Source organism: Peromyscus maniculatus, chromosome 8 (genome assembly GCF_049852395.1).
Source record: "Peromyscus maniculatus bairdii isolate BWxNUB_F1_BW_parent chromosome 8, HU_Pman_BW_mat_3.1, whole genome shotgun sequence".
NCBI classification, from domain to species: domain Eukaryota; kingdom Metazoa; phylum Chordata; class Mammalia; order Rodentia; family Cricetidae; genus Peromyscus; species Peromyscus maniculatus.
Genome location: NC_134859.1, coordinates 12260725 through 12322243, shown reverse-complemented (window position 1 = coordinate 12322243; position 61519 = coordinate 12260725). Strand labels below are relative to the sequence as shown.

Here is a 61519-nt window from a genome sequence, read left to right as displayed (position 1 = left end):
GCCCCTCAGCCTTTGGTTCATAGATCCTGTGCTTCCATTCATTTGGTTATTTGTCCCTGTGCTTTATCCAACCTTGGCTTTCTGAGTCTGGGTTACCTCACTCAGGATGATTTTTTTCTAGATCCATCCATTTGCCTGCAAACCTCATGATGTCATTGTTTTTCTCTGCTGAGTAGTATTCCACTGTGTATATGTGCCATAATTTATTTATCCATTCTTCAGTTGAAGGGCATCTAAGTTGTTTCCAGGTTTTGGCTATTACAAACAATGCTGATATGAACATAGCTGAGCAAGTGCTCTTGTGGCATGATTGAGCATTTCTTGGGTATATGCCCAGGAGTGGTATAGCTGGATCTTGGGGGAGATTGATTCCCAATTTTCTAAGAAAGCGCCATATTGATTTCCAAAGTAGTTGTACAAGCTTGCATTCCCACCAGCAGTGGAGGAGAGTTCCCCTAGTTCCACATCCTCTCCAGCATAAAGTGTCTTCAGTGTTTTTCATCTTAGCCATTCTGACAGGCGTAAGGTGGTATCTCAGAGTTGTTTTGATTTGCATTTCCCTGATGATTAGGGATGTTGAGCAATTCCTTAAATGTCTTTCAGCCATTTGAGTTTCCTCTGTTGAGAATTCTCTGTTTAGTTCTAAAGCCCATTTCTCAATTGGACTGTTGGTCGTTTTGATGTCTAATTTCTTGAGTTCCTTATATATTCTGGATATCAGTCCTCTGTCACATGTGGGGTTGGTGAAGATCTTTTCCCATTCTGTAGGCTGTCACTTTGCCTTGTTGACCATATCCTTTGCTCTACAAAAGCTTCTCAGTTTCAAGAGGTCCCATTGATTGATTGTTTGTCTCAGTGTCTGTGCTACTGGTGTTATATTTAGGAAGTGATCTCCTATGCCAATGCGTTCAAGACTACTTCCTACTTTCTCTTCTAGCAGGTTCAGAGTAGCTGGATTTATGTTGAGGTCTTTGATCCACTTGGACTTAAGTTTTGTGCACGGTGACAGATATGGATCTATTTGCAGCCCTCTACACGTTGTTATCCAGTTATTCCAGCACCATTTGTTGAAGATGCTTTCTTTATTCCATTGTACACTTTTGGCTTCTTTGTCAAAAATTATATGTCCATAGGTGTGTGGGTTAATGTCAGGGTCTTCAATTCGATTCCATTGGTCCACATGTTGGTTTTTATGCCAATACCAAGCTGTTTTTATTACTGTAGCTCTATAGTAGAGCTTGAAGTCAGGGATTGTGATGCCTCCAGAGGTTGTTTTATTGTACAGGATTCTTTTGGCTATCCTGGTTTTTTTGTTTTTCCATATGAAGTTGAGTATTATTCTTTCCAGGTCTGTGAAGGATTGTGTTGGGATTTTGATGGGGATTGCATTGAATCTGTAGATTGCTTTTGGTAAGATTGCCATTTTTAGTATGTTAACCCTGCCTATCCATGAGCATGGGAGATCTATCCATTATCTGACATCTTCTTCAATTTCTTTTTTCAGGGACTTAAAGCTCTTGTCATATAGGTCCTTCACTTGCTTGGTTAGTGTTACCCCAAGGTATTTTATGTCATTTGTGACTATTGAAAAGGGTGATGTTTCTCTGACTTCTTTCTCAGCCCTTTTATCATTTGTGTGTAGGAGGGCTACTGATTTTTTTTGAGTTGATCTTGTATCCTGCCACTTTACTGAAGGAGTTTATCAGCTGTAGGAGTTCCTTGGTACAGCTTTTGGAGTCACTTGTGTATACTATCATATCATCTGCAAACAGTGAAAGTCTGACTTCTTCCTTGCCAATTTGTATCCCTTTGGTCTCCTTTTGTTGTCTTATTGCTCTAGCTAGAACATCTAGTACTATATTGAATAAATATGGGGAGAGTAGACAGCCTTGTCTTGTTCCTGAATTTAATGGCATCGCTTTGAGTTTCTCTTCGTTTAATTTGATGTTTGCTGTTGGCTTGCTATAAATTGCTTTAATATGTTTAGAAATGTTCCTTGTATTCCTGATCTTTCTAAGACCTTTATCATGAAGGGGTATTGGATTTTGTTAAATGCTTTTTCTGCATCTAAGGAGATGATCATGTGGTTTTTTTTCTTACAGTTTGTTTATATGGTGTATTACATTGACTGATTTTCGTATGTTGAACCACCCTTGCATCCCTGGGATGAATCCTACTTGGTCGTGATGGATAATTGTTTTGATGCATTCTTGGATTCAGTTTGCCAATATTTTGTTGAGTATTTTTGCATCAATGTTCATGAGGGAGATTGTTCTGTAGTTCTCTTTCTTTGTTGCATCTTTGTGTGGTTTGGGTGTCAGGGTCATTGTAGCCTCATAAAAAGAGTTTGGTAGTATTCCTTCTGTTTCTATTGTGTGGAACACTTTGAAGAGTATTGGTATTAGTTCTTCTTTGAAAGTCTGGTAGAATTCTGCACTGAAACCATCTGGTCCTGGGCTTTTTTTGGTTGGGAGACTTTTGATGACTGTTTCTATTTCTTTAGGGGTTATTGGTCTATTTAAATGGTTTATCTGGTCTTAATTTAATTTTGGTATGTGGTATTTATCCAGAAAATTGTCCATTTCTTCCTGGCTTTCCATTTTTGTGCAGTACAGGTTTTTGAAGTATGATCTGATGATTCTCTGGATTTCCTCATTGTCTGTTGTTATGTCTCCCTTTTCATTTCTGATTTTGTGAATTTGGGTGCTCTCTCTTTGCCTTTTAGTTAATTTGGCTAGGGGTTTGTCTATCTTGTTGATTTTTTCAAAGAACCAACTCTTTGTTTCATTGATGTTTTGTATTGTTCTCTTGTTTTCTATTTCGTTGATTTCAGCCCTCAATTTGATTATTTCCTGGTATCTATTTCTCCTGGGTGAGTTTGTTTCTTTTTGTTCTAGAGCTTTCAGTTGTGCTGTTAATTCATTGGTATGGGATTGCTCCATCTTCTTTATGTGTGCATTTAGAGCTATGGATTTTCCTCTTAGCACTGCTTTCATAGTGTCCCATAAGTTTGGGTATGTTGTACTTTCATTTTCATTGAATTCTAGGAAATCTTTAATTTCTTTCTTTATTTCTTCCTTGACCCATTGGTGTTCCAGGTGGGCATTATTCAGTTTCCATGAGTTTGTGGGTTTTCTATAATTTTTGTTGTTGTTGAGGTCTAACTTTAAGGCATGGTGGTCTGATAAGATACAGGAGGTTATTCCAATTTTTTTGTATCTGTTGAGATTTGTTTTGTGGCCAAGCATGTGGTCAATTTTTGAGAAGGTTCCATGGGGTGCTGAGAAGAAGGTATATTCTTTTGTGTTAGGATGGAATGTTCTGTAGATAACTATTAAGTCCATTTGAGTCATAACATCTGTTAGGTCCTTTATTTCTTTGTGAAGTTTCAGTCTGGTAGATCTGTCTTTTGGTGAGAGTGGTGTGTTAAAATCTCCCACTACTAATGTGTGGGTTTTGATGTGGGTTTTAATCTTTAGTAGTGTTTCTTTTATGAATGTGGGTGCTTTTGTATTTGGAGCAAAAATGTTTAGAATCGAGACTTCATCTTGGTGGATTTTTCCCGTGACAAATATGTAATGTCCATCCTGAACTCTTTTGATTGATTTTAGTTTGAAGTCTATTTTATTAGATATTCGGATAGCTACACCAGCTTGTTTCTTAGGTCCATTTGCTTGGAAAGCCTTTTCCCAACCCTTTATTCGGAGGTAGTGTCTGTCTTTGAAGTTAAGGTGTGTTTCTTGTATGCAGCAGATGGCTGGGTCCTGTTTTCTTATCCATTCTATTAGCCTGTGTCTTTTTGTTTTGTTTTGTTTTTGTTTTTTGTTTTTTTCGAGACAGGGTTTCTCTGTGTAGCTTTGCGCCTTTTTTCCTGGAACTCACTTGGCCAGGTTGGCCTCGAACTCACAGAGATCCGCCTGCCTCTGCCTCCCAAGTTCTGGGATTAAAGGCGTGCACCACCACCGCCCAGCTCCTGTGTCTTTTTATAGGTGAGTTGAGACCATTGATATTGATGGATATTAATGACCAATGATTGTTAATTCCTGTTATTTTTTATGGTTGTGTTGTGTTGTCCTTCTTTGGTGTATGTTGGTGGGGGATTATCTATTGCTTGATTTTTAATGGATGTGTTTAGCTTCTTTGGGATGGATTTTCCCTTCTAGTGCTTTCTGTAGGGCTGGCATTTTTGTGGACAGGTATTGATTAAATCTGGTTTTATCCTGGAATATTTTGTTTACTCTGCCTATGGTGATTAAGAGTTTTGCTGGGTATAATAGTCTGGGTTGGCATCCGTGGTCTCTTAGTGTCTGCATAAGATTTGTCCATGATCTTCTAGCTTTCATAGTCTCTATTGAGAAGTCTGGTGTTATTCCGATGGGTTTGTCTTTATATGTTACTTGGTCTTTTTCCTTTGCGGCTCTTAATATTTTTTCTTTGTTCTTTGTGTTTAGTGTTTTGATTATTATGTGGCGAGAGGATTTTTCTTTTTTTCTTTCTTTCTTTCTTTTTTTTTTTTTTTTTTTTTTTTTTGGATCCAGCCTATTCGGTGTTCTGTAAGCTTCTTGTATCTTCATAGGTATTTCTTTCTTTAGGTTAGGAAAGTTTTCTTCTATGATTTTGTTGAATATATTTTCTGTTCCTTTGAGTTGGTATTCTTCTCCTTCTTCTATCCCTTTTATTCTTAGGTTTGGTCTTTTCATGGTGTCCCAAATTTCCTGGACGTTTTGTGTTACAACTTTTTTGTCTTTAATGTTTCCTTTGACTGACGAATCTATTTTCTCTATTGTGTCTTCAGTGTCAGAGATTCTCTGTTCCATCTCTTGCAATCGGTTGGTTATGCTTGTTTCTGTAGTTCCTGTTTGTTTAGTCAGGATTTCTATTTCCAGCGTTCCCTCAGCATGTGTTTTCTTTATTGTCTCAAATTCATTTTTCAGATCTTGGAATGTTTCTTTCATCTGTTTAATTGCTTTTTCTTGGCTTTCTTTGATTTCTTCCCATTTTTTGTTCGTTTTTTCTTCCATTTCTTTAAGGGAGTTTTTTACTTCCTCTTTAATGGAGTTTTCCTTTCCTCTTTAAGAGAAGTTTTTATTTCCTCTTTAATGGAGTTTTTCATTCCCTCTTTAAGAGAAGTTTTTATTTCCTCTTTAATGGAGTATTTCATTTCCTCTTTAAGGGAAGTTTTTATTTCCTCTTTAAGGGAATGTTTTATTTCTTCTTTAAGGGCCTCTATCATCTTCTTAAAGTCATTTTTAGGGTTGATTTCTTCTGTTTCTTCTGTCTTGGTATGTTCAGGTCTTGCAGGTGTAGAATCACTACATTCTGATGTTGCCATATAGGTCTTTATGTTGTTGCCTGTATTTTTGCACTAGCATCTACTCATCTCTTCTTCTGCTCAGTGCAGGTGGTGTCTGTGTCTGAGAGTGCCTCTCTTGTTCTAATTTTTAGTCTTGGTTCAGTAAGAGTTCTTGGTTAAATTGGTGCTATTGGGCTGTTTCTTCAGGGGCAGCTGATCTCAGTCAGTGAAGTATATACTTATGATTCTAGTGATCTGGTTTGGTGACTGGGCAGCACCTTCTTCTGTGTTCTCAGGTCACATTTTGTTCATTCATCAACTCCTCAGCTGATCTTGTTTCTTCAGACTTCAAACTGTAGGCATCTGAATCCTCTCCCGGATGGATTTCAGCTGAGCGGGGTAGTCTCACCAACACCTCCAAGTTGTTGGGTTTTGCAGGATTAGCAGCTGGGCCCTGGGTTGTCCTCAGATGGAGTGTTCAGATTCGTTCTGGTTCTGTCCCACGGAGATAGCTTCTTCCCTGCAGGGTTGGGGTTAGAGACGTCCCTGTTCCAAGCTGCGTCTGCTTGTCTCCGTCGCCGGGCCTGTCTACCTCTGAGGGTGTCTCCTTGTGGAATTTGCCTTAAGTCAAGAGACTTGCATGTGGGCTGCTATCATTGTTAGTCCTCGGAAGTTGGGTGCCCACCTGGGCAGTGTCACTTTGTGGAATTTAAGTCAGGAGACTTATGCGTGGGCTGTTATTATTGTTATCCTCAGAAGTTGGTCATCCACCTGGGTGGTGTTTCCTGTAGTCTTTGAAAGTGGCTAAGGGAGCTGTCTGATTCCAGAGAAAGCCTTTCCTGGGGTTGTTCTCCAAATATCTGGAATGTGTAAGTCCAGAGAGTTATCAGTCCACACTGTTAGCCCGTCTTAGGGAAAAGTCAATTGAGAAAAATATGAAGGCACACATGATTTTCATAACAGAATACAGCTGATCTACAACAAGCCAAGTAACACCAAAAACTCCTTGGGATTTGGCTTCCTCTGGAGGAATTCCCTGATTCCTCCAGGTAGTGACTTTATCATAACCAGCTGAGTTCTTATGATATATTCCTGTGGCCTGGAGCGCTGTACCTCCCCATATTTTGGACCTGCACCATTGCACTGAGTCAGGGTTCACACAGAAAGACCCTAGGTCAACTCAGCAGGACTGAGGGCCCCAGAATGAGGCCAGCATCCAGCCACTGCCTGTCTCAACGCAACTCGGAGCCTGCAGGAAGAGCTCAATGTGTGTTGACCAAGCTGGTGGGGCCTGGCTTTGCAGTGGTCCCCTGTAACTGTATTTGAGCAGGTGCCATTGTCTCCTGTTCCTCTCCAGACCTCCCGATCTCCAGCTAGCTCTTCCCTTCCCTTGTCCTGTCCTGGGCACTATCCTCCCTCACAAAGCTAGGCTGTCTGAGATGAATCTCCTAAGCAGTTGGGGATTAAATCTAGGGTCTCATGAATGCTCAGCAAGTACTATAGCACTGAGCCATACACTCAGCTTGCATTTATTTAGTTATTAGTCATGAATAAATGAATGAATGAATGAATAAATTAATGAATGAGACAGGGTCTCACATAGCCCTAGCTAGTCTACAAGGAAGAATTGCAAGCCTGCTTAGCATAGAAAGTAAGTTTCATCAAGTCAAGCTGAGGAGTTCACCTTCACCAGAGCTAGTCAGCAGCTAAGTGGACTACTGCCATGATCAGGGGAGGTCTCCAGCCAATTCCCATGGATTCCTCTCTCTCTCTCTCTCTCTCTCTCTCTCTCTCTCTCTCTCTCTCTCTCTGCAAAGTGGCAGGTACACATTTTGCAGAATTTTTACAAAATGAGTCTCCTAGATATCCCAATTTAGATATAATACCTCCCAGGGTAAGTTAATGGGAATCATGTATTTTAAGTCAATGAGTGTAAATTTGAAGATGCCCATGCAGCTGTGACAGATGTGGCAGTCTTTGCGAGGTGTGTAATATGATGTTAACATCAAGGGAAGTTTTCAGAAGGGGGTGATCCAAATAAAAGGAATGCTGTGGATATTGTTCTATATAAATGCAGGGAGCCGGGACAGTCACCATTATAAGATGGCGCCGACTTCCTTGCATCCTGGAGATATATAACTTATAAGACAATGCTTTCGATGAAATACGCGCCTCGGCTTTGCACATGCGCAAGCTATATATTGGTCCCTAGCCAATCCTGTGGCGCCTGGTGGTGGCAAGCTAATATCAGCCAGTCCAGGGGCGATCCATGCCCCTTATCCCTATATAAGCAGCTGCTTTTAGTGCTCGGGGCCCCTCGCTTCCAGCTCTCCCTTAATCAAAAGGCTCTCCAATAAAGTGTGATTTGAGAAGAATCCTTGAGTGGTGGTCGTTCTTTCTCGCTGGCCGAGGAGATCGCCGCAACTGGTGCCGAAACCCGGGAAATTCAGACACCAAGCGAGGGGCCGAAGAGGATTCAGAACTCGACACACGGGGAGGAGACATCGGTAAGTATCAGCTGGTATCTCCAGGGATGCTGACTACTGGGGTGGAATTCTGGGTGCTTGCTTTTGTCCTTCCCTCGTGGACACTTGTGGTGCTTGCCTGTTGCTTCTGTTTGTGCTGTGATGAACCTGGAAGAGAGTGTCGGTGCTTTTTTGAAGAGTAGCGGAGTTCTCCTAAAACCGAAAGTAAGTCCGCGGTAGATAACGTGGCTTTTCGAGAGAGAAGTCTGCCTTCGTGCCGCCTTCTCTACCCGTGGATAAACTCGCTCGTAGATAAGAGTGTGCCATGGGCAACATGCAGGGGGCTGGCCAGGGTGCCGCCGATTTTCATGAACCCCTACAGGCGTTACTCCGTCAACGCGACTTAAAGATCTCCGCAGGTACTATAAAAAGGATTATCAAAGACATAGATAAGATTGCACCATGGTTTGCGGTGTCTGGAGACCTTAATTTGGCTTCCTGGAATAAGCTTGGAAAGGATCTAGAGAGGGCGAAACAGGAAGACAGGATAGGGAAGGGCACTCTGCCTCTCTGGCGGCTTGTCCGCTCCTGCCTCAGGGACGATAGTCATCATGACATTATTAGGGAGGGAAGACAAGCATTGATGCAACACCAGGATAGCCTTTCAGAGTCAGAAACAAAAAAGGAGGATATAGTTAGGCCTAAAAAGAAAAAAGATAAATACAAGGAAAAAACTAAAAGCTCTAAAGAAGATACCGAGGAGGACGGGCTTGAGTCCTTCAAAGAAATCGAACAGGAGGGGGAGGAGAGAGCCAGGGCTGCAAGACAGCTTTATCCGACCCTGGACGAATTTATAAGCTTAAAAATAACAGATGAGGAGTCCAGCGACAGGGGACCTCACAGAGAGTCAGAGGTGGAATCAGACTTGGAGTTAGAGGAGGAATTAGACCCTGAAGAGGAAAAAGTTCTGAAGGAGACGGCTGTGAGGTATGAGAAAAAAAGATATGGGCGGCGGCAACCTCTTGTGGCCGAGGCGCCTAAGAAAGATAATAGAAAGATTACGCCTTCTGCGCCCCCGCCATACTCTCCGGCGGCTGGGAAATGTCACTTTATAAAAGGAAACACCTGGTCCCGCTTGGCAGCCGCGTTCCCAGTTTTTGAAAATTCTGTTACATTTGAGAGATTTTTCGAGCCCGTCTCCTACAAACAGATAAAGGACTTGGCGGAGGCAGTACGCACTTAAGGAGCAGCTGCCCGCTTTACAACAGCTTTGCTCCGGAGGCTCACTGTTAACGCTATGACGCCCAATGATTGGCTTAAGGTCGCTCGGGCATGTCTCAACCATGGGCAGTTTCTTGATTTCAGATCCATAATTATGGAAAAAGCTCAGGCCCAATACAAGAGAAACGTGCAGGAGGGACGACAGCCCGACTGGACCGTAGATATGCTTCTTGGTCAAGGGCAATGGGCCATTGATCAAACAAATTATCCCTGGGAAGTATACAGGCAAATAAATGAAATTTATTATAAAGCCTGGCAGGCAATTCCCAATAAGGGCGAGATGGCCGGTAGCCTCACTAAGATTATCCAAGCCGCGACCGAGCCATTCTCTGATTTTGTCGCTCGCATGATCGAGATGGCAGAGCGTGTTTTTGGGGATCTTGATGCCTGCATGCCGTTCGTGCAACAGCTTATCTTTGAACAAAGCACAAAAGAATGTCAGAGAGCAATAACGCCAGTCAAGGACAAAGACTTGGAAGCCTGGGTAAAAGCCTGCAGAGAGGTGGGTGGTCCTTTGACCAATGCAGGCCTGGCTGCAGCTGTTCTGTCTGCCGCTAGGGCAGCTAAGGACGGAAAAGGAAAGGGCTGCTTCAGATGCGGTCAGCAAGGGCACTTCAAGCGACAGTGCCCTCAGGCTGCCCCGCAAGGCCTTCCAGGGAGTCAGAGAATTCCAGGAACCTGTCCTAGATGTAAAAAGGGAAAGCATTGGGCTAATGAATGCAGGTCAGTAAAAGACATTAATGGACATCCCATTCCCCCTGCCAGTACAAACCCGGAGCCAAAAGACGGGGGGAAGGGCCTTCGTCCCCAGGGCCCGCAAATCTATGGGGCACTCCAAACTCTGGCCCCCATTCCCAGCCTACAACAGTCATTCAGGCCAGAAGGGCAACCTCAGGCTCCGCAGGGTTGGACCTCTGTACCTCCTCCGGATTGGTCTTAACGCAGGCCATGGGAGTACAGATATTGGATACTGATGTGACAGGGCCTTTAGATAAAGATACTGTAGGAATGGTTTTGGGGCGCTCCTCTTCTACTATGAGAGGGTTGATAGTCTTTCCTGGGGTCATAGACTCTGATTATACTGGAGTGATAAAGGTCCTTTGTCATGCACCCTATGGTGTAGTTTCCATAGCCCCAGGGGACAGGATTGCTCAGCTCTTGATTTTGCCCTCAAAACACGGAAATTTCCCCTCACTACAAAAGGAAAGAGGAGCTGCAGGCTTAGGCTCTACAGGAGTCAGCCTTGCCTGCTTATCCATGGAGTTAGACCAGAGGCCCATGCTGTTCTTAAAAATTGAAGGAAAACATTTTCCTGGTCTGGTGGATACGGGGGCAGATCAGAGCATTATTCAGATAAAAGCATGGCCAAAACAGTGGCCGCTACACAAATCCTCCCAAACTCTACAAGGTCTTGGCTATGCTAACACCCCATGTGTGAGTGCAAAAGAATTGATTTGGAGAACTGAGGAAGGCCAAAAGGGAACTGTACAACCATTTGTGCTCGATGTCCCCATTAATCTCTGGGGGTGAGATGTACAACAACAATTAAGACTCAGATTAACTAATGATTTCTCAGAGGCCAGTCAGAATATGATGAAACTACAAGGGTATGTCCCGTCTCAGGGACTTGGAAGATGCCTCCAGGGGTGTCAGGAACCAGTTGAGTCGGTTCCTAAGTCAGATCGAAAGGGACTGGGTTTTTCTTAGGGGCCGCTGAAAAAGGAGCTTCCAATGAAGGTATGGTGCCCATACCCCGGCTAACCCAAAAGGCGGTGTGGGTTCCTCAGTGGCCCCTTTCACAAGAAAAGTTGGAAGCTGCCAGAGAACTAATTAAGGAACAGTTACAATTGGGCCATATTGAGCCCTCTGTGTCTCCCTGGAATACACCTATTTTTGTCATCAGAAAGGCCTCGGGCAAATGGAGGCTGTTACATGATTTAAGGGCAGTCAGTGCCCAGATGAAGGTTATGGGGGCTGTCCAGAGGGGACTTCCGCTGCTTTCTGCGCTGCCTCGCGACTGGCCTGTCCTGACTCTAGACATCAAGGATTGCTTTTTCTCTATCCCTGTTTGCCCTGAGGATAGAGAGCAGTTTGCTTTTACTTTGCCATCTGTTAATCATGAGCAACCAGATGCCCGTTATCAATGGAGAGCCCTCCCACAGGGCATGGCCAATAGCCCAACTATATGTCAGCTGTTTGTGGATTCGGCCCTGGTGCCTGTTAGACAAAAGTTTCCTTTAGTCCGGATCGTCCATTACATGGATGACATTTTGTTAACTGCTTCTTCGCAGGAGGTGCTCCATAGAGCTTTCCAGGAGGTTACCTCTGCTCTTATTAAGTGGGGACTTACCATTGCCCCTGATAAGGTTCAACAATCCCAAGTAATAAAATTTTGGGGGGCCATTATCTCTCCCTCTGTTATTAGGCCACAAAAGATCTCTATCCGGACAGCTCAGTTAAAAACACTTAATGATTTTCAACAGTTGATGGGCGATATCAATTGGATCAGGGGGTATTTAAATGTTCCCCGGTCAGAGTTGTTGCCCTTATTTTCCATTCTGGAAGGCAATCCTGATGTTACATCTCCTCGGGTGTTGACACCGCTGGCCATAAAATCCCTAGAAAAGGTCGAGGAAGCAATGACCAGAACTCAGTTCAATTGTTATGATCCGACCATGCCAATTTCATTATGTATTTTGAAAACAAAAAATTATCCTACGGGGGTCCTATGGCAGGATGGCCCCCTGTGGTGGCTTCATGGTAATTCTGTTGGGGCTAGAACTGTTCAATATTTTCCTGAGCTTGTTGCAAATCAGGCGCTATTGGGCTTAAAATGTTGCTTGATGCATTTTGCGAAGACTCCAGAAAAATTGATCATTCCTTATACCAAGGATCAAGTAGAGACCTTGGCTGCCACTGTGGATGCATGGGCAATCCTGATGTGCACCTTCCCTAACCTCATTGATAATCATTATCCTAAACATCCCTTGCTTGCAATTGTAGAAAAGGATTTGGTTTATTTTCCTGTTGTTACTTTAAAAGAGCCTTTGGCAACCGCCTTGACAATTTACACTGATGGCTCCAAAACAGGCCAGGGTGCCTTTGTGGTTGAAGGCCAGGAACCAGTGATTTTGACTTTCCAACCAGATGTTCCACAGGTTACAGAATGCCTGACAGTCTTAGAAGTGTTTAAGAGATTTGATGAACCCTTTAATTTGTTTTCTGACTCACAGTATGTAGTAAATGCAGTTGCCTCTCTTGAAGTTGCAGCCTCTGTCAAGAGTACGAGTGCTGTTTCTAATATTTTATTACAAATTCAAGACCTTATTTTAAAGAGAAGATATCCCTTTTATGTTGGTCAAATTCGGGCTCACACTTTGCTGCCAGGCCCTATGTCCAAAGCTAATGCTTTGGCAGATCAGGCAACTCGAGCTCTGGCTCTGGTCGCAGCAGATTCTATTAAATTGGCAAAAGATTTTCATAGGTTATATCATGTGCCTGCCAATACTCTTAGAAAAAAGTTTGATATCTCTAGAAATACAGCTAGAGATATTATTAAGGCCTGTCAGTCCTGTGTAACCTTTCTTCACCCCCCTCATGTGGGCATAAACCCCAGGGGACTAAGACCCAATGCCTTGTGGCAAATGGATGTAACACATCTGACAGAATTTGGAAAGCAAAAGTATTTACATGTATCAGTGGACACCTTCTCTGGTGTGATTCATGCCACGCCCCTGGCAGGAGAAAAGGTTTCACATGTAAAAATACACTGCCTGGAGGCCTGGGCAGCCTGGGGGAAACCCCTCAGGCTAAAAACAGATAATGGACCAGCATATACATCTCATGGCTTCTGCGCCTTTTGCACCCAGATGCAGGTAGCCCACACCACGGGGCTGCCGTATAACCTTGTGGGTTATACGGCATTGTGGAAAGGGCCAATAAGAGCCTAAAAGAAATGCTTCAAAAACAAAAGGGGAAATAGCTGAGACAGCATCCCCCAGGGAAAGACTTTCCCTTGCACTCTTTACTCTTAATTCTTTAATTTTGAATGATGCTGATGAGTCAGCTGCAGATCGACATGTGTCAGAGAAAGCTACAAAAACAAAGGACACAGTTATGTGGAAAGATGTCATTGATAACAAATGGTATGGACCGGATCCGGTTGTGACGAGATCCAGGGGAGTTGTCTGTGTTTTTCCACAGAACCAAGAAACACCGCATTGGGTTCCAACCCATCTGACAAGAGTCATCAAAGATGTTCCCATGGCCGAATCCGAGTCGCTGGAAGATGAGTCTGTTGCTGCTCCTGATGATAAGGACCAAGGGAAAGCGGAGCAGAGATGAGGGATCCTGTCCGTGTTCCCGAGACCGATGCCAGTCCGTCATGATGCTAAATTGTTTCCTAGGTTGTTTAGTAGCAATAGGAGCATGGGTGTAGCCTTTCTGCTTTTGGATTCTGAGATTGCCCCCCTGGGGGAGAATAGATCATTTTTCTTGGAAGTGACTCTTTGTTTTCAGCTAGTCGATAATATTTCTGTAACCACCCCCTGCATTCCTATTTATAACCAAACTGTGGGATGGTTTGATTTACCTGAAGCTTCATCCGGGCCCTGCTATGAGGCTAATGCAACTTGGCTGTCAGGTTGGTGGCCAGCCACAGGAGAAGAAGGTTTACCCCCTAGACAACCAAAATGGGCCCCTTATTGTTGGGGCGTGAATTGGGGGGAAATATGGCCCTGGACTGGGTGCCAGTCTCATACAGTCAAGTGGGCAAGTAAAGGAAAATATTTCTCCTTTTCCCCTGGTATTGGTACAAAATACAATACCTCATTTGCAGGGTTTAATTTTAGTGATCAGAATCCGCTTCAAGCTTATGTTTCCAACCCGTTTGATAATTGGCTCCTATGTGGGGTTAATGGCAGCTGTATGAACCTGGAGCCCCTAGCAATGTTGGGAGGAGGCATGCATGGGCTGAGCAAGTTCAGTTGGTCCGGGTCAAAGCCTTGGGGCCAATGGGAACAAAGTCCTCTTCAAGTTCTAAAAATCCTACTGCTATCCATAGTATTAATCCAGGTTGTTTAGTAGAAGTGGCTTCCCCCCTGTTTAATATCTCGTATAAGCCCACCCCCGTGTGTGTTTATCCCCCTTTTTTGTTTATTCTCTCCAATAACCCCTTTTCTAACTGCACTAATGATACCTGCTGGATGTCACAATGTTGGGATGCTTGGAACTTCTCCAGAGCTCTATTTGCACGGGTCCCTCGCTGGATACCAGTGCCTGTAGAGGCCCCTAGTACCATGGCATTATTTAGACCAAAAAGGGATTTTGGTATTACTGCAGCTGTCATTGTTGCTCTTTCGTTGAGTGCGGCTGCCGCTTCTGCTGCTGGCATAGCCATGCATACGGCTGTAACAACAGGCACTGCTCTAAATGAGCTTTCTGCTTCAGTAGCACAAGCTTTGGATAACCAGGTGTCCATGAATACTCAGCTGAAGGGTGGTTTGATGGTGGTGAATCAGCGCATTGATTTAGTCCAAGAACAGCTGGATATGCTCTGGCAATTGGCTCAGCTGGGCTGCGAATGGAGAATGCCAGCCTTGTGTATTACTAGTGTTCAATATCAGAATTTTTCTAAAGCTGCCAATTTGTCTAAAGCCTTGTCTAGTTATCTTTTAGGAAACTGGTCCGGAGAGTTTGATGAGACCCTGAAAAAGCTGAGAATGGCAGTGGTGACCATCAATTCCACACGAGTGGACCTCAGCCTGGTAGAGGGAATGACACCCTGGATCACCTCCACTGTTTCCCTGTTTAAGGAATGGGTGGGGGTAGGGATGTTTTTGGCATGCTGTCTGGGAGGATGCATGGTTTGCCTATGGTTGGTCTGTCGCTTGCGAGCCCAAACCAAAAGGGACATGGTGATTATTTCTCAAGCATTGGCCGCATTGGAGTGTGGCTCCTCCCCTCAAATTTAGCTTTCTGCCTTAAAGAGCAATTGACCTACTCGGCCTTTGCAACCTCAGGGACAGAATTGCCCATTGCACGAGGTAAGGCGAGTAGAGTTGTCTTGGCCTTAGCACTGCCTTTGCACCTCCGAAGGCTTGATCCAATTGCACTGGAGAAGGAGTGTCTATCTGGTCCTAGGCCTCCCTCGATCGGTCCACACATCATGAGGTGGGGACCTGAACGGGAGCAAGTCCTCATTTTGCTCTTATATTTAAACAAAAAGGGGGAACTGCAGGGAGCCGGGACAATCGCCATTATAAGATGGCACCAACTTCCTTGCATCCTGGAGATATATAACTTATAAGACAATGCTTTCGATGAAATACGCGCCTCGGCTTTGCACATGCGCAAGCTATATATTGGTCCCTAGCCAATCCCATGGCGCCTGGTGGTGGCAAGCTAATATCAGCCAGTCCAGGGGCGATCCATGCCCCTTATCCCTATATAAGCAGCTGCTTTTAGTGCTCGGGGCCCCTCGCTTCCAGCTCTCCCTTAATCAAAAGGCTCTCCAATAAAGTGTGATTTGAGAAAAATCCTTGAGTGGTGGTCATTCTTTCTCGCTGGCCGAGGAGATCGCCGCATATAAATAAAACACTGATTGGCCAGTGGCCAGGCAGGAAATATAGGCAGGACAAGGAGAGAGCAGAATTTTGAAAAGTGGAAGTCTAAGGGTGGGAGACACTGCCAGCTACTGCCATGACAAACAGCATGTAAAGATGCCAGTGAGTCACGAGCCACATGGCAAGGTATAGATTTATAGAAATGAGTTAATTTAAGATATAAGAACAGTTGGCAAGAAGCCTGCCACGGACATACACTTTTTAAATAATATAAGTGTCTGTGTGTTTATTTTGTAAGTGGACAGGACCCTGAAAAAAAAACTCCAACTAAAAAGGAATTTTTTTCCACCCCAGTTAAATGTATTCCCTGACTTTTGTCCACCAATTCCAGGCTACTAGAACCTTTGATCAGAGTCTAAAATGAAATAAGCTGGTCTAGGTGTCACAGGCCTGTAATCCAAGCTACTTGGAACACTGAGGAAGGACTCAGAGTTCACAACCTGGCTAAGGAAATTTGCCTCCAAAAATTTTTAAACATGTTTATGTTTAGCAACTTAAAAAATATTTATTAATTTTTATTTTTCACATGCATGTGTGTTTTGCCTGGGTATATGTCTGCCTGTTTCAAAATTTTATTTGTTTTAAAGTGAGAGAAAAAAAAGAAAGGAAGGAAGGAAATGGGGAAGAATGAAGAGAGAAAGAGAGAGAGAGAAAGGACAGAAAAGAGAGAGGCTGACGTGTTAGCACAGTGGATAAGAGCACTGGCTGCTCTTGCAGAGGACCTGGCTTGGTCCCCAGCATCCATGAGCTCATAGATATCCACCTGCTCTGCCTCCCAAGTGCTAGAGAGATGGATACGTAGTTCAGAGCACTTACAGTTCTTCCTCTAGAAGACCCAAGTTTAGCTCCCAGCACCCAAGTCAAGTGGCTCAGTACTGTCTGTAACTCCAGCTCCAGGGTGCACATACCCACATGCAGACACACACCTACACATATTAAAATGTTAAAAAATATTCAAATATATTCCAACATCTGAAGTGATCCAGAGGCAAGATGGAACCATCTCTGAGTTTCTGGATCCTGGATCCTTTGACTAGGAGTAAGTTGGAGGCATATTGGGAGATCAAAAAATACTTCAAAATGGAGCCACACACAAAACTTGGGTCTTGAAAGGTCCTGGCCACCAGACTCAACCCGAAGGAGAAACATCTTGAGACTTGGTTTGGCTTCCAGAACCAACATAGTGGTTCACAATCATCTGTAACTCTAGTTCTGGGGCTTCTGACACCTTCTTCTGGCTCCTGGAGGCACCAGGCACAGATACAGTGCACATATAAATGGGCAGGCAAACCACTCACATAACTAAACTAATAAAAACTTTAAAAATATTTAAAGAAACTCTTTGTCTTAATTTAGGTTTGTATTGCTGTGAAGAGACATCATGACCACAATAACTCTTGCAAGGAAAACATTTCATTGGGGCTGTCTAACAGTCAGAGGTTTAGTCCATTATCGTCATGGCAGGAACCATGGCAACATCAGTCAGAAACAGTGCTAGGGAAGGAGCCTAGAGTTCTACATCTAAATGAGCGGGAGGCAGGAAGAGAGAGAGAGACACTGGGCCTGGCTTCAGCTTCTAAAACTCCAAAGCTCACCCACAGTGACCTACTTCCTCCAAGAAGGCCACACCTTGAGGGCCATTTTCATTCAAACCACTACATTCTTATTTTGCTATGACTCAGTTTCCCCAAGTGGTTAAAGTCTAATATAGTGAACAAAAAATATGGCCAAGTGTTGTGGGACACACATTAATTCCAGCACTCAAGAAGCAGAGGCAAGTGGATCTCTTTGAATTTTAGGCCATCTTGGTATACATAGTGAGTTCTATGACAGCCAGGCCTATGTAGGGTATCCTTGTCTCAAAAAACAGACAGAAAGATTGACCAAAATGTAAGATATTATATTGATTAGACTTATACTCATTGTCTTTTAAGACTCTTTGTCATTGGGCTATGGTGGTGCAAACCTTTAATCTCAGACTCACAGAGGCAGACAGATCTCTGTGAGTTTGAGGCCAGCCTGGTCTACAGAGTGAGTTCCAGGACAGCCAGAGCTGTCACACAGATAAAATCCTCTCAAAAACAAAACAAAAACAAAACAAAACGCTCTTTTAATATTACCAAAGGTGGACCAGTATAATCTTAGGAATTTTATCATAAACATAGACCATCCTTAGATCATTTTCCAGAAACCTTGCACAACTCACTCAGATCTTCTGAGCTTAGCTTTTAGCATTAATTTTTCTTAGTTTTGTTTTCATCTTTGATTTTCAGGCTCGGGGGTAAAATATTATTATAATATATAAAATTAATTTTTATTTATTAAAAACATATTTTACCTATCTCCTCCTAAGAACTTTTATCTCATTTACACTATTTCATTTCTCAAACAAGCATTGGTTCCAAAGTATATATATATGGTACATTTTTTAGTTCTTTTCTCTGTGACGGTCTGGCTGTCCTGGAACTCATTCTGTAGACCAGGCTGACCTCAAACTCACAGAATACACCTGCCTCTACCTCCTGAGTGCTAGGTTTAAAGACATGGACCATCACCATCCAGATACATGGTATATTTTAACAAAAAAGATCATCTATATACATATTGTCAAGCTTTGAAAACCTTCTTCTCTCATATATTACATTGTTGTGGGATAATGCTTTTGTACATTGGTTTAATAAAATGCTGACCGGACAGTAGCCAGACAGGAAGTCTGGGATAAGCAGACAAGGAGAATTCTGAGAAAAGGAAGTCTGAATCATGAAATCATGATAGGTAAAATATGTTTTTAATAAATAAAAATGAATTTTATATAATATAATAATATTTTACCCCCGAGCCTGAAAATCAAAGATGAAAACAAAACTAAAACTAGCCCACAGTCCAGGGTGCAGCATGTAATGGTATACAGGTAAAGCCTCAAAACACATGGTGACATATAGATTAACAGAAATGGGCTGAGTTTAAGTGTAAGAGCTAGTCAGTAGTTAGCCTGAGCTAATGGCCAAAGAGTTTTAATTAATATAAGCCTCTGTGTGTTTATTTGGGTCTGAGCATATGCAGGCCCAGGTGGAATAGGAGAAAACACCAGCTACATTACATCCTGGCAGTTTCCCCTCCCTCCATTCCCCTCCCTACCACCTACCACCACCCCTCTGTCCCAGAATCACTCCTCTGTTTCCTTGCAAAAAAGAGCTGACCTCCCAGGGATATCAATGGAATACAGCACAGCAAGTTACAACAAGACTAGGAACAAACCTCATATTAAGGCTGAACAAGGCAACCCCGTAGGAGGAAGAGGGTCCCAAGAGCAGACAAAAGAGCCAGAGAGAGAGCCCCACTCCCACTGTTAAGAGTCCCACAAGAGCACCAAGAAGCAGACTGGGTTGTGGTAGCACATACATTTAATTCCTGGACTCAGGAGGCAGAGACAGGTGAATCTCTGTGAGTTCGAGGCCAGCCTGGGCTACAGAGTGAGTTCCAGGAAAGGCACAAAGCCACACAGAGAAACTCTGTTTTGAAAAACCAAAAAACAAATAAACAAACAAACAAACAAAGACCTTACATAAACAGGACCTAGCTCAGACCCATACAGGATCTGTGACTGTCCCTTCAGTCTCTGGGAGCTCCCACAAGCCCTGCTTAGTTGATTCTGTGGACTGAGTTCTCCTGGTGTCCTCACACCCTCTGGCTTCTACAATCCTTCCTCCCCCTCCAAGGGGTTCATAAATGGCCAAAAAACACTTGAAGAAATGTTCAACATCCTAAGCTATCACAGAAATGCAGATCAAATTTACTATGTTATTCCATCTTATATCTGTTAGAATGGCTAAAATAAAAAATACAAGTGAGAGCCCATGCTGGAGAGGATGTGGAGCAAAGAGAATACTTCTTCATTGCTGGCAAGAGTGCAATCTTCACAGCGACTGTGGAAATCAATGTGGTGGTTTCTCAGAAAATTGGGAATCGATCTACCTCAAGACCCAGCTCTGCCACTCCTGGGCATATACACAGAGGACACTCCATTCTACCATAAGGAAAGTTGCTCAGCTATGTTCATTGTGGCTTTATTAATAACATCCAGACATTGGAAACAACCTAGATGTGCCTCAACCAAATAATGGATAAAGAAAATGATAAACTACACAATGGAGTTGTACTCAGCAGTTAAAAAGAAAAAAAAAAGACATCAGGAAATTTGCAGGCATATGGATGGAACTAGAAAAAAAATCATCCTAAATGAGGTAACCCAGAACTAGAAAGAAAAACATGGTATACACTCAATTATAAATAGATATCAGCTATAAAGTAAAGGATACCCATGGCAAAATCCACAGACACAGAGAGGATAAGTTACAATGAGGGCTCAAGGGGGGACTCGTGGATCTCCCTGGGAGGAGGAAATAGAATAGACTTTGCAGGTGGACTGGGGGCTTTTGGGGATGAAGAGAGGAGGGTCAAGCCAGGGGTGGGGTGGAGGGAGAGAGTACACAGAGAGACGACTGGAATTGGGAGGGGGAGTCTATGGAATATGGAATATGAAAACCTAGTGCAGTGGAAACTCCCTGGAGTCTATGAGGGTGACCCTAACAAAGACTCCTAATAATGGGGGATATGAACCTGAACAGGTCATCTTCTGTAGTCAGGCAAGTCTTTCAGTGGGGAGACTGGGACACCAACCCAGCCACAAGGCCTTTGTCCTGCCTGTTCTTAAAGTCCTCCAATCTTGGGAAATTCTTGTCCTCTTCTCCCATAGGCTAGGACTTGGCCCATCCCCAATTTCCTGTCCTACTGGTTTAGGACACAGAGCCTTATCTGATGAATATTTGGGGCTTCAGATGGACCCTTAAATGGCCCTGGGTACAGTCACATAGCAGACAGCCTGGAACTCTCCTGCTCCGGGCTAGGGAGAGAGGGGCTCAGTACCTCCTGCTGGTCTGAAACTGATGAACTCCAAGAGTACCACATATGAAAATGAGTGGTAACAACTTACTACTTACACAGGCAGCCTAGCTTTGTGAGGGAGGATAGTGCCCAGGACAGGACAAGGGAAGGGAAGAGGTGGTTGGAGATCGGGAGGTCTGGAGAGGAACAGGAGACAATGGCACCTGCTCAAATACAGTTACAGGGGACCACTGCAAAGCCAGGCCCCACCAGCTTGGTCAACACACATTGAGCTCTTCCTGCAGACCCCAAGTTGCTTTGAGACAGGCAGTGGCTGGATGCTGGCCTCATTCTGGGGCCCTCAGGCCTGCTGAGTTGACCTAGGGTCTTTCTGTGTGAACCCTGACTCAGTGCAAGGGTGCAGGTCCAAAAAGTGGGGAGGTACAGGAGGCTCTGGGGGACCTCAAACCATCCTATCTGGTGACAAGGACCACTTAGGCTCATATGGATGCACAAAGTTTATTGGACACAGAGATACAGGGTCTTTTGGGCTTTGCCTCCTCCAGCCCAGGGTCACCTTGGACCCTGGTCCCTCCTGGTGGGTGAGCTTGACTGAGAGGTCATACAATATGGGGATGCAGGACTGAGATCTGAGTTCACTAGGACTCTTTTTCATCTTCCTTCTTGTCATCTTCATCATCATCATCGTTGTCATCATCGTCCTCATCATTATCATCATCATCATCATCATCGTTGTCGTCTTCATCTTTGTCTTTATCTTTGTCTTTGTCTTTATCTTTGCTATCTTCCTTCTCTTTGTCAGGGCCAGGGATGATCGTTGGTTCTCTTTGAGGCTTCTCTGGTCCATGAGTCCATTTGAAGCCTATCCCACGGAGGCAGAGCATTGAATACATGCCATTGACAGTCTGTAGATGCTTGTCTGGACCTCCATTCGCCTCAATTTGATGGCCACGTTTTTTTCCAAAGGTAAACTCAGTCCCCTTGTTGGTAATGAAGGTCAGAGAGTTCAGGCAGATTCCCACGCTGCCTTGTACCTTTATTACATGCTCTCCATCCTTCAGATGAAACTCTTCATAACTTGCTGAATGGCCTCCATAAACATCACTCCAGTGATTGTGAAACTGCAGCTGGATGCTGAAGACAAATCATATGTGTTCAACCTCAGGAATGCTGGTTCTCTCTCAAAACTGTTCCCCCTCCTGGTTCCTAGTTCACACAGTTCAGTCTCCGCAAGTGCCCAGCTCTGATATGGCAACCTGGAGTCCTTCCTCCTTCTGCCTCTTCCACACACATCTCTTCTCACTGGTCCTCATAGGATCTGGCTCAGGTCATGCATCCGTGCCTGGGTGGCTAGATCTACCACTGCAGCCAATTCTGAGCCTGAATCTTTTGCAGTGTCTGCCCAACTCACATTTCCCATCTGGAGCCTCCTCCTCTGTCTGACTCAAATGAGGCAGCACCCACAATGAGACCCCTCTGCTCAGGTCAGCAGACCTTACAGGCAGAGACCAGGGAGACAGGGTCATCTCTCCTAGTGTTGTCAGGAGGGTACAGGAGAGCCCTGGGAGATGTTCTACCAAGAAAAGAAGTCTTCTACACTATTGCTAATGCCAACTTCCTTCTCTTGTAGAATAAGATGCATACCAAATCATACCACAGGTAAAATGCTGGAAGGATATCAACTTCAACTAGAATTTCAGATAATCATGAGTAATTTCCAGTGTAAGACCCTTTTGTGTTGCATGGTTTATTTGCTTATTTTTTACATTGATTTATTATTTATTTGTGTGTGTGTGTGTGTGTGTGTGTGTGTGTGTGTGTGTGTATTTGTATATGTCTATCCATGCAGGCTCACATGTGCCAAGGCCTTAGTGGAAGTGAGAAGACAACCATTGGGATGTTGTTTTCTCCTTCCACTGTGTGGGTTGCAAGGGTCAACTCTGGTCAGTTTGCCAGCAAGAGCCATCTTGCCAGCCTTTACTTCTTCTACTTTTTTTTTTCTGAGATAGGGTTTCTTCGTGTAGTTTTGTTGCCTGTCCTGGATCTCCATCTGTGGACCTGGCTGGACTCGAACTCACAGAGATCCACCTGTCTCTTCCTCCCGAGTGCTGTGATTAAAGGCACATGTCACCACCGTCCAGCCAGCCTTTACTTCTTTAGTGGTCCTGGAGACTGAACCTAGGGTCACACATGTACTAGGCAAGCCACTAAGCTATAGTACCATTTCCCCACCCATTCTTTCTTTCTTTTTTACTTTATTTGAAACAGGATCTCACTCTGTGGCCAGGATTTCCTTGAACTTCTTCATGGTGGAAATCCTCCTGCCTCAGCATTCTGAGTTATGACCTTATTGACATGATCCACCATGCTGGGCTCCAACCCTCTGTCTGCTTTCTATTATGAGACAGTGTTGACTAAGTTGTCCAGGTTAACCTGAGGGGTCTCTCTAGCACAATTTGGCCTCACATTTGATGTTCTCTAGCATCAGCATCCTGGGTAGCTGAGATTACAGGACTGCATCCCCAGGCCAGGCTCCAATACTGCATTTCTTTTCCAAGTTGAAATGTAAGATTTATTATTTATTACATTTAGTAGCTTTTATCAGAAAGTCCATGACTGAACAGTTTTAACGTCAATGTTAGAGCCAGGTTTGCTCATATAAGTCCGGAATCCCAATAATCACAAAGCTTAGCCTAGAGGAATGAGTCTGAGTCCACAGTGGAACACTGCCTCGCCCTCCACAAAACAAAATACCAACTTAGACTGCTGGCGATGGTCAAGAGACAGCTGGAACTGACCTACTCTGGTGATGGGATGGCCAAACACCCTAATAGTCATGCCAGAAACCCCATCCAATGACTGAGGGATCTGGATGCAGAGATCCTCGGCTAGGCCCCGGGTGGAGCTCCGGGAGTCTAATTAGTGAGAAAGAGGAGGGTTTATATGAGCGAGAATTGTTGAAACCAAGGTTGGATAAAGCACAGGGACAAATAGCCAAACGAATGAAAACACATGAACTATGAACTAAAGGCTGAGGGGCCCCCAACTGGATCAGGCCCTCTGAATAGGTGAGACAGTTGATTGGCTTGATCTGTTTGGGAGACATCCAGGCAGTGGGACCAGGTCCTGTGCTCATTGCATGAGTTGGTTGTTTGAAACCTGGGGCTTATGCAGGGATTTTTGGCTCAGTCTGGGAAGAGGGGACTGGACCTGCCTGGACTGAGTCTACCAGGTTGATCTCAGTCCTCGGGGGAGGCTTTGCCCTGGAGGAGGTGGGAATGGGGGTTGGATTGGGGGTAAGGGGAGGGGGGCAGGAGGGGGGAGAACAAGAGAATCCATGGCTGATATGTAGAACTGAATGGTATTGTAAAATAAAATAAAAGGAAAAAAGAAGAAGAAGAGATTCAGCAAAAGTAGGAGAGGGTGCAGAAGAGGGAAATGAGGAAAATACTGAAAAAGCACATGGTATACTTGTGTGGAAAATGTCCTAATAAAACTCCTACTTTGTACAGTGAAAAAAAAAAGAATTCATGTGAAAAAAATCAAACGGCACAAGTTTGAACCATCATCGCATTTTAAAAGCGTGGCCATAGACTCTCCAGCAGTTGTGAGGATGAGGAGCAAGGACTCTGGGCTTAATGCCAGCCTCGGATCCATAGGGGGACCCTGTGTCATGAGATTGATGGTATAGACAAAACACGGTAGTATGTCTTGATTTCAACCTCCAATACCACAAAAGGGGTAGGGGAAGTATAACCATTTTGTCAGTTCTGAGTTGTGTGTGTGTAGGCAGTGTATACATGTCTTTTTGCCTGTGTTGTGGAGGCCATAGTTAGGTGTTGAGTGTCTTTCCTGATCACTGTCCCTGTGTGTGTGTGTGTGTGGTGTGTTTGTGTGTGTGGTGTTGTGATGGTGTGTGTGTGTGTTTGCCTGTGATGTGGTATTTGATGTGTGTGGTGTGTGATGTGTGTGGTGTGATGATGTGTTTGTTGTTGTAGTGGTGGTGGTGTGTGTCTGTCTGTCCATCTGTGATGCATGTTTTGAGCATGCAGATGCTAGAGCAGGACACTGACTATCTTTCTCTCTGGCTATCTGCCTTATTGCTTGGAGACTAACTCTCTCACTGAACCCAAGTTCAGTGTTGCAGCTAGACTGGCTGCCCAAGAGCTCCTGAGATGTTCCTGTTGCTGCCCCAGTGCTTAACTCACAGTCCCCTCCATCTTGCCAGGCTACTCCTTCCTTTTACATGGGTTCTGGGGATCCAACTCAGGTCTTCATGTTTGCAGAGCAAATGTTCTTTCTTACTTTCTCTGCCATTTTCCCAGGTATGCCACCTTATTTTTCCTAGGCAGAGTCTCCAAGTGACCCTGGAATTGCATTTTGGGTAAGACTCTGGCCAGCCAAGTCAGCAGGATCTCCCTGTCTCTGCTCCCACAGCTTGAGGTTTACAGACTTGTGCTGCAGTTCTCAGCTTTCACACAGGTCCTGGGGACCCAAACTTCAGGCCTCGTACTTGAACAGCAAACATTTTTTCAGCTCAGCCTTCTCCCTGTCTCCCAACTTTGAATGTTAAAGGATTTAGATGTCCTCAATATTACACAGGAGACACAGAAAAAGAACATCCATTGATCATCTGTGCTGTGGGATGTCTTTCCGTATGCTGTGAATATGTGTTGTTACCATTGGTTAATAAAGAGACTGCTTTGGCCTGTGGTAAGACAGGTTATAGCCAGGCAGGAAATCCAAGCTGAGATACAGGGAGAAGAAAGTGAGGGGAGATGCTCCAGGCCGCCAAGGGAGCAAGAAGTACCAGAACATAAGTAAAGACATGAGACTCAAGGCTATACATAGATGAATAGAAATAGATTGATTTAAGATTTAATAGCTATCTAGCAATAAACCTTAGCCATAGACCAAACAGTTTGTAATTAATGTTGAGCCTATGAATAATTATTATAAAAACAGCTCCTGTAGGAGGACTGAGAAACTTCCATCTATATATCTGAAACTCTATTAACCTTGGGCACTGTGCTTGCATTTAACAAGCTTTGCAACAGTAGCACAAGGCATTTGAGGCACTCTAGGAGCACAGCAGACCTCATGAGGAAGAAGCTGATGAGGACAGTCAAGCTCTGGCCTGTCCCTAGGGAATGGCTGGCCTTTTTATAGCAGAGCAAAGGTCCAATATTAAGAGAGTGAACTGCCCATCATTTCATGTCCAGTGAAGGCAGGGACATTTCTCAGACCATGTAAGCAGTTCCTGTGACTGCCAAGGAGCACTAGGACCACCAGAACTATGTGGAGGAGGGACCCTTCAGCCTCTATGATCCTTTCTGAATCACAAAGTCGGAGGTACCTCTCCACCTGCCTCCCTGAGGATTGTCTAGTCCTACCCGAGCCTGGGCATTCCAGCTCTGAGTGGGCTAGCTCAGGTGATGGTTCTAGACAAGCCACAGGAGCAGGCACAGAGGGGAGTACTACAGGAAGCCAAGGAGGCAGAACCCTACTCACCCCTTGAGGAGTCTTGTTAGTGAATAGAAGATCCGGATGGTCTTGATTTCCCCCTTCTCTTCACCATGAACGTAGAAATATCTGCCGCCTCTATTATTGCCCAGTACATCTGGGGAAAGTGAGGCAGAAAACACTCAGGGCCACTCTCACACTCGAGCCCCTTATGCCTAGGACAGGACACAGGAGGTGAAGGCCACAAAGGAGGCTCAGGTACTCACTCTGGGCTCTGCAGGTGGCACCAGCAAGGAGAGCCAAGGTCAGCAACAGCAGCATGGCTCCTGAGGGTTTGGGGCACAAGTGACTTCAAAAAGGCTCTGAGGAAAAGACACCAGATTTGGGATTACAACACCACAGACTGAGACAAGGGAACATTTGGGAACCCTCTTTTTCCACAGTCTCTGAAGGCTTCAGAAGGGCCCTGGGACGGTTTCACTCACATGCCCACACTGCAACCCCCCAATGTCACAGTGCTTCCATTCCAACTCAGCTCTTAGCAAGAGATCCCATGATGTCATATCACACTGGGCTCCCCAAAGTCTAAAGCTACTCCTGGAGAAACCCCATATTGCACACCCCTCCATCTGTCCCTCATGGTTCAGTCTCTAGCTTGCTCAACCCATCCTCCATTTTCCCTCTGGCCTCCCCTGCTGCACCAGGCTGGACTGCTGCTCCTTCCTTACCTGTGCTGTGCGGTCTGAGCCCCTTGGGTGGTTCCTTTATACCCTGACACCACTCAGCTATAGTCACTGTGGGAATGATTTCTGGAAATGCCTTGTCAGCTGGCCTTCAGAAACTGAACTTTTGTCCAACTTCTCAACCATTTAAAACTATGTACCCAGTATGCTTTCTTCCTGTGTACTCAACTTGTTTAAATTTATCTTGACTTTAAGAAAACAATGTAACCAACCTTACTGTGCCTGGGACTCCCATGTAATCACATTTTACTAGCTACACTGAACAAACTGTTCAAAGGGGCTAGATCAGATACAGCTAGGGGACTCAGAAGGGGACATCAGGTTAGGAATTATCAAGGAGAGAGGTGTTTCAGAAGAAGATAAAGAAAGGAGGGCCAGGAATGATGGAGAAGAGTTTCTTCCTTCCCCTTTCTCCTCCTCCCCGTCCTCCTCCTCCTCCCCTTCCTCCTCCTGCTCCAGAAGAGACAGACTTAGACAAAAGGGAAGTTGCAGAACTGACTGTTACACAAAAGCTGTTCTGGGAGCAAGCCAAGTTCCTCACACAAGAGCCACTGATCTAATCGCTGTGTTTCCTGAAGGAACAAACACATCACCTTAGCAATCTCAGCCCTTAGTGTGCACTGTTTGCGGTACTCAATAATGCAAGACTTCCTGGTTTGACAGGAACATCTTGTGACTGAAGTCATGCAAAGGCTGTAAAGCTCCTTCAGGAAAACAACTCTAGCACAGAAAACAATCACGGTTTTCTACAATGATCTTTTCAAGGTCTAAGTACTTCCAAAACACAACTACGCCGTTTGATGTTCACACCAGATACAATGACTATACTAAATTTCCCATTACACCCTTTCATCTCCTGACCCAGAATGATCTATGTGTATTTGCCTGTGGTGATTACTTCATTTGCTGTGAGTGGCAGATTGAAGGCAACCTAGAAGATAACAAACACCCACCATAAACGTTGGAAGCATCATAGGGATCCAGGTTGCTAATATCTGTTTATTGTTTTGTTTTGGTTTTTTATGCTATACTTGGTTAGTAGTGGCCAGTAAAGAAATTCCTTCCCTTGTAAAAATCAAAGTCTGGTAAAATATTCTGTTGTTTGTTTGTTTGTTTGTTTGTTTCTTGAGGCAGGGTTTCTCTGTGTAGCCCCTCCCTACCTGTCCTGCAACTCACTCTATAGACCAGGCTGGTCTCAAACTCAAGAGATTTGCTTGTCTCTGCCTCCCAAGTGCTGGGATTAAAGGTGTGAGCCTCCACTGCCTGACATGGTAAAGTATTCTGTTTTGTTTTATTTTGTTTTTCCAGACAATGTTTCTCTGTGCAACGGCCCTAGCTGTCCTAGAAGTAGCTCTGTAGACCAGGCTGGCCTCCAAGTCACAGAGATCTGCCTGCCTCTGCCTTCCAAGTGCTGGGATCAAAGGATTGTGCTACCACCGCCTGACATGGTAAAGGATTCTTAGGACAAAAGTCTCACGTGCCTTTCCCTCCCTTGTTTCAATATGCTGACAAAACAAGGCTGGCCTTCCGCTCAGCTGAACGGACAGATGAGGTCTGGTTTGCTCTTCTTTAAATGACTGTGCTAGAAATAGGTCCAGGGTTTCAAAAAGCTCCCCAACATGGTACAAAGTCCCTTCTGACCAGAAGCATGTGTTGCTGTCAAAGGTAGGAGAGCAAGCACCCTCAGGCAGGAAATTCAATAGGTTTTTATACAAGTGCAAGGGAACTGTGACTTTTACCCATTAGCTGGGGCAAAAGGCCTCACAGTTGTTGGTTGTTTGTTTGGTTGATGGGTTAGTTTGAAAAAAAATTGGTGCAAAAGAAATGAAGGAAAGCAGGAAGGGGTGGGCTGCTCAAGTTCTGGGACTGTAGCAACCTTCAAATAAACAAGAGTTGTACTAGGTTCTGCATAAGGGCTAGAGAGATTCATGGAGGTTAATAGCACATGTTACTCTCAAAGAGGACCAAGGTTCAGTTCCCAGGACCTACATGATGGCTCACAACCATCTGTAACTCCAGTTCCCTGATATCCAATGCCCTCTTCTGTTCTCTGTGAGAACTAGTCACACATGTGACACACACGCATACTTTCAAAGAAAACACTCATACATATAAAATAAAATAAAGCTCAAAATATTTTTTCAGTTTTCCATGCATCATACCAAATGGTGGAGATTTAAAAATTTGGGTAAATATCTTATAAGGTAGGGATCATTACAAGATTTACATAAACTTTTTACAGTGTGGAGGAGACTGAATGATATGAAATTATAGAAAATAAAAGTTCTATAGTGTATGATATAAAAGACTAATAATATTCCATGTTTCTTATAAATCCATCCTCTAATTTCTAAACATCCTGTTCTTCAAACTCATTAACAAGGCATTAGCTCTCTTTTTCTGTCTTATCGTGGAATAAGAAACATGTGTGGTCGGGCAGTGGTGGTGCAAGCCTTTAATCTCAGCATTTGGGGAGGCAGAGGCAGGCGGATCTCTGAGTTCAAGGCCAGCCTGGTCTACAGAGTGAATTCTGGGACAACCAGGGCTACACAGAGAAACCTTATCTCAGAAAAAAAAAGTGTGTGTGTGTGTGTGTGTGTGTGTGTGTGTGTGTGTGTGTGTACATTCATATATACATTCTCATGTGCTTTTATTGTATTATACTTCTATGCCTTTGAATTAAACCTGTTATATGGCATTTATAGAAATTTTAGACATATAGCTATGTACATTTCAATTTATCTCTTCAGCCCGTGAGGGTGCACATGTGCCATTGTACATGCATGCAGGTCAGAGGACAACTGACAGGAGTCAGTTCTCCTGCATCTCCTTCTACCATGTCAGTCCCAGGGATTGAACTCAGGGCATCAGGCTTAGCAGCAAGCACCTTAACTTGCTGAGCCATCCTGATGGCCCTACACACATTTTAAAGCTATTTTTCATTTATTATTATTTGTTATTTTATGTATGCATACATTTTTAACCATAGCTACATTGGGCACTAAATGTACTTGAATCACTTTGAATGATAATTGTTTATAAAATGGTCATTTAAAAGACTTCAATATAAACAGATACTTAAATGAACCTTTCCTAAGTACCCAAAAGCCTTACCAAAACATCAGAAAACATAAGTAACTATCATTTTCTAAATTTATTTTATTTTTAATTATGTATAGATATGAGATGTGTGTGAATATGTGTGCGTGTGCGTGTGTGTGTGTCTGTCTGTCTGTCTGTCTGTCTTGGGGATCCTGAGCCAATACTGATCCCTTCAAAAAGCTCCATGGATCCAGCTGTGTGTCCTCACCCCCTGGTTTGGGGGTTATAGCAGCAGGCTGCCCTGCCCAGCTTTTACTCGGGGATCCATAATTGGTCCTCAGGCTTGCACAGCAGACACTTTCTCAAGTGAGCCGTCTCCCCAAGAGGAAAGTTTTCTGCAGACCTTGATCTATCTAACAACACAAGTGACACCCCAATGGCTGCCTAAGCCTCAAATAGCAGTGAGAATTCATCTCTTATAAATTTATGTTCCAAGGTGACTCAGGGTGACTCCAAATGAGCTTCACACACCAAATAGAGATAATGACTAGAACAGCTAAGCAAAAATGCCCAAGCAGGTGCACAGAAAAGCAAACGGAGCGCGTGCTCTGCCGAGCAAAAGCTGAACTTCCCTTGTCACATGGCAAACAACCATCCCTCCAGTGGCTCAGCCATCACTCAAAATGATGAGCACCTCAAAGGTACCTTCTTTAAAAATTGGTTCCAAGAGTGCAAAAGAAGCCAAGTTTACCAGGATCTCTGCAGACGATGAAGTGAACAATTAGACTATTATACACAGAGAAGATCAGGTCAAAACCAAAAGCCCTTCTCCTTCATAAATTCACCAATATGCATGTACAGCCAACCAAAACTCACGGCACAGACCCTGGGAAGGCTCCCTGCATCCCATCTGCAGGAGTCAGGGAGCCACATGTTTTCCTCTGGGATGATTTTATCCAAATCGGAAGCTGATTTGATCAGTTATTAGAGGGAGCAAGCAGTTAGATTCACAAACCTGCTGCACCATAAAAAAAAGTTTAGGAAACAAATCAATAAAGGGAAATGTATTTACACACATATACACATGCACACCCCATACATACACACATGCATATTCTGCACATACACACAAAACTGAACAAACAGACAAAAACAAAAAAGTGGAGAGTGACTGGGAAAGATGCCTGATGTTTTCTGCACACTCACAGGCACAAATACACAAACACATGAACACACACTAGCTCACTAAAAACACAGCCACTCAGGCTTGCTCTGCTACTAAAGTCAGACAAGTCTTAACCACCTCCCTTGAACCATATGTCAATGTCCTTTTAGGCAGTTGGTTAGCTTTACAGGGCTACTTAGGAGTTCAAGCTGTAGTCTGTGTTACTGGTAACGAAATTTGATATACTTTGTCAACAATTTGGAAATGAGAGTTTGATCTTGAGGAGACTATTCCTCCATTAAAGGCCCCGAGATCTCTTCAAATGAGACTCATTCCTTTGTTCCCTAGATCACTCAGCCTCTACTGAAGTCTTTGGGAAATAGATATTATCATCATTCATCTTGGAAACCCAGTCCTCCAGATAGAAGAAACACGCTGATTACCACCTAAAATTATCTATTAAAAGGCGTTGCCAAGGATATCTTGCCTGGAGAAATATCATCACCATCCCCCTTACAGGCCAAACTGGACCTGGTTCTTCTTTCAGATAGAGCCCTTCTGAAGTGCTTTGTGAATTCCCTTTTCTTCTCTTAAAATTAAAAACAATGTATATAGGATTTAGGGGCTGACTTAGCAGTTCAAGGGCTTGCTGACAAGCATGAGGGCCAGAGTTCAGATCCCCAGCAGCCCACATATATGCCAGGTGGCTCTGAGGGGTCTGTCTGGAATTTCAGCTCCATCAGGCAGACAGGATCCCCAGAAGGACCCAGACATATCATTGACCTCTGGGTTTGACTGAAAGACCTGCCTCAATGGAGGAGGTAGAAGAACAATCAAGGTGATTCCCAACATCCATCATAGGCCCCCACATGCACACGCATGCACATCCAAACATACATATGTAACCCCCAACACATGCAAAAAGCATGCATATTGGGCTGGAGAGAAGATTCAGTGTTTAAGAGCCTTGCTCCAGGCCAACCAGAGCTACACAGTGAGACCCTGTCTCAAAAAATAAAACAGCAGCTGGGCGGTGGTGGCACACACCTTTAATCCCAGTACTCAGAAGGCAGAGGCAGGCGGATCTCTGTGACTTGGAGGCCAACCTGGTCTACAGAACAAGTTCCAGGATAGGCTCCAAAGCTACATAGAAACCATGTCTCGAAAAAATAAAAAACAAAACAAAATAGCAATAAATAAATAATGCACTCACATACATGAACACCATACACATAAGAAACGTAAAAAAGATAACTAGATTACTACTGTGTGTCTACATGATATGCGTGTGAAGGATGCATGCCATATTGTGCATATGGAGGTCAGAGGACAACTCTGTGGAGCCGGCTCTCCCCTTCCTCCTTTGCGTGGTTTGGGAGATTGAACTCAGGCTGCCAGCCTTTTGTGGCAAGCACTTTGACCCACTGAGCCATCTTACTGGCCCATGGATTCCCTTTCCTATATCCACAGCAGTTCCTAAAGACACCCGCCGCCGCCGCCATTCTTCAAACCAAGTTGCCTCTAGACTCTGGATTCTGACAAGCTTCAGGGAACATGGGTTACAGAAACTTTCCTACAGAAAAACAAGATAAAGTTTATTTTTCACCAGAAGAACAAATGCACACTAATGCTTATAGAGAGTGCTCTCAGGGGCAGCTCCTCTCCCGATGACCCCCTTTCTGTACTTCGGTGTGGAAAGAGCTTTTCATTGGTCAAGAGATACAGCCCTTCCGGTATGCTAAGCCCTCCCTTTTCAATAGTACTCTCCCAGCTATTAGAGAAACAGTTCTAGTGATCTGTATAAATACTTCAAAGCCCGAATGAATATGGATTGACGATACCAACAGAAGCCCGTTTGAGTCAGTCAACCTCCTTACACTAAGAGCAATAAACCACACTCATCCTGTGCCTCCCAGACGTGTTCAGTACCTAACCTGGATCTCTCCTGAATTACATCAAATAGTACCATCCCTCATAATGGTTTGCTGCTCATCCACAGGCTGAGAATACTTCGGACAGCTCCTGATGGGAGCCAATGTCTCTGTGGTACTAACCCTTGGCCTTGGTTACCTCCAGAGTGGACTGATGGATGTAATCTAGAATTGCCTTGACTGCAAGGGGCAACAGGTAGAAGGTCGGCTGCTGTTCCAAGTTACCATCCCACTTCCTTCCATGTTGACTTTTCCATGTATACAATCATTTAGCTTACATTTTTATTATACCTACAGGGCTGGAGGATGTCATTTGGCATGCTGAGACTCTCTCTGAATATACTCAGAAAGCTTGAAGTGTCACTTTTACCAGAGTTTTTAAGACAAAGACTTTGACTCTCTCTGTCCCAACAGACTAGGCCATCCATTCTCAGTATGTCAATTAAAGAGAGAAGCACTATTGAAAACCAGAGAGGAGAGATGTAGTCAGTGTGGTCACACTGGGATGAGGAAAAAATGAAGGGCTCCAGTGGCACCCCAACCCCCAAGTCCATCTTCAGGATCCTGACTTGAGTTTTAAGTCTACATAGAGGACAAGTTGTGTGCATAATTAAAGTCTTGGTCAAAGTTAGTCCTACCAATGACCATGTGTGTCTCAGTTCTGGTCTGTCTTGCAAGGCTATCTAATGAGTTATCAAAATGATGTGAAATTATTTTCTGGTAGGTAAGTTCTAATTCTGGCCAGCGTCAGAGTTTCAGCCTGTCCATTCTCCCAGCCTGGGATTCCTGGGGTATCATTAGAAGCTACCCAATACCGTTTCCTCTTCATGGTCCACTTGGTAGTAAACCATTCTGATGTACAATGTTTGATGTAAGTCATAAAAGATCCATTCTAGATACCAAACATCTCTGGAATACACTGAATGAGAATGGTTTTGCTGTTTCCATCATAGCAGGGCCCAGTTGGCTGACTTTGGAATTTAATTGTTGCAATAGTCCGACAGCTGAAGGGAAGGGCATAGCCCGTCTCTTTAGAACATTTCCTCACCTGCTTGTCAGCTACAACACAATGCAGCCTCTCATCTTGATCCTGAAGTCCAATGGATGAGAAAAGCAGTTATACAAAATTGCACACTCTATATCCTCTTGGAGCCACAGTAGGGACACTCGTACTATTATCGAGATTGAATGCTGTGTCTATAGTCCTGAAAGTTCTACTCGTATCTACTTTGCGTGATCTACAAAACTAAATTCAGACCAACCCACCATCTGTTTTGGTAAGCAGCCTTAGAATTAGCTCTACAGATTTCATAGTGGAATAGCTTAGACTTGCTATAATCTTAACAATAATCCTATTAGTCTTTGGACTTTGTGTGCTTTATTGCTGTCTCAATTTTGTCTGCTCCTGCTTTCAGTTGATCCACCTCAGATGGTTCTATGGCATCCTAGCACTGTACATCTAGATAGCTAGATGGTACGCTGAGGCTGGACAGTCGGCAACAGTGAAGACGACACACCCCATTTCAGCCAGAGGTAACCAGATTGACTCAACACCCACCTCCTGCATGACTTTATGGTCTCACTTCTTGAGGGGGAGATTGTTAGTGAGATAGTGGGATGTTAGCAGAATTGGAGGACATTTGGGCTGACCTCTTCTCTCATAGTCAACAGCTTGTAAAAACAACAGTTTATAAAGCTGCAATTACAGGACCCTCATCACACAAGTCCTATCTCTGGTCCTGGGAGGAGATTAGACATCCTGAATTTCTCAGAGGGTCATAACTATTTAATTATCTAGACTAGGCTTCAGGTAACCATACCCAATTACTGTACATTCTTATAAAGAACAAAGATACACCATCACCCTCCTAATGCAACCACAGCATACAGGCCTGCCAACCATCTACACAGGAATAAGCCCCTCAGAAAAGGCTGCTTGTTGTAGAGATTTTAGAAATAGTATGGAGCCTGACCAGGACAACAATCCCTTTGGCCATTGTCCACTCTCAGTCCTCCTCTTTACTCTAATAAACTCTAGCTGTCTTCTCCAATGTGTTCTGTGTGTCTCGTCTGAATTTTTTTGAAGAAGATCACAAGAACCAAGAAAGGGGTCCAGAGTGTAATCCCAGTTATATCTCTGTACATCTATGTGTGCCTGTGTGTCTCTCTCTCTCTCTCTCTCTCTCTCTCTCTCTCTCTCTCTCTCTCTCTCTCTCTCTCTCTCTCTCTGGTTCCAGACAGGTTCACTGTGTAGTATAGCCCTGGCTGTTCTGGAACTCACTCTGTAGACCAGACTGGCCTCTGCCTCCCCAGTGCTGTTATTAAAGGAGTGTGCCTCCACTGCCTTGGCTTGTGGGTCTCTTTCATGTGAGTTTCTTGGGTTCATCACTATTTCCCCAGCCAACGCCAAAACACTAAACTCTGCCCTCCAGCAATCTTCATTCACCTCCTTCCTCTGCCACCAGAGATTACAGGAAAAGCCTGACTCATCCAAGAAAACTCCAGAATTTTTCCAGCCTGATGCTGACTATGCACAAACATGGCCTCCTATGTCTCCTCTTTCTCTGTATTTCCTCCTGGATGGTATGCTTAAAGGAGTGAGAATAGAAAGTGCTGCCTATAAGGTCTGCAAGCCCCCAGGATTAATGTGGTAGACCAAGGAAGGCTCTCTTGTGCTGGGGTGGAGGTTGGGTATAGTAGCCAGGGTGGCTCTGGGCGATATGGTGTGGTATTGCATCCAACAGCTATGGTAGCCAGATGTCTGTACACTTGTCCTGTTTTAAGAGGCACTTCCAAGTTGCTTTACTAAGAAGCATCCTCATTTCTGTGCACAAAATAACTAAAAGCAAGATGAAAGTCTAGCATCTCTGCTTTTGTTTTATGTCTGTCACCCTTGCTTCTAGCCACCTGCTTGCTTCTGCACATTGGCACATGGACCACTCAGTGGATCTCTGTCTAGAAGCCAGTGGTAGGTAGCTTCCTCCAAGGATACAGGCACAAGAGTGAGTGGGCCTCCTCTCAACTTTTACAGTGTCCCATTCCTGGCAAAGCGCCTCAAGTTCTCTAGTCATTGTCCTAAATGTGTAATCACCTTGGATTCCAGGAAGACCAAAACTTCACAGGACAGACTGCTCCCCGGAGGAGGGCAATGATCCATGCAATGATGTTGCACCCTGCTGCATAGTTTCTCCTGAGAACTGGTTTGTTCTTTCAAGCAAAAATAACTTTTCCCAGAACCTTGCAGCATACAGATGAGTTAATGACAGGCAAGACCACACCTAGACCAGGACTGCTTAATTATTCATGCCTCTTACCCTTTGCCTCAATTCATGTGTTTGTGTGTGTGTGTGTGTGTGTGTGTGTGTGTGTGTGTGTGTGTACGGTGTTCGTGTATGTGGTCTGTGTATGTGTGTGTATAGTGTTTGTGTATGAGGTCTGTATGTATGTGTGGTGTGTGTGTGTGTGTGTGTGTGTGTGTGTGTGTGTACAGTGCTTGTGTATGAGGTCTGTATGTATGTGTGTGGTGTGTGTGTGTGTACAGTGTTTGTGTATGAGGTCCGTGTGTGTGTGTGTGTGTGTGTGTGTGTGTGTGTGTGTGTGTGTGCCCACAGAGGCCAGACAAAGGCCTCAGGTACCCTCCTATGTTACTCCCCTCCACCTGGAGCTCCAGTTTTTCCATCTAAGTTGGCAGCCACCAAGCCCCAGTGATCCTCCTGTGTCTGCCTCCCACAATACTAGGGTTACAGACACATTGAGACCATGCCCAGTGTGTTATGTGGGTGCTGGGATCTGAACTCACATCCTCACGGCTGTACAGCCAGCACTTGTAACCACTGACCCATCTCTCCAGCTCCCTAGTTCTTCTCTTCTTAAACCTGAAACTCTTACTCTGAAGATAGAATTGAGGTCACTGACGTCATAAATATTCTAGGTCATAAGCATAAATATGTTTATGTCTTTCCACAGTGTCAGAATTTATTCCCCTTTTTATGCCTAAAATTTAAAAAAGCTTGTAACTACTACAAGAAAAACTGTATCCAATAAGTATATACAATATATACAGCTAATAATTACATTAACGATGTCTAGTCCATTAACATTTGACAGACTCAGACGAAAAACTCCATTATATATATTAACAATGTCCAGTCCAGTAACATTTGATAAACTCAGACAAAAAATTTTCATTACTTATCCTATTTAAAACAAGTAGTACCTTTTTAAATGTAGATTCAATAATTGATCTTTTTATCTTATCATATCCATATTCTCTCCTTTTTCTTTTCATAATAGATTCAATAATCTACCTTTTGTCATTTTTATATCTTCCCCTTTTTCTTTTTAGAGTAGATTCAATGATCTACCCATTTATCCTATTATTTCTTTATCTTTTTTCTCAGAGTAGATTCCATGATCTACCTCATATCTATATTCTCTTTTACTTTTTCTTTCTCGAACAAAAACTCTGAATCTAATCTTGTTCAGCTTTTTTCCTGATCATCAACAATGATTATATCCATAACTCATTAAACAACCAAAAACCTCCCATCCCACATCTTGGAAAAGTGGGTGTCGTTTTCTTAAAATTGCTTCCTGCTTTCTGGAGATGAAGGCATCTTTAGGGAATTCTGAAAAGAAAATTTTTGGGTTAATTGTCAAGTCCTATATCATTTGTCCAGTTGCTGCATAATGAGAAAGTGCAGGGCTTGTCTCAAGTCCTTATTCAAGTAGTCTGTCAGGCTGGATCATCTCAGCTAGCCATCTCAAAACTGTCCTGAGTAGTTTGTAGTCCAAAGTCAATCTTTTGGTGTTACTAATCAGCTTAAGAACTTTATCATAGTCCATGTGAAATCATCATTGTGGGCTCCTGTCATCTTTTTGAAGATTTCAAAGTTGCTGTTAGGCATGGTCATGGTTCCCTGCAGACTTTTTTTTCCTCCTCTGTAGTTTGGAGCAATCACAGTCTGATAAATGTCTGTTTCTCAGAACCACAAACATTCTTCCCTAGAAGAGAAAATCTTCACAGCAATTTCTCCCCACCATTTGTCTTGCCAAACTTTTCCAAACTGGCCTTTGCCAATGCTTTCTTGTAACACGATGGTCCCAGCAATTCTTCTCTGAACAAGCAGTAGTAAACCCTTCATCCCAGGTAGCAGCATCACCACAGTCACCAACAGGATGAGAAGCTAGCAACTCAGAGCAGCATCTGCTGCCTCCATGGTCCCACCACCACCGTTTGTGGCTTGGCTGAAGCTTCTCCTTAGCAAGCCTCCTAGGCCAGCCTCAAACTCGGGATCCTCCTGCCTCTGCCTCCTTCAGTAAATCCAACCAGTGTGCTCCACCACAACCAGCTGAGGGTAGCTCAGATCTGACCTGGGCCCCGCAAGGCCACAGGCAAGCAGCTTTTTCATGAATTCATACCATGAATGTTGGGTGCCAGATGTAGTAGGGACCTTAAAAGTTTTATTAATAAGAACAAACCTGGAGCCAGGTATTGGGGTGAATGGTGGAAGATCAGAGAAGCAGAACAAGCCACAGCCACCTCACCTTGCCAGTTCCTCAGCTGATCCTGTTTCCTCAGACTGGAAGCCTCTGAGTCCTCATCCAGAATGAATCTCAGCTGAACTGCTGCTCAAAAGCCTAAAAGCTTAACCAGCTCTAGTTCCTGGTCCTCATGCCTTATATACCTTTTTGCTTCCTGCCATCACTTCCTGGGATTAAAGGCGTGAGTCACCATGCCTGGCTGTTTCCAGTCTGGCTTTGAACTCACAGAGATCCATACATCCAGAAGGCTAGGATTAAAGGTGTAAGTGCCACTATTTTCTGGCCTCTATGTCTGTCTAGTGGCTGTTCTGTTCTCTGACCCCAGATAAATTTATTAGAGTGAACAATATTTTGGGGAACACAATACCACCACAGAATAACCAAAAATTCACAGGGTACAGTGGTTTCATTGGCAGCAGTTATTTGGTAGATGTCTATCTCTTTAGGTGAAAGTATTGTACCATTTCCTTGGTCTGGTGTGTCTCAGAAATTCTTGGGCCTGATTTTTCCAATATAATTTTAATATACTGTACTTGCTGGTTTTGTGTGTCAACTTGACACAAGCTACAATCACCAGAGAGGAAGGAGCCTCAGCTGAGGAAGGAAATGCCTCCATGAGATCCAGCTGTAAGGCATTTTCTCATTTAGTGATCATTGGGGGAGGGCCCAGCCCTTGGTGGGTGGAGCCATCCCTGGGCTGCTGGTCCTGGATTCTATAAGAAAGCAGACTGAGCAAACCAGGAGAAGCAAGCCAGTAAGGAGCTCCCTTCCATGGCCCAGGCATCAGCTCCTGCCTCTGGGATCCTACTCTGTTTGAGTTCCTGTCCTGACTTCCTCAGTGATGAATGGCAATGCTGAAGTGTGAGCCTAATAAACCCTTTCCTCCCCAACTTGTATTTTGGTCGTGGTCTTTCACCACAGCAATAGAAACAAACTAAGACACATACCAATGTGCTTCTACAGTCTCAATTTACCTCAACAAATATATATGATGGCATTTTTTCTACTTCCCTGAATAAGTCATTTGTAAGTCTAGAGTGGTGCCAGACAGATGGTGCTATTCATATGTCCATCCAGGTGTAGAGTCATCTTTTACTCTCAGGTGTCAAAAGCTATTTGCTACAACTACAAACTAATCAGGAAACCGTCTGCTGGCTAGCTTTCATATTTCTGGAAGGTACTATGTGGGCTTTGGGGAACGAAAATGCATCAGCAGTCCTACCCAGTCCTGGATCCTGCATGCTACAATACTGTAGCAGTTTGAATAAGAATGGCCCCCATAGGCTCATATATTTAAATGCCTAGTCATCAGGGAGCAGCAATACTTGAGAAGGATTAGGAGGTATAGCCTTGTTGGAGGAAGTGTGTTATTGAGGGTGGGCTTTGATGGTTCAAAAGCCCAACCCAGGCCCAGGACCTCTCTCTTCCTGCTGCCTGTGGATCCAGATGTAGAACTCTCAGCTACTTCTCCAGCACCGTATCTGCTTATGTGCCACCATGCTCCCCACCATGACAATAATGAACTAAACCTCCGAAACTTTAAGCAAGCTTGTCAGACCTGCCAACAGTCAGCTGGGTAGCTGGGTAGAGGTATGCGGATTGAAGAGACAATGAAGAAGACAGAAAAGGGTGGAGAGGTCTGCTGGTCAATGCCAGACAGCCCCGAGTTTATTTCACAGCCAGCTTGTATACAGTCTTGAAGGACAGAGGTAGAACAATGCACAGCACAGGCATTCAGCAACTATCTGTCCTGCCTAGCATCAAGGAGAAGGCAGTTTCTTTTCTATCTCAATATACCTCTGGCTGGCATCAGCAGCTTGTGTCTAGCTAGCTAGTGTGTTCCTTCTTGTGAGCTAATCAGGACTTTCTCACAGCCTTGGAGCAAACAAGCTTGAACTCTATTGACTCAGAATAGACTTCAGATTCAAACTGGGAAACTGAGTCAGTTGTGGGCTCCCACAATTCCTCCTGTTTTATTTATTTTAAGACTCCACTGAGTCTCTCAGATGGCTGTGCCTGTCTTAGGTATTTCCTTATCACACTCCAATCTTACCCGTCATGGGAACATAAATTCTATCATTCACATCCTGTCTTAGGTTGAAAGGAGGCAAAGAAAACTTACCCATCTTTGGCTACCAGCCTCTGGTGTTAAGTCAGAGGAATGTGTGTAGTTTTACTCTGTGGAGTTCCGAGCCCAATCTCCATAATGAGTTCAAAGTCAGCTTGAGAATCATAGGCAAACAGATTATGCCTACTAAGACATATGCTCCAATAGCTACAACACTACTTAAGAGTGAAGTAAATGATGACCATGATGGGATAGGCCCTTTAAATTGTTCTAAAATATCTTCTACTGTTTTAGCTGCATCAAAATCCACTTTAGCCTTTTTCATTTCTAATATCTCTTGATGTAATTTAGCCAAATCTAAGGATTCATTAGAATCATGCCAAATTCCTTTAAGATGTACCTTAACTCTTTCCCATCCAATAGCACTTTCATTATACGTAGAAGATGTAACACAAATCCATTCATAATTAGCATGACATTTCAAATGCACTCTAGCTTTCAGACTTTGGAGTTCATCTCCCAAAAATTGTACCATATCACATGAACAAGCATTCAATTTATGTTCCAATTTTACATCAATATCTTCTTGAATTTCTAATGTCATAGAGACATTCATAAACAATTAATTAACAAACCCTGCTGTCTGAATGAAATGAGACAAAGCCACTGAAGCCACCATAGTAGTAGCAAGCATAGTAACAAGAGCTGCAATTCCTGCTATAACTAATCCAGCAACACATTTCTGCCTGCTTAAAGCTTTCTTAATTTCTTCAATTACTTGTAGCCCTTTATCATCAAACCATGGATCATTCATATATTCTGGCAATATAACAAAAGAAGGTTGTTTTAACACTATTATATGAATGTGATTATCCATTTTGGAAATACAATTGGTCAAAATGCATTTAAGACATGATATTTTAAACACAGAACCATTCATAGAAATATTTGCTTTATGAACTAAAAGAACACAGAGCATTTTAACACAAGCTAAAACAGTTCCTTTCAAAGGACAAACAGGTTTCAAACAACTGGAATGTCCTGCAACTGTTCCCATGGCAGCAGCAAGTTTCCAAACATAAGTTTGTGGAGATTCAGTATTGGAATACCAAATTCCAGCTGACATTCCTTGGTCCCAAGATTCTGTGGTAGACACAGGATAAGAGTCACTATAATCTTTCTGATTTCCAGACCAATCAAGAATATACTGCTGTGTCCATGTGATGTTATACTTTAAAGGAATAATGTCAGTACATCATCTCCATAACAAAGTTCTGTTAGACTCTTGCAATTCTTTTATGCATGGAGGAAATTATTGAGGGGCTGAAATATTACTTATCCAATTACCTTGAGGAAGCAATTCAAGAGATCCCTCCAAAGTAAATTTTTTTGCAAAACATACAGGAATCCCTTTACCAATATCCAAAATAAGAAAATTGTAAGCAATCTGGAACTCTTGGGTGGCAGGTTGATCTAAAAGCCTGGTGTCATTAACTGCAACCACAATTTCTTTTCCCTCCCAAGTTGCAGGATGTAAAATTGGTGGATCAGGAACATAGGCCCAATAGGTTTCACTCTGAAATCTCTGGATGGTCACCAGCAACATCAGGATCAGCATCTCTCTCCTCCATACACCACACCAATCTTTCAGGCAACCAATGAGTTTCATTTTCATCCTGTGAGAAAACATAAACATGCCCTCCTCCCCATATTAAACAGGGTCGGGGTCCTTCCATAAACCAGTACAAGGATCTTTCCGTTTAACTTGAGCAAATTCTGTGGTGGTGCCTTCATGTCAAAATCAATCAGCTGCAGATTTTCCAGCAGCATCCACATTTAAAAATTTTAAACAAGTAAGGCATGATTTAAAGCATTATGTGGTGACTGGGGGTATAACTCCCCCTTCTCTAATTTTTGAAGATTGTATTTTGAGGCTGCTGTGAGCTCTCTGAACAATACCTTGTCCTTGAGGATTATAAGGAATGCCTGTTTTATATTCAATTTGCCATTGAAAGCAAAATTGATAAAAAAAAAGCTTATTAATATATCCATATCTATTATCAGTTTTAATAACTTTTGGTATCCCCATATAGGAGAAGCATTTTAGGCAATGAGCAATTACATACTTAGTAGCCTCACCAGTTTAAGCAGTAGCCATTAAAAATCCTGAATAAGTATCAATTGTCACATGCACATATTTCAAATATTTTTAAATATGAGTGACACCCATTTGCATTAAATAATTAGGAAGAAGACCTCGAGGATTTATCGGGGACTATGGGGGTCTCAATAGTCCCCTCCCAGTGTCCGGGAAGAATCTACAACCAGCTGATAATTAATCTTTGATGAAAAGAAATGAATCTATGTACACAAAATTCCTTAGTCGATACATTTATTACTCTGTCAGTTTTCTCTCTACAAGCTTATACTCTGCTCTCATTTTTAGCTCCTTTCTTGCCCAATTTCTCTTTACATTTATCTGTTGTCCCCTCCAGGTTCTATCTTAATTCCTTCATCTAGTTCTGTCCCTTCTAGGTTCTCATCCATCTAGTTCTTTCCCCTATCAGCTCCTCTCCCATCTCCTTCTCTCTCATCTTGTTCTTCCTCATCTTGTCCTTCCCCATCTGGCTCTTCCTCATCTTCCATCTCGTTCCTCTAGTACTCTCTTCTAGCCCTTTAATCTAGTTCTTCCCCATCTCAGTTTGTTCCTCTCAAGTTCTTACCCATCTAGATCTTCCATTCTCTTTTCTCTTCTCTGTCCTCAGTTCTCCATGTTCTACCTAAGTCTCCTCGGAATCCAGTTATATCAAGCCCCTGGTCGAGCAAGGTCACCAGGCTTGAATTCTACAGGGTCATAAAGGCAGGCAAGAATTTTTCCTCAGGCAGAGACCATCAGGCTTTCTTTTACAATCCAAAATGGGAGTGATAAAAGAGAAGGTCAACTGAGTGCTAATGACTGGTTAGCATATCACAAAGTGGATCTATGTGTCCAGTCTACATTCCTAGAAGTGGTTAGGAAAGAAGTTAGGGGTCTATTAGTAAGGTTGTATAAGAAAGGAGGATCCAAGCTAAGCTGTGTAAAGCTATTATTTAAAGTCCACCTGACCTAGGTGGTGTCTCTTTGTGGAATTAAATCAGGAGACTTGCATGTGAGCTGTTATCACTGTTAGTCCTTGAAAGTAGCTAATGGAGATATCTGATTCCAGAGAAAGCCTTTCCTACGGCTGTTCTCCAAATACCTGGAATGTGTATGTCCAGAGAGTGATCAGTCCACACTTTTAGCCCTTCTCAGGGAAAAGTCAATCAGGAAAACTATGAAGGCACACATGATATTCATAAGAGAATACAGCTGATACATAACAAGCCAAGTAACACCAAAAACTCCTTGGAATTTGGCTTCCTCTGGAGGAATTCCCTGATCCCTCCAGGTAGTGACTTTGCCATAACCAGCTGAGTTCTTATGATATATTCCTATGGCCTGCAGCAAGGATTTACTCCAAAATGAGGTACAATTAAATATTGAGGACATGTAGCACATTTCTTAACTATTTGGCAAGCAGTTTTTCTTGTTAAACCAAATTGTTTTCTTAAGCTTATACTATTCTGATGATGCAAGCCATGTGATCACTGAGCAAGCTCAACTTCAGATAAAGTGATCAACTGAATAAATTTATCAGCTAAAGCATTACCTTCAGCCAATGAACCAGGAAAATTTGAATGTGCTCTAATATGTCCCATAAAATATGACAATTTTTTTAAATGAATGGTATCCTGAATTTGTTGAAATAACATTCTTAATTGCTCATTAATAGTTTTAATATAAGAAAGTTTCTATAACTTGAAGAGCTTTATAAATATATTAACTACCTGTATATAATTAAATAAATTATCTTTTTGAAGAACTTGAAAAACCAGCAGCTCAACTCAACAACTTGAGCTGAATCAGGAGTGGTTTGAACTACACATCCTTCACCATTAATCACCATTAATAAGCTGCTTTCCCAATAGAAGAACCATCAGTAAACCAAAGCAGCATCTTTCACTGGAGTATGTACTAATACTTAAGGAAGAGTAAAAGAATGCATCTGAGTAAACTGTAATAATTGATCAGCAGGATAATGATTATCAATTTGATTATGCAAAAACTGAGCAAAAGGAATTGCCCAAGAATCATTATTTTGAAATAGTCAATCAGTTTGTTGTTTAGTAAATGGAACATTATTACATTTGGTTCCTTTCCAAAATACCTTCTAGAATCAAGCCTATTCCATTTTCCAGTGGCTCCTGCTTCTCATGTCCATCATGTGGCAAAACTGTTAAGATTCACAACCCTCGGCTGTTTCCCATGATCACTTCATGTCTTTAAGACCATTATCGTCTGGGAGACTCTTTTTTTGTTTGTTTGTTTGTTTTTCGAGACAGGGTTTCTCTGTGTAGCTTTGTGCCTTTCCTGGAACTCACTTGGTAGCCCAGGCTGGCCTCGAACTCACAGAGATCTGCCTGGCTCTGCCTCCCGAGTGCTGGGATTAAAGGTATGCGCCACCACTGCCCAGCTTGGGAGACTCTTAAATTGCAAAGTTCACCTGTCAGAGCAAGGTGCATTCTTTAATATGTTATCAAACATTGTTTTTAATCCTATCTTTTAAAACCTTATATTTATGATATAAAATATCATATAGAAATCTATCCCAATCCAAAATATTTGAGGATTGTTGCCTCCTTAATCTAAAAGGAGATACAATGAACAGATTCTTGACTGTATTTAAAGATTGTTGCCAGCCATGTGGCTGCCCACTTCATGATGAGGTCACCAGCCAAGATGGAGGAAGACCATGTAGTTGCTGTTTAAAATTAAACGATAGTTACATGCACACATACACAGAGTTGATCCAACTTTCATTCATACCCATAAATCACATGCATGTCCACATACATACACATGTATATATTTCCATTTTTAACATAAACATTTTTTCAATGAAGAATCATCAGCTATTTTTAAAACGAAGAAAACCAAAATTAATATAATATGGTTAAATTCCAAATATATCTTACAGTTTTCCTTCACATTCAGCATAGTTCACATCCCCTCTGACCTTCTACAATTTACCACTTACCTTGAGGTCAGGCCCTTACCTATCTTTGCTCTTCTGGTTCATCCTGACATAGACAAATTCCTTTTTTCCCTTTCCTATTATTATTCCAATCTTTCACCTTCTCTTGCTTTTCAGACAACATGCAAATTTCCACCAAAATTCTTTTTCTTGTGGTTTCTTTCCAGCAGTTTAAAACATTGCATAGGTATAACATTTCAAACAAGAATAGAGACAAATAGATATATACATATATCATAACAGAAAACTTATTTTGCATTAATATATTAAAAACCTGTATCAATGTGAAACATTTCAGATTAGCAACAGTTTTTCTTATCTTAATCAATAATAATTTGTAATCAATTCTCTTAAATGATGACAAGTATTTGTAACCCACTAAACTCAAATGACCAGAATCCATGTATTTTTTCTTTTCCTGTGGAGGCAAAAGCATAATTTTTTTCCAAAACATCAGAGTATGCAGGCTGGTAATTCAACATTTTTTCTCAAGCAGTATCAGGACAGAGAAGGGTTAAAGTTAGAAGTTGCTGGCCAGCAGAAGAGACCTTGAGGTTATCACAGTAAAGAACTTGGCTTAGAAAGGAAAGGAGGTACAGAGTGTGTCCTTGGCTGCCAGTGTTCCTGAAAAAAAAAATTTGTTAACTTTTCTGACTATAGTGATTAACAATTAACATCAGATTCTCTTTTCGACGTCTGTTCAGCTTGCCAATTGTAGGAGTAAACTCCCTGCTACTTTGCCTGCAGCTTCTGTCTCTGCCTTTCTGCTTCGAGAATGTGTACCCTCACCCTCTGAGAGCTGCTGGCTGGCTGCAGACTTCTGCTGGCCAAGACCAGCTCCACTCATGCTGCAGTCCTCATAGCAAGATGGAGGGAGGCCCTTGCTATGCCTCTCTCTCCTTCTCTTCCAGGAAAACCAGGGAGATTAGTAGACAGAAATGAATAACACTGGCATAGACGTAAGTACCAGTACATCAGCACTGGGACAATGGCCTCACTCGCTGTTAATGAGGTCCGTCTAACAGATGACTTCTCTTGCAAGGTTTAAGGTCACGACCCACTTATTCTCTCCAGATGAACCAGTCATAGCCAAGAATGGAGGTGGGGAAGAATCTTGAGGTGTGAGAGAATCTTCATTATAATACTTAGCAGCCTCTTCCTCTAATTCTGCCTTGTCAAAATCTAACTGTTCATTATCATCAAATAACTTTATAAAAGCACTTGCTTAAAGCTGTCTCTCTGACAGAGCAGAATGTTTAGTTTCAGTTTTACTTCATTCAGGAAACACTTTATGCCTTTCAAGACGAAGGTCTAAGTTGTCCTGAATGAGTGTCCAGAGACTGAAAATATCTGTTGTAAGTTTTTCTGGGCAATGCTTATCATAATACTGCTGTATCTTAACTCCAATTCCTTCTACAAATTCTAAAAATTTACACAACTGCTTATGTTCTACTTTAGTACCTCTAGCCTTTAAGATATTTTTAAGTAAATGTACAAACAGCTGTTTTCTATTTCCTTGGCCCATACTTATTTTTACACTTGTTCACGATTTTTTTTTTTTTACTGCTCACCTCTGCTTTTTTATTTACACTTATTACTTTTACTCTTGAGTTAACTCACCACAGCTTCCACTTTTTTCAAGTGCACTCCTTTTCCTTCCGTAGTGTCCATCACGGACTCCTCCGTACCCCCACACACACTGGGCGCCACTTGTCAGGCCTGCAGACAGTCAGCTGGGTAGCTGGGTAGAGGGGTGTGGATTGAAGAGACAATGAAGAGGACAGAAGAGTCGAGAGGTCTGCCAGTCAATGCCGGACAGCCCTGAGTTTATTTCACAGCCAGCTTATACACAGTCTTGAAGGACAGAGGTAGAACAATGCACAGCACAGGCATTCAGCCACTATCTATCCTGCCTTGCATCAAGGAGCAGGCAGTTTCTTTTCTATCTCAATGTACCTGTGGCTGGCATCAGCAGCCTACATCTAGCTAGATAGTGTGTTCCTTCCTGTGGGCTAATCAGGACTTTCTCACAGCCTTGGAGCAAACAAGCTTGAACTCTATTGACTCACAATAGACTTCAGATTCAAACTGGGAAACTGAGTCAGTTGTGGGCTCCCACACAAGCCTCAGTTAAATGCTTCCTTTTATGAGTTGCTGTAGTCATGGTGTCTTTTCATAGATAGAACACTGACAAGTACCAACTTGCTAGGCAAGTTGTTCTCACTGGTGCAATATGGCATGGTGGTCACAGGGGTAAGCAATCATTTTCTAATAAGATTTGAAGCCTTTTCCACTGGAGGGAGTTTATATTTATTTTATATGTAATTTTATATTATACCTATTAACTTGATTAGAATCCCATGACTGAAGAGATCACAGTCCATTGGGGGAAACTTAAGTGGTGTTTTGCCAAATGACGCTGCTTTTTATTTGATTTTATTTTTAGACAAGGTCTGACTATAAAGTCCTGACTGGCTTGGAACTTACTATGTACATCAGGCCAGCCTTGAACTCACAGAGATCTTTCTGCCTATACCTCCTAAGTGCTGAGATTAAAGATGTATGCCACCATACCCAGGAAATTACCTTCTTTTTTTTTTTTTTTTTTAAAGATTTATTTATTTATTATGTATACAGTGAGTGTTCTGTCTGCAGGCCAGAAGAGGGAGCCAGATCTCATTGTAGATGGTTGTGAGCCACCATGTGGTTGCTGGGAATTGAACTCAGGACCTCTGGAAGAACAGCCAGTGCTCTTAACCTCTGAGCCATCTCTCCAGCCCGGAAATTACCTTCTTAATATTTATGTTTATACACATAGATTTGTGTGGCTCTCACCCTTGGTCAGAGAAGTTTCTTTTTGCAATGGACAAAATACTGGTCAAAAAGCTAAAAATCAGTGACTATGTGTGCTTAGCCATAGATAGGACACCTATAGCAACCTCCACCTCATCCAAGACTCAGTGACCATCACAGAAGAGGGGTATGGAAGAACAGAAGAACTGGAGGATGGGGAGGAGTACTGTGAAGCACTGTATTGTAAACAGGATACGATTGTTGCACAGATTAATTTACAGCAGCTGTGGTTGCCTGCACAAGACCTATACAAGATCAAGCTGATCAAATTCCAGCATGGACAGGAGAGGGGCTCCCAAGACCCCAGCCCTAGCTGAAGAGCTATTGGCAGTTGGTGGATGTTGAGGAAGGAAGAGTCATTTTTCTTTAGGAGTGTGGCCTTTGGGAGGTTGCCCTTTCCTCCATGTTGACCTCACAGCCACGTGCACTAATTGGAGTCAGGGATCTACTAATAATAACAATGATTTTTTTAAGAGAACATGAAGCCAGGTGGTGGTGTGAACACCTTTCATCCCAGCACTCAGAAGGCAGAGGAAGGTGGATCTCTGTGAGTTTGAGGACAGCCTGGTCTACAGAAATAGTTCCAGTACAACCAGGCCTACAGAGAGAAACCCTGTCTCAAAAAACAAACAAACAAAAATTTTTTAAAAAAGGACATGAAGTTGGGAGGGAGACAGGTTGATAGGTCCCAGGAAGTTAGAGAGAGGTAGTGGCCCAGAGGCAAATGGATGTTTATAAAGGTAGAGGGGAAAACCCTGTGTTAGGGTGAGGTGTTTATTTTAATTGGGCATGTTAATTAGGTGAGCCAAAGGAGGATTTGATTGCTGGAGTTCAATACTATGAGAGCTGGACCTCGGTAGTCAGCTACAGGAGGAGGAAGTGGCCAAATAAGGGAACAGACCTTGATGGCTAGCTTTAGGAATGTAATCTAATGGATTTTAGCAGGGCAGAGGGAATGGGGAGAAGGGCAAGGCTGCCAGAGCCACGTTTGCCATGCTGAGCCTAGTAGAGCCCCTTCAGAGGGGTGCTGCTTACTGGCTTGCTCTTCATGGCTTGCTCAGTCTGCTTTCTTGTAGCACCCAGGACCATCAGTCCAGGGAGGCACCACCTACAGAGAGCTGGGCCCTCATACACCAACAATCAAGAAAATGCCCACAGGCTTGCCTACAGGCCCATCTAGGGACATTTTCTCAACTGAGGTTCTGTCTTCTAAAATGACTCCAGCTTAGCTAACAAGGAGGGCCCAGGGTGGGACACATGGATCTCCCTAGGAAGTGGAAATAGAAGAGAACTTCTGGGTGGACTGGGGGCAGATGGGGATGGAAATTTGAGAGATAGGGTTGGGGGTGGAAGGTGGGGGAGAGTACTGAAAAAGATGACTGGAAAGGTGGGTGGTCAGGCAGAAACCTGATGCAAGGGAAACTCCCATGAATCTACAAGGACTCCAGCTAAGATTCCTAGCAATAGTGGATACATAGATTGAACTGGCCAACTCCTATGATCAGATTGGTGACTATCCTAATTGTCATCAGAGAGCCTTCACCCAGTGACTGAAGGAAACAGAAGCAGAGACCCACAGCCAAATATTAGGCAGAGCTCAGGGAATCCTGCTGAAGAGAAGGAGGAAGGATCATAGGAGCAGAAGGGTCAAGGACATCATAAGAACACCCACAGAAACAACTAGCCTGGCTCATAGGAACTCACAGAGTCTGAACCAACAACCAGGAATCCTGCATGGGACCAACCTAGGCCCTCTACTTATATGTCACAGTTGTGTAGGTTGGTCTCCTTGCAGGACTCCTAACAATGGGAGCATGGGCTGTCCCTAAAGCTTTGGCTGGCTGGGAAGCTATTCCTCAAGCTGGGTTGCCTTGTCCAGCCTTAGTACAAGGGAAGGAGCTTAGTCTTATGCCATTTGCTAGGCCATGCTTTGTGGATAGCCATGGGAGGCCTAAACAAAACAGAGGAGGAGTGGATTGAGTGGTTGGAGAGGAAGGGAAACTGTGGTCGAGATGTAAAATAAATAGATAAAATAAAATAAAAATGACTCTAGCCTATGTCAAGTTGACATAAAATTAGCCAGCACAAACACCTTACATTTACAAAAGAAAATTATTTAACATTAAAAAAGCAAATAAGGCCGGGCGGTGGTGGCGCACACCTTTAATCCCAGCACTCGGGAGGCAGAGCCAGGCGGATCGCTGTGAGTTCGAGGCCAGCCTGGGCTACCAAGTGAGCTCCAGGAAAGGCGCAAAACTACACAGAGAAACCCTGTCTCGAAAAACCAAAAAAAAAAAAAAAAAAAGCAAATAAATTAGCTCATCTACTTTTACTTAACTTTTAAACTCTATTTAAATTTTAAGCTTTGCTTAATCTTTAAAACATGTTGTAAATTTAGACCTTTGAGAGAAATGTAACTTGAAAAAACACAGCAGGGGGACTAGGGAGGTGGCTCACAGGTTAAGAGCACTGGCTGTTCTTCCAGAGGTTTTGAATTCAATTCCCAAGAACTACATAGTGACTCACAACCACTTATAATGAGATCTGGTGCCCTCTTCTGGTCCGCAGGCATACATGCAGGAGGAACACTGTATATCTAATGAATAAATAAATATTTTTTAAATGAAAAAAAAAACACAACAACCCCACAACAGGGGAGGAACATATATATTACCTAATTGTGGCTCTCTCTCTCTCAAGGAGCCTGCACCCGTGTCCTGAGGGTGAATACTATCCTTTTCCTATGCAATTCTCTGTTTAAATACTTGATAATAAATTCATTAACAGCACTTCACTCAGGTTCATACAGAAGTTCTTTTCTGGAGCATAGTTAAGGATATGGCTTTATGGAAGAAGAAGTCCCCAATAGGAAGGAAAATCCTCAGGCTACTGCGGACGTGTTGAGCTGTGTCTCCCTTCAGAGACCCTTCTTTCGGGCTTGTCTGGATACTTCCGAAACTGCTGGTGAGTTGGTCTGGATTTCTCTTATCATCCCAGCCTTACTCCTCTGGCTTCTGTTTCTTTCCTTTCTCTTTGTCTTTGTTTTCTGGCTAGAGGCACACTAAGTATTTAATGAATGTCCCCAGCAATCAGCTAGGGAAGACTAAGGAAGTTTCCATACACTTGTCTTGGGTCACAAAGAGGAGTACACAGCTGGTCTAGGAGGTCATCACTAAAGGATTGACCCCAGTGATCAAAAGCCCCCTTTGGATCACCTAATTAACATGCCCAATTAAAATAAAACACTTCATCCTAACACAGGTGTGGTGATATTGTGTCCCCCCAATGTATTATGCACCCTAATAAACTTATCGAGGGTCAGAGAACAGAACAGCCACTAGACAGACATAGAGGCCAGAAAATAGTGACACACACACCTTTAATTCTATCACTTGGGAGGCAGAGATCCATCTGGATCTCTATGAGTTCAAGGCCACACTGGAAACAGCCAGGCATAGTGACACACACCTTTAATCCCAGGAATTGATGGCAGGAATCAGAAAGGTATATGAGGTATGAGGACCAGGAATTAGAGGCTTTTAGACTTTTAAGCTTTTAGGCTTTTTCAGCAGCAGTTCAGCTGAGATCCATTCGGATGAGGACTCAGAGGCTTCCAATTTGAGGAAAAAGGATTGGCTGAGAAGTTGGCGAGGTGAGGTTAGCTATGGCTTGTTCTGTTTCTCTAATCTTACAGAATTTACCCCAATATCTGGCTCCAGGTTTTCAATTAATAAGACCTCTTTAGATTCCTGTTACACATGGGGTTCCCCTCTTTACCTTTATAAATGACCATTTGCCTATGGGCCACACCTGTGTCCTCTCTATCCAGAGGCAGTCCTGTGTCCCTCTGCCCCCTCTCCCTCCTTCCCTTCCCCTCCTCCCTGTCCTCTGTCTCCTTTACCACCTCATCCTAGCCATTCTAACAGAAACCTCCCCTTTTCCTCCTCTTAAAAATCCCATCTGCAGCTGCGCAGTGGTGGCGCACGCCTTTGATCCCAGCACTCAGGAGACAGAGGCAAGCGGATCTCTGTGAGTTTGAGGCCAGCCTGGTCTACAGAGTGAGTTCCAGGACAGGCACCAAAACTACACAGAGAAACTCTGTCCCTGGTTGGCCACCTGCAAGGTCATTTGCTGCTGTTTTTCTGCCTGAGTCAGAAAGCAGCCACTTGAACTTTTCTTCCCCGCTTAATGAAGGATCTCTCTGTGAAAACAGGTGGTTAGGAGTGGTTTGTGCCTAATCTGGGGTCTGGGAAGAAGCCCCCACTGTGCAGAGGTCTCCTTCAGGATCAAGTAATATATGCACACATTCTGTCATTGACAGAAGTAGCAAAGAGAAGCGAACGCCCTTGAAGAGCTCCTGAATCTTTGTGGGACCTCCACTCAGGTCAAACCAGATCCTTGGCTTCGATGCAGAAAATCATTTCAGGATAAGCCAGTAGGAAGTGAGTTGGACTTTATTCAGAATAGAAAGCTGCCCAGGGAAAAAAATAAGGCACCTTGAGAACATGGATGTAGCCTTCGCAAAGAAGAGTCACATTTAAATGCCTTGACATCAGCTGTTAGGCCCAAAGGAAACTGTAGTTCTCAAAACTCCAAAAGGCAGTCCAGATTTTGAGAAGGCTCAGGAGGACTTCTAGTGGACAGATCAAAGCCAGCATTGCTCAGGAATTTGTGAACCTGGTTCCCCTCTACCAAAAGAAGTCATTTCCCTTATCACTGGCAGAAGGAACAAATGGCCATCTGTGTGGCCTATTAGCATAACAAAGTACATGCTGGCCTCCAGGCTCCCTCAGTACCTGTTACACATTTCAGAGTCCAGGCTAGCATCCAAACTCTTCTCACCTCCTCCCCTACCCTGAACTTCCCCAGCTCATGGGCTTCCCTCCTCCAGGTACTCATTCTCCTTATAACCCTATTTCTGGATCTCACTCGCTCTCGCTCTCAATGTTCCTCTCTCTCTGTTCTGTTCCTGCTTCTCTCCTGGCCAGGTCTAGTCTGCCAGCCATGTTCAGTTACCTCTTTCCCTCTGTACTCAGGACTCTTCCGGATGCCTCCGGCTGTTCCCCTAGTGTTTATAATGAAAACCTTCCCCTTAACCAGACCATGAAGCAGCCATGTTGTCAGCTTATATGCCAGCCATGAATAATATTTGGAGTGCTCTCAAGTAACACCCAAAGGGTTGTGAAAACATTTTTCCTTTTCCTTCTGTTTTGATCAGTGAGATCATGGCTGGCTGGCTGTAGAGGTTCCTTAAGATGGAATTACAATCTCATCAAATAAAACTAGGATCCACAAAGTATTTAAGGCATGTCCCATTACTGAAATTAGGGTTTCTGATGAGATTCCTAGGAGATTTCAGGGTTGTTGTTTTTTAACTTTTTTTTTTTAAAGATTTATTTACTTATTATGTATAGTGTTTCTGTTTGCATGTATCCCTGCAGGCCAGAAGAGGGAGCCAGATCTCATTACATATGGTTGTGAGCCACCATATGGGTGCTGGGAATTGAACTCAGGACCTTTGGAAGAACAGCCAGTGTTCTTAACCTCTGAGCCATCTCTCCAGCCATTCAGGTTGTTTCGATGATAAACTCTCCAAGTCCAAACCTTGTCTCCTTTTGTGTTATTGGTGACAATGTGTACATAAGGTTTATTGGAAATGCTTGAAACTTAAAAACTGAATTAAAGCCGGGCAGTGGTAGTGCTCACCTTTAATCTCAGCACTCGGGAGGCAGAGGCAGGCGGATCTCTGTGAGTTCGAGGCCAGCCTGGTCTCCAAAGCGAGTTTCAGGAAAGGCGCAAAGCTACACAGAGAAACCCTGTCTCGAAAAACCAAAAGAAAAAAAAAAAGATTCTTTTTTTTGTTATTGCTTTTGCTTTTTTGAGAGAAGGTCAATGTGACCCTGGAGCGTTGCCAGAGGTGCAGGGTCTGAGCCACTGGACATGTTACACACATTCTTCTTGAGCCATCTAAGCTTGTGGAAAAAGAAGGTTCCACAATGTTCCTTTGACTCACCTTTGGTGACCTTGGATTTCATATCTGCTGTTTCTCCAGAGATGCCAGAAGTCCTGCTACCTCCCCGTGGCTCCTGAATCCACGAGATCAGTAGTTCTTAACCTGTGGGTCTCGGCCATCAGAAAACACATATTTCCGATGGTTTTAGGAACTGAGACACCTCTCAGTAGCAAAATTACAGTTACGCAGTAGCAACAAAATGAATTTACGGTTGGGGGTTCCTGAGACCATCGGAAATGCGTGTTTTACCGTGGTCGCCAGCACTGCTGTTGGCCACCTTGGTTCTCCTCAGCAGTCCCTTCTGCAGAGCCAAGGCTGAGTCCCTGCACCTGGAGAGTGGCCTTAGCTTCACTGAATTCCAATTCCAAAGATGCAGGGCTAGCCTGAGAACTCTCCTGTTACCTCATGATCTGTCTGCTTTATTTTCCTCAGAGGGTCAGGGTGGGAATGAGCACACCTGCTTCTTCTACATAAAGATTAAGAACAGGGAGCCAGAGAATCCGAGTCTTCATGGCCACCACAGGCACAGTCAAGGGGTGTGAGAACTCTGTCTCCATGTCCTCTCCACGGCACATCCAATTGTGTCTACCCCCTGAGAGCATGTTCTGGCCTCACACCCCCATCTTTACCCAGAATTCTCTTGTTGGTCTTTGCTTCCTCAGCCTGACCTGGAAGAACCCACTCAGGGCTGGAATGCTCAGGCTTGGGTAAGGGTGGAGCCCATCCTCAGGAGAGGGACTTCTAGTTTAGAGAGGATCACACAGGCTGAAGGTCCCTCCTCCACATAGTTCTAGTGACCTTAGGGCCCTTTGAGAGTAACAGAACTGCTCACATGAGCTGAGAGATGTTCCTATCTGCCTTCACAGGACATGAAATGTGTGCGTCACTCTCCATCTCTGGACCTTTGTGTGGTGATATTTTGTTGGTGCTTTAACAAATAAATATTGCGTGAAGATCAGGGTGAAATACTAGCCCCTAGAGGCCAAGCAGTGGTGGTACATACCTTTAATCCCAGCCCTTGGGAGGAGGAAACAGGACATGAGGAGGCAGGTAGAGACAGGAACTTGGCCCTTTGGGGCTGAGGATTCTGTAGATGAATGAAGTCTCTAGTGGCTGGCTGCTCTACTTCTCTGATCTCTCAGCATTTACCCCGATGCCTGGCTCTGGGTTTTTATTATTAAGACCAATTCGGACTCTTGTTATACCTTTGCTCTACTCACAAAAGGTCAAGCAGCCCCTCTGAAGAGGCTGGATCTTGATAGTCTTCACCAGTGTCTGCCTCCAGGGCTCTGTTGCTCTCCTAAGGTCCCAGAAGGCTTTTGTTCCCAAGTGAATAAATAAAAGGACAGTATGCTCCGGGGAGGGGGCTGACATGATAGCTCACCATTCAAGAGCAGTAGCTGCTCTTGTGGAGGACCAGAATTCATATCAATAAAAAATAAAAACAAAGCCAAGTGGTGATGTTGCTTGTCTTTAATTCAGGTGCTTAGAAGGCAGAAACATTCAGATTTCTGTGAGTTCGAGGTCAGCCTGGTCTACAGAGCAAGTTCCTTGACAGCCAGTGCTACACAGAGAAACCCTGCCTCAAAAATCCTAACTAAATGCATAATTAAAAAGTTAAATCCCGGGCTGGAGAGATGGCTCAGGGGTTAAGAGCACTGGCTGTTCTTGCAAAGGTCCTGAGTTCAATTCCCAGCAACCATATAGTGGCTCACAACCATCTGTAATGACAACTGGTGCCCTCATCTGGCCTGCAGGGATACATGCAGGCAGAACACTGTATATGTAATAAATAAATCTTTTAAAAAAAAAAAAAAAAAAAAAAAAAAAAAAAAAAAAAGTTAAATCCCAGCACTCGGGAGGCAGAGGCAGGTGGATCTCTGTGAGTTCGAGGCCAGCCTGGGCTACCAAGTGAGTTCCAGGAAAGGCACAAAGCTACACAGAGAAACCCTGTCTCGAAAAACCAAAAAAAAAAAAAAAAAAAAAAAAAAGTTAAAAACAAGTCTTTTTTTTTAAAGAGAGGATTGGAGATATAGTTCGATAGAGGGCTTCCCTAGATCCACTCTTGAGAACTGCAGATCATCATCACCACCATCACCACCACTACCGCCATCATCATCATCACCATCACCATCATCATCATCATCATCATCATCATCATCAAGGACTGGCAGGCACAGCTCAGCTGCAGCCAAGCATGAAGGGTTTGACCACGGGGATCTGCATGGTGGAAAGAGAGGGAAAAACTCCTGCAAGCTGCTCTGTGACATCCACACTCACGCCTTTGTACACTAGTACCTACACACACACACACACACACACACACACACACACAATTAAAAAGGCACCATGGTCAAGATCTTTAATATCAGCACTTAGGAGGTGGATAGAAGGTTCTCGATCACCTCTGCTACACAGCTTGTTCAGGGCAAGTCTTAGCAACAGGAAACTACCTTTAAAAATGAATGAACTAATTTGGTGGCACCACTCACCATTTAGCTAAGTAGACTGTATGATTGTTGTTCCGCTAAGGAGACTGCCTGACATAGTTCTCATAACTTAGCTCTCTTTGACTGTAGGTCTGTCGTTTGGCTAAGGAAACCGTGTGACAAAGTCCCAGTTCTGACTGAGTGGACACAGCCCCACTTCCTCCTTTACTTTATTACTTACAAAATAAAATCATTTGTATAATGGTTTTTGGATTCGCTGGCTTGCTCCCTTTGCCCTCAAAATAGTGATGGTCTGAGATGATCTGGGAAAGGAAATAAGATGAATAAATTTATTGAAAAAAGTAATACAAAACCTACACATTTGAAAGTATTAATATTGATAAAATAGCTGAACAGGATGTTCTAACTAGACCCCAGAGATAGAGATGAAGCCCAAGATTGGGAAAGTACAAAAAAAAAACCACAAATGAGTTTGGGAACATTTTCTGCTTATTTTGTAGTGAAGATAGTAATGCTTTTATAGATATAAAATGCAAATTTGGAAACTATGACTCAAGAAAAAAGATATGATCTCCCATTATGAGTTTAGAAGATAATAAAAATAAGAAAGATAGGAATGTTGCAGAAATTATATAGATATATAAATAGGATATCTATAAAAGTTTAAAATACATGATCGTATTCTTTGATAAGAATTTTTGTTTTGCTTATTATAAGTTAAGAGTTGGCCTTTAAATTCTAATAGTCTGGCAACCGTGACCATGAGGAAACGTTCAAAGCCTCTCCTCCCCCGCCTAGTTAAACTTTGTCTATTTGCTCCAGGAAATGTAACCATTGAATTTTATGATTATGACTTTTTAAGGATGTTTGATTCATGTTGGAAAAATAGTCACGTATTAGATATTTTTTAAAATGCAAATATAGACTGATGTAATCATTGTTGTAAGATACAAAAATAAACTCTGTGGCCCTGGGAAGAGAGATATACATATATTTTCTCCTATACACTGCCTCCCAAGCACTGTAATAAATAAAATATTCCTAGAGGCTCAGAAAAAGATTCAAACTGCTGTCCGGTTTACCTCTTTATATTGCCTGCTACATCCACCCTTCTCAAGTCCTGCTCTCTGCTGGAGCTGGTCCCCAGTACTAACTAACTAACTGACTAATAAATTTATTAATATTGCAAATTAATTAATCAATTGATTAAGGACTCTGTCCTCAGAAGACAGAGGAGAGAAGGAGCCATTGGTCCCAGGCCAGGCTGGCAGGTTAGAGGGGGGCATCTCTGGTGAGCAGTGCTCTGGGACCCAGGTCAGGGCTTGGTTTCGGGAAGGAAGTGGCCCTGCAGGGGCAGGGGCCCACTGCCTCCACCTCACAACAGCACCCTGCTGCAGTTCCGCACACACTACACTGCCCCCTACCGAGCACCTGGAGGCAGCGCGCATTAGTTCCTGCAGCAGAATGGCCCCTGACTTGCAGAGCGGCAGGCACTGCCTTAGGAGCACTTGCCCTGCGTGCCCAGCTCTGGCCACGAGCCCACCTTCAGGAGCTCCTGTAGCACGCCCTTCAGCACACGCTTCAGAGATCCCGTCTGCTGTGGGATGTTCTGTATGTCCTGTGGGAGCCCTTCTTGGGTTCTTTGTGGCGTTACCCAGCAGGTCCGCATAGAGGATGATTAGGACCATGGGCCTGAGTGCAGGTGTCTGAGATGGTCTGCACTTGGCTGTGCTGGGGGATGGTCTGTATGTCAAGTTGTTCTGATTGATCAATAAATAAAACCTGATCGGCTGTGGCTAGGCAGGAAGGATAGGCGGGACTAACAGAGAGGAGAAATAAAAGGACAGGAAGGCAGAAGGACTGACAGCCAGATGCCGCCATGACCAGCAGCATGTGAAGATGCCGGTGGGCCACCAGCCACGTGGCAAGGTATAGATTTATGGAAATGGATTAATTTAAGATAAAAGAACAGTTAGCAAGAAGCCTGCCACGGCCATACAGTTTGTAAGCAATATAAGTCTCTGTGTTTACTTGGTTGGGTCTGAGCGGCTGTGGGACTGGCAGGTGACAAAGATTTGTCCTGACTGTGGGCAAGGCGGAAAACTCTAGCTACAAATGGCGCCCAACGTGGGGCGCCAGATATAGATGTAACCAACCGTCTTATTAAATAAGAAACACAGAAACAATGCAAAAGAGAAAGCCGAGAGGTCAGAGCTCAGAGCTGAAATCTCACCCTTCCGCCTGCGGTGTCCCAGCTTCCCAAATCAGGGCTCTATTTCCTGTCTGTTAGTCTATTTAAAGAGACAGAACAAGCCACAGCTATCTCACCTCACCAGTTCCTCAGCTGGTCCTGTTTCCTCAGACTGGAAGCTTCTGTGTCCTCATCCCAATAGCTCTCAGCTGAACTGTGTTGCTCCAAAGCCTGAAAGCTTAACCAGCCAAATGCTTCTAGTTTCTGGTCCTCACGCCTTATATATCTTTTTGCTTTCTACCACCACTCCCTGGGATTAAAGGCTGGCTTTCTGGGATTAAAGGCGTGTGCCACCACCGCCACACTCTTGCTATGGCTCTAATAGCTCTGACCCCCGGGCAACTTTATTTATTAACATACAATCAAAATCACATTTCAGTATAATTAGATTACCACCACACCCGTCAGCAGCAGCTGCTGGTGAAAGTGGGTACCGATGGGGATCGACTTTTTAGACGCCGAAAACTACTAGAGTGCCAAAGCCAGTCTTGGAGCCAGGAGCGCTCACCCGGCGGGGTCCAGAGACAGGATGACCCTGTACTGACCCAGGCAAGGCTAAAGAGGCTCTGAATCCCTTTGTTGAATAAAGTTTCTGCACGTATGACACCTGCGTGGTCCTTGTCACTAGGGGGGTGCCCAGGACTCCCTGGATCTCCTCTCAACTGTCCTCTTTGGGCCCTTCAGGCTCACTAAGCAGGGGATTGGACAGGAAGGATACATTCTAGGCAGAACGTCCCAAAGTCCCAAATAATGGGGAGAACTCCAGCAAGGTGGACCACCAAGGTCCTGTGGGAGAGCCCCGGACAACCCCAGAGGCCCCCAGTGGCCTCCAGTGGCCTCCAGTGGCCTCCACCACCACCCCCCAGCACAGCTACTGACAGCTACTCGTGTACATTTTCCAAATGGTTAACCCTTGCTGGCCTGGAACTGACTGCAGACCAGGCTGGTGTCAAATGCACAGAGATCTGTGGGCCTTTCCCTGGAGTGCTGGCGTTCAAGGCGTGCACATCACGTATGACAAATTATTTTTTTAAATTACGAAAGTCATTTAAGGATGGAGATATAGCTCAGTGACAGCTATAGCATGGTTGAAGGCCTAGATTCAATGCCCAATACTACAAAAATAAATAAAGTAACTAAAAAATAAGAGAAAATGGTAGTTTATGTCTCATGCAGAAATGAGGATTGTTTATTAAATCGTTTTTGCTTTTGTTTTGTGGGTTTTGGATTTTTGTTGTTGTTTGTTTTGGGGGGGTTGGTTTGGTTTGGTTTGGTTTTTTGAGCTTAGATATCATGTAGCCCAGGCTGTCCTCATACTCAGTGTGTAGCAGAAGATGGCCTTGAATTTCCTGATCTGGTCTTCCTGCCTCCACCTCTAAGTGGGATTACAGGCACAAACCTTCACCTCTGGTTTTATGTGACGTTAGGGATGGAGTCCAGGCTTTGTATGAGCTAGGACTGCTCTCTGACAACGGAAGGGTACCTCCAACCAGAGTGTGAAGTCTTCGCCTTAGCTTGGGGTCAGGATTCAGACTTCCCAGCTAGACCTCTGTTCCTACATGTGCTGTGTAACCCAGGACAAATTCCTTTGTCCTATGTGCCTCAGTTTCCTCATAGGTGGGGGGGTGCACTGTCTTTCTGTGTAGCCCTGGCTGCCTGGAACTCGCTCTGTAAACCAGGCTGGCCTCGAACTCACAGAGATCCACCTGCCTCTGCCTCTGAGTTCTTGGATTAAAGGTGTGCGCCACCACATCCAGCCAAGTCTTCCTTTTGCAAGTGGGTCTGTGTGAATGTGAGGAGTGCAGATGGAGGCCTGTCCTCAGTGCTTGCTGGCCTGGAGCTCCCTCCTCCCTGTGTCTACTTGGCTGATTCTCCCTCTTCTCTGAACACCCAGCTCGGATCCCATTGCCTCCAGGAAGAGTCTCTGAGGCTCTCTCAGCCTGCCTCACCTCGGGCGGGTGCTTCCACATATCCACATGTACATACCTCAGTAATGCAGGAAACTCAACAGTCACCAGCAGCTTCTGCATTGACCCCTTTGGGCAACCAGTCCCTCAGCTGGACTCCAGGCCCCTTTATGTGTGTGTGCCTATGTCCATGTGGCGCCCATGTGATGTATATGTTTGTGTGTGTAGGCACAAGCTGAGGCAAGGTACACACTTTTGTAAGTGTTCACATGTGTAGGCCAGACATTAACCTGGAGTGTCTTCCTCCATTACTCTCTGCCTTATTTTGTGAGGCAAGCTCTCTTTGCTGAAGATCTTGCAGATTTGGCTAGCCTAGCTGGCCAGGGAGCACTGGGGATCAGCCTGTCC

The 61519-nt window shown here is 43.7% G+C and overlaps 1 protein-coding gene across 2 annotated transcripts; it reads right to left on the bottom strand.

Moving 5' to 3' along the window:
* Positions 1–21051: 21051 nt before the first annotated feature.
* LOC102915543 (prostatic spermine-binding protein) lies at positions 21052–47595 on the bottom strand. 2 transcript variants are annotated; one of them, XM_076577979.1, is made up of 4 exons: positions 47258–47595; positions 26297–26392; positions 26079–26187; positions 21052–21701 (listed from the first exon to the last, which is right to left on the bottom strand). In XM_076577979.1, exons 2-4 carry the CDS (start codon positions 26349–26351, stop codon positions 21206–21208), a joined length of 660 nt encoding a protein of 219 aa, XP_076434094.1. In that variant the 5' UTR covers positions 26352–26392; positions 47258–47595; the 3' UTR covers positions 21052–21205. The 2 variants fall into 2 exon arrangements, with proteins under 2 accessions (XP_076434094.1, XP_042139348.2); XM_042283414.2 differs by lacking the exon at positions 47258–47595 and adding an exon at positions 26759–27180.
* Between the last annotated feature and the right edge of the window lie 13924 nt (positions 47596–61519).

Bases quoted from the DNA above. Each gene is read 5' to 3' on its own strand.
- LOC102915543 (XM_076577979.1), bottom strand. From the start codon at position 26,351: ATGCTGCTGTTGCTGACCTTGGCTCTCCTTGCTGGTGCCACCTGCAGA. The intron at 26,188-26,296 runs GTGAGTACCTGA...CACTTTCCCCAG, and splicing joins TGCCACCTGCAGAGCCCAGA to ATGTACTGGGCAATAATAGA. The intron at 21,702-26,078 runs GTGAGTAGGGTT...ATTTGTCTTCAG, and splicing joins CTAACAAGACTCCTCAAGGG to CATCCAGCTGCAGTTTCACA.